Genomic DNA, 70261 nt, shown 5'->3' with positions numbered 1-70261 from the left:
AGGAACACGGCCCTGCTGGCCGACACAGAGTGCACAGAGATGCTGAATGAAGCCATGGCCGTCGCGGCCATGCATCACTCTGCTGCGCCGCGCAAGCTCCGGCTGCGCTACGGCATGGAGACCACCGACCTGCTGCTCTGCATCGGCACCGACAGCGGCGGGCTCAGATCCCGCTACGGCGGCTACGCCGACCGCAACTTCTGCTACGCGCCGAGCACGGGCCGCAGCTACTACATCACGTCCCCTCGCTACGGGGAGGCCCTGGGGCACGTGTGCGCGGGCGTCGTGACCGAAGACAATGACATCATAGTGGCGGGCGAGGTCGGGGTGCGTAAAATGGCTCGGCAGAAGGAACGGAACGTGGAGGTTTTCAGGTGAGGAGCAGGTTGTAGGCACATGTTCACTAAAGGTGCCGTAGGTTGATGTGCTGTTCAGTCTCATTTGTGGAAAAAAATGGCAAAGCCACCCGCCAGCTAGTAGAGATTGAAATGTGAGAACACAGCTGGTTAATGATTTGCCCTCCCTACACACGACTGAAACAGGTACCAAGTGGAGGCTCAGGGCAGCTGGCAGTGCCTGACGTCAGCAGAGTACCGGGACTCCTTCGCCCTGGGGGCCCTGGGGGACACGGTGTACCTGCTGGGGGGCCAGATGATGCTGAAGAACCAGCAACTCATCACCAACTCGGTGGAGCGCTGGTGCAAGCAGGGGGGGCCCTGGCGCAGCGCGGCGCCCCTGCCCCTGCCCCTGGCCTATCACAGCGCGGTCACACTGAAGGACCGCCTCTATGTGATCGGAGGTCGCACGCCCCAAGTAAGGTTGACGTTTTTACAACAAACACTCTGATCTCAGAAAGACATGAATTTCAAATCAGGGTGTCAAGTGAGCGTTATGGAACATCAATGGACTAGCTTGAGCAAAACATACATCTACTCCTGATCTGGCTGCTGCCCAGTGGCACAGGGTGTTGTGTTGTAGTCCGTAATGTCTGATTCTATGAATGCATCATGCTTCTATGGTTCTCTAGTCTCACAGGATGGACGATGAACCAGATCGCCTCAGCAACCGTCTCCTGGTCTACGATCCTGATTGGAACAAGTGGGCGGAGCTCGGCCACATGAAATATTCAAAATATAGATGCAGTGCCGTTGTGCTCAATGGAGAAATCTATGTCATGGGTAAGATGGGCGTTGATTCAACCAATTCAGCCGACAAAATGTAAAGACTTGTTGATGCAAACAAATGTGTTAAACAAAGTATAAAACATATCTCCAATAGTCTGCTGTGGACATTTAAAGTACATTTACAAAGAGAAACATCGCTTTTTGGTCCTCTGAATTATGTTGGTTTTGACTGATTCTTAATATTTAATGGTCATTCACATTGACATGATGTCATTTGAACCTGATCTCCACTGACAGGAGGGATCGGCTGCGAGGGAGTGGACGGAGGTCAGTCCCGTCGCTGCCTGGACGCGGTGGAGATCTACAGCCCAGATGAGGACCAGTGGAGGGACGGCCCCCCGCTGCCCTCACCACAACTCTCCCTACGCAGCAATGCGTCCAACGCAGGCGTGGTCGGGGGGAAGATTTATGTCTGTGGCTACTACAAAGGAGCAGGTAGTCAAACGCATCTAGATCTGTGCTCCAAACGGTCTTGGAAGATGCTCCGCCTTGTGAAGTTGACATAAACATAACGCTTGTTTCGATCCTTAATGACCCCTAGATCGCCATGACGACATAACGAAGGAGGTTCTAGAGCTGGACCCCTGGGAGAACCGCTGGACGGCAGTGGCTCGACACGCTCTGATGCACGATAACTACGACGTCTGCTTGGTGGCGAAGCTCAACCCGCGCGGACTCATGTCCCCACCTGCTGACCTGGTCAGCGAGGCTTAGTTAGTTAGTCACTGAGCAAAGCCTGTCTGCTTTACGAAGCGTATGAACCATGCGGTTAAAGCTGGGGTAAGCACAGATTATAGAATCATTCTTTTGCATATTTATTGAAATTTGCTTACAGCAACAAATCAAATGCTCTGAGCGAATTAAGACAAATATAAGGTATCTGTGAATGTGGCAGACCTGTAACATGCCTGTCCTTACCAAACCCTACGCAGCTGCACAAGGCTAGGCAGCCCAATTGCTAAAGCTAGCAAGCTTTGGAGGGAGGCCTGAGGGGAGGATGCTTTCAAAATCTAGTTTACGCTGGTTGGTTTCCTTAAATGCCTACCCTACCTTTGATGACTATATGGTTGACACACTGACTATGTAGTAAACCCAGATTATTCCCAGGTCTAGTATTGCTGACACACTGAATCTGGAGTAAGCTCAGAGTCTCCTCTGGCTGACACACTGAATCTGGAGTAAGCTCAGAGTCTCCTCTGGCTGACACACTGAATCTGGAGTAAGCTCAGAGTCTCCTCTGGCTGACACACTGAATCTGGAGTAAGCTCAGAGTCTAGCCTGGTCTAGTCCGCATATTTCAGATATTGAGGGTACTGGTTGGTTATCCTCATTTTGAATGAAAACACAACGTCAAAAGATACATCAATATCACTATTGATGGGCATATGGTGGGTATCGCACTTTAAAAACGCTGGATTTAAAAACGCTCTGTGGTTGGAGGAATATTGGACATTTGAATGGAACCTCCCCCAACAGAGGAGGGTGGATGCAACTAGCATACCGTATCACAAAGTGGGAAGACTGCTCTCCTGGGCCAAAATAAGGGCCGCATGAAAACATATCTGCACTTAAAATAGTTGCACTTAAAATAGTAAAATAGAAACCTTTTTAAAGGTGCTTTGAGAAAGACATAGTGGCACAGACATTGTGTTACAAGTAGACAACATTGTGCAATAGTTATGGGGATAAATATTGCAGCGGGTTGAGCATTATTTCTTTCTAATTTTAAGGTGAACTGTTTCTTTCATGATTGTTAGACAGTAAATGTTAAGTTATTTTGTTTGCTTCTTTTGTTTATAAGACATTTAATATGTACTACAGTAAATAACCTGAAATGATATCCCGTAATAATCACTCAATAGATTATTTGCATCAAATACCTAATAACCCATCATGACTTTTGACTGATCAGAGTAGATGGCAGTGGAGTATTGTAAGTTTGTCAAATAAAAATGTGTTTACATATTTAGTACTTGAACTTGTGAGTATGTACTAATTTCATGCATCTAAAAACCTGTAATTCAAATAATATAAAAGGTGCATCTATACTAGCAGCTAATCAAACATTACCAGATATTGATATTGTAGGTAGTGCTGCTGCTCAGAGGTATTCTTGTATACCAGGCTAATTAAATCCATTCATGCACTCAAACATTAATGAGTGCATTTTTAACTCATGATATGGTGATATTATTATCCAAAACAATGTATATATTAATTTATTATGCAGCACACTGTTACTGCAAGATTTTAAGCCGAATACAATGTTTGAGAAAAAAAAGAAATTCATAATGCGCTAGAAACCAATTGACGATTAGTTTTCTGACAATCAGCAAATACTAGAGATGTACTTATTTTTTTCAAATACCATAGTAAACTGTATACAGTGATTTTTAATTTGTAGAGAAGTTTATTGCAATTTATATATCTGAAAGAGCCAACGTAGTCTCACATCTTTTTAATACTAGAAAAACAGGTCTGACTCACAGTGCACATCAAACAACTGCCAGAGCCCTTTCCCCTTCTCAGGCACTTCTCCGTTGGGCTCAGCTGGCTCTAGTGTGGTCTCCATCCCTGCAACGCAGACAGAGCTGCTGCTGTCCTCAGACCAGGGGCTGAACGGGGCCACAAAAGCCTTGAGACCGTCGTTAGCTCTACCGCCTGCGTTGGGGTGGAACACTGGGACTCCTTTGCAGCGGCCTGGAGCCTCTTTGCAAATCTCCTTGAGCGGTGACGACGCCTCCTCTTTCTTAACGCTGTTGACGGGTGGCTGGCTGTTCTCGTCCCAGACGGCGCTCTTCCTGCCCTTGGGCATGGCCAGCGCTCTCCTCCTGGTGCTGCTGGCCCTCCTGGGGGCTCTTCGAGGGGGTTTCCTCGGCTCCGCGGTGGCCCTGGGGTCCCACGAGGACACGTCAGACGGCTGAGTGCCTTCGGGCCGGCAGCAGGGAGGCCCCGCGGCCCCGGGCGGGCTGTGGGGCGGGCTGTGGGGCTGCACCGTGAGGGGTGGCTGCCCCAGCCCCGGTGAGGTCTGGACGGCGCTGTCTGCTACCCCCCCACAGCCCTTTGTGCCGGAGTGGTTGGAGACTAAGGTGCTGAGCAGCTGCACTGCCTCTTCCAGGTGGTGTTTTCCTCTTACGTGATCCTGTTTCAGAGCTTCTAGACTTTTCTCCAAGCCATGCACGCATGAGCCTAGTTCCCTGGTGGCCAGTCCAGTCTGCAATTCACCATTATTAATCAGAATTAGCAATTGGCAAACTACGAGGTAAAGATGTGAAGTTCCAAAAGTGAACATGAATCACCTCCAGTAACTTGCCCTCGATGTTTGATAGCGTCTGTTTCTGAGCGATCAGTTCTTCTAGCATGGTCTCAAACTGATGTGAAACACCATCCCGGAGGCTGGATTGACCTTGCTGCACTGTAAGGACATATGTAAGGACATTTACATATGTAGACATATGTAAATGTGTTCAACTGAATCGACTAAATCTGAATCGATTTAGAAATTGAATACCAATTCATTGCAAGATAATCACATGAGTTACTTACCTGGTTATAGAGCACCATCTAGTGGCAGTGGGTATTTTTTATTTTGTGCCAAAGCATGAACCATCTCTAACCATACTAAATTCACTGCTTTGAAATAAGCCTAAAAAAAATTACCTGTCACGGCAAACTTGTCGAATCCTTCTAGAATCGTTTTGCACACTGCTATGTCTTTTTCTGTGCCCAAGATCGACTGTTGCATCTGAAAAAGGAAAAACACCTTCCACTTATGATGAAAAGCTTATGGATAAAAAAGCTTATGGATAAATAAAAGAATGGCAGCATTACTTACATCGTTGAGCGTTTCTCGAAAACTTAGGGATTCCTTCAACAACACGTCACTGTTGAAGCAAACACGATTCATTTATTTTTTCAACAACTCTGCAACAACAACTAAACAACTCACACATTCGGGGGAATAACATTCAACACAAAACACACCTTTCATTTTTCTCTTTTGCTTTTTTCTTGTCTTCTTCGAACTTGTCCAGTAAAGCCAGCGGTCTGACGCCCTGGCCCTTGGCCTCGAACAGGAACGGCTTAGTGTGGTAATTACTGCAGACCCTCTGCTCGTTCCCCTGAACGGCGTCACACCAGTTACAACGAACCGGTCAGATGTGATGCGGGAGGCATTCACGGTGCTTTGAGTTACGTACCCAAAAGCAGCCCAAAATGACACGTTTGACCATCTCTGATCATTTGTTACATGGTGACATTAGAAACAATAGACGTGCAAATTGGTTAATTTAGATTTTATGTAAGTAAGTATCGACCCTGGACTTCTTGGACAAAGACAATGTCGTCAGCTAATTAGAAATCTACCAAATGTACCAATGAACCACTCTTATCAGCATTACTCCCCCTACTACTCATTACTACTCATTACCTGTTTCCAGACTGTTTAATTCCCCCATACCTGTCTTCCACGCAGCTACATTATTATCCGACCCCGGTACACAACCTGTGATAATCTAGTGAGGGCCAGACGTACCTCCTGGGAGCTCTGCTGGGAGGCCCTCGACGCGAGGCTCATCTCCTGGGACATGCCCTGGGAGTTCTCCGGCCAGAACTGGGAGCCAAAGCCGTACTGGGATTCGGACAGACTGGAGTAGCCGCTGGTGGCCGCATTGCTGCCGGTGACTCTGGTCCGACTGGTTAGTGAACGGACGACACACCGAGAGGGGCATACAAGGGACGCACGTCCTCAAGAGGGTTAAAAAGGGAACACGTGTTCCAGTGTTGCGCCTACCTGCTTGCGGTCGGGATGCTCAAGATGTCCTTGATGTTCCACACGTTGGGATTCATTGGACCAGGTGGGCCGGTGAGCTAGTTGCACCTGGTCGCGGTGCACTGACGAGTCGTCGGATCGCCTGAATGTTGTTTGTGGAGGAAATCACTGGTAGTAGGAGCTAGTTGTAATAATGGCCCAAATCCACCCGCTGCTACCTTGTATATGACAGCAAAGCACGTTCAAGTCCGTAAAATTGAACAAAAAGGGGTTCGGTTACCACTAGTTAGTTACCACGGTATTTAGATACGACCAGCGGACTGGTTTAAATATCCCGCCTTTAGAGAGTCCGCCGCTCGCGCGACGAGGACCGTTAACACAGCGGCGATTAACCAGGTTAACCATGTACTGTATAGGATATTAACCAGGTTAACCATGTACTGAATAGGATATTAACCAGGTTAACTATGTACTGTATATTAACCAGGTTAACCATGTACTGTATAGGATATTAACCAGGTTAACTATGTACTGTATATTAACCAGGTTAACCATGTACTGTATAGGATATTAACCAGGTTAACTATGTACTGTATATTAACCAGGTTAACCATGTACTGTATAGGATATTAACCAGGTTAACTATGTACTGTCTATGATATTAACCAGGTTAACTATGTACTGTATATTAACCAGGTTAACCATGTACTGTATAGGATATTAACCAGGTTAACCATGTACTGTATAGGATATTAACCAGGTTAACTATGTACTGTCTATGATATTAACCAGGTTAACTATGTACTGTATATTAACCAGGTTAACCATGTACTGTATGATATTAACCAGGTTAACCATGTACTGTATAGGATATTAACCAGGTTAACTATGTACTGTCTATGATATTAACCAGGTTAACCATGTACTGTATAGGATATTAACCAGGTTAACTATGTACTGTATAGGATATTAACCAGGTTAACTATGTACTGTATATTAACCAGGTTAACCATGTACTGTATAGGATATTAACCAGGTTAACCATGTACTGTATAGGATATTAACCAGGTTAACCATGTACTGTATAGGATATTAACCAGGTTAACCATGTACTGTATATTAACCAGGTTAACCATGTAGGCCTACTGTATAGGATATTAACCAGGTTAACTATGTACTGTATATTAACCAGGTTAACCATGTACTGTATAGGATATTAACCAGGTTAACCATGTACTGAATAGGATATTAACCAGGTTAACCATGTACTGTATAGGATATTAACCAGGTTAACCATGTACTGAATATGATATTAACCAGGTTAACCATGTACTGTATATTAACCAGGTTAACCATGTACTGAATATGATATTAACCAGGTTAACCATGTACTGTATAGGATATTAACCAGGTTAACCATGTACTGTATATGATATTAACCAGGTTAACCATGTACTGTATAGGATATTAACCAGGTTAACCATGTACTGATATTAACCAGGTTAACCATCTACTATATATGATATGACCAAATAAACAGTAATAAGTTAATAAACATAAACAAAGAGATCCAATACATTCGTCAAATGAGAAGGATCAGAGAATTCAACGTTTTTTCCAGAGTTTGGTGTATTTTATACTATGTGTATTAATAACATATGTGTATTAATAACATGTGTATAACAGAGCTCAGATGAGTTTCCCGAGCAGTGGAGGGTGTGTTTTATACTATGTGTATTAATAACATGTGTATAACAGAGCTCAGATGAGTTTCCCGAGCAGTGGTTGGTGTGTTTTATACTATGTGTATTAATAACATGTGTATAACAGAGCTCAGATGAGTTTTCCGAGCAGTGGTTGGTTCGCTTTTACTTTGAAGCCCTGAACGGAGGCGCTTTGATTTTCTGAGCAGAGGCGGTCCCGCTTTTACTTTGAAACCCTGAGCGGAAGTGCTTTGGTTTGCCGAGCTGCGGATAAGTTTTCCTGCTCCTTGTGGTCATGGTTATGCGTCCTGGTCCTAACAACCGCCGCTCGTCTTGAGGTATGTGTCCGGATCCATTGCTCCTAGGTCTTATTCCCCCACTAAGTGTCTAATGGACGCGGTGTCAGTGACTGAGGACTCTTCTCCTGCCCGCTGCGGCCGTCATGCACATGATGACAGGTGTTTCGGGAGGCTAGCCTAACGATTGTTTTCCCATTGTGGCGACGTCCGTAACCGCTGATTTGATTCTGTTTGATATCTAAAGGTTTGACTATGGCCCTGACTTCGCTTCTGGTCTTCGCTGCAACTGCGGTCCTCATCAAAGCAGAGACACCTGTGACCAAGGTAAGGCGTGTCCGCGGGGCGAAGGCCCGGCTGTCGGAGCGGCTTAAGCTGTGTTCATCTGAGGTTGCTTTTCTGGTTGTGTAGGCTCTTCGTCAGGATTCACTACAGTGCTGTGGCGAGAACCAAAGAGCCAACACTTCGTGTTCGAACGACACCCTCTGTGAACCAGGTACAGCTGGTTTTACGACAGCACTTCCATGGTTTCAGTTTCATCACTGCTCAGCCCTGGGTGAATGAGTGATTGAACGACTTTGCAAAATGGCTCATGTCCTAGATCTCAGCACCGACCTCCATCAATAGGTTGTCATACTTAGTTGCTACTACTCATAGTTTGTGTTGTGGTAAGACCAATACTATATTACTTTATACAAAAGACTATCAAAATGACTGATCTGAGTTATGCCTTTCCTTTTTAAGGATGCTACCTGCGTTTCCTGGAGAACACCAACACAGTTTGCATTCATTGTGACTCGTCCGCCGTGGATCTGGAGAATTCGACGGCATGCAGCTACAGTAAGGAGCGGCATTCGCGGCAATGTGTATATCTTATCAGACAAAACAAAAAGGAGACAATTCAATGATGTTTTCTTTTTTCTTGTGCACCTACAGACTACACTGTGGAAAGAAAGAATCTGACGACAGTTACTACTGTCATTCCCAAAATTGGTGAGAACTTGCAGATTTATGGTTCAGTGAATGTTTTATGGGCTGATAAATGGGATAGCTTCATGGAGGCACTTTTTAAAATAGTTTTAGAATGAAAATATTGTGGGGAAAAATGAAAATAAGTAGATCATCCACGTCTTATGAAGACCATTGAACTTAACAGCCGTTAGTAGTAATGATTATATTGTGACTTTATTTATATAAAAGTAATTGCATTACTATTATTGCAATAATAGTTCTGTTAAAAAGAGCTATGAACAAAGTGTAAGTGTAATGGTTGTACATGGTGGCGTTAATGTAAGTGTAAGTGTAATGGTTGTACGTGGTGGCGTCCGTCCTTAATGATGATGACGGTGCTCTGTGGGGGGCAGGCGGGCCGGGCGTAGCCGCCTCTCTGCTGCTGGGGACTCTGCTCATCAGCCTGTTCCTCATCCTGTCTGTGGCCTCCTTCTTCTACCTCAAACGCTCCCACCGCCTGCCCAACATCTTCTACCGCCACAACAAGGGTGAGCAGAACGCTGCTGCTCAGCCTCCGCGCTGCTCCTGGAGCTGCTGGTCATGTTGAACCTTGATGTCATCTTCTGTTCATGTTGAACCTTGATGTCATCTTCTGTTCATGTTGAACCTTGATGTCATCTTCTGTTCATGTTGAACCTTGGTGTCATCTTCTGGTCATGTTGAACCTTGATGTCATCTTCTGGTCATGTTGAACCTTGATGTCATCTTCTGTTCATGTTGAACCTTGGTGTCATCTTCTGGTCATGTTGAACCTTGGTGTCATCTTCTGGTCATGTTGAACCTTGATGTCATCTTCTGTTCATGTTGAACCTTGATGTCATCTTCTGTTCATGTTGAACCTTGATGTCATCTTCTGTTCATGTTGAACCTTGATGTCATCTTCTGGTCATGTTGAACCTTGATGTCATCTTCTGTTCATGTTGAACCTTGATGTCATCGTCTGTTCATGTTGAACCTTGATGTCATCGTCTGTTCATGTTGAACCTTGATGTCATCGTCTGTTCATGTTGAACCTTGATGTCATTGCTTTCTTTGTTTTGTGGTTTTCAGCTCTCAGCATATTCCAGCCAAGTGAGACCGTAAGTCTTTTTTTCTGATATTTCCAGTGGATAGTTAATCAAATGGCTTGGTTATGCATAAACTGTTAAGACACCTCTGAAGATTGAGTGAAATCAACTTTGGAAAGTAGCAGCAGCATTTTGTAGAAATGCAAGATTCCCCGTTACGTTTCCTAGAAGATATTATTTTATTATTTCCATGGTGCTTTTCCCCGATTGGTTTTACATATGAATGAAAGTCAATTGACACGCGACTAATGGCGACTTTCAATGTGTTTCTGTAGGCGGTCATGATACCGTCCTCATCAGGTAGGTGCTGCTTCATGTTTAATCCAAATCAATCAATTCAACAATCTGGTGACAATGAGGAGATGAGCAAATGATTTTAAAATCAATGGAAATATTTAAAATGATGGGTTAAACATGGTGGTAAAGATGATAAATGCTTGACAGCTAAAAGCTATCGCTGTGTTTTATGGAGCTTGGTGTTTCTGGTGATTGAAGGAAAGTTATCTTAAGTCCAGAACTAAGTTTCAAAAAGCTATTTTTGATAAGTATGTACAGAGGCCTCATGGATGGCTGTACAAATAGAACAAGTTAAATAACTTGAATCAATTAACAAAACAAGAAGTGTGATTAGAGGCGTAAGGTAAAATAGTAAACATATCCATATCCATCCATGTATAATGTTTCCATATCGGGTCGACTTTCAAAAAGATAAGATAAAGAAAGTGAATGTAAACCTGCTTGGTGTATTAGTGGTTTGAGTTGTGACCATTATAGCAATAATATGTAAAGAAAGGTTTGTCAGGTTAGGTGTACTGGTTAGAGGGTTAGGTGTACTGGTTAGAGGGTTAGGTGTACTGGTTAGAGGGTTAGGTGTACTGGTTAGAGGGTTAGGTGTACTGGTTAGAGGGTTAGATGTACTGGTTTGGTGTACTGGTTAGAGGGTTAGGTGTACTGGTTAGAGGGTTAGGTGTACTGGTTAGAGGGTTAGGTGTACTGGTTAGGTGTACTGGTTAGAGGGTTAGGTGTACTGGTTAGAGGGTTAGATGTACTGGTTAGAGGGTTTGGTGTACTGGTTAGGTGTACTGGTTAGAGGGTTAGGTGTACTGGTTAGAGGGTTAGGTGTACTGATTAGGTGTACTGGTTAGATGTACTGGTTAGAGGGTTAGGTGTACTGGTTTGGTGTACTGGTTAGAGGGTTAGATGTACTGGTTAGAGGGTTTGGTGTACTGGTTAGAGGGTTAGGTGTACTGGTTAGATGTACTGGTTAGAGGGTTAGGTGTACTGGTTAGGTGTACTGGTTAGAGGGTTAGGTGTACTGGTTAGAGGGTTAGGTGTACTGGTTTGGTGTACTGGTTAGAGGGTTAGGTGTACTGGTTAGATGTACTGGTTAGAGGGTTAGGTGTACTGGTTTTCTCTCTCTCTCCCAGTGAGGAAGCAGCGCTACGTGAGGCGGGAGCGTCCCTCTGCCCCATCCCCCTCGGACGACATCCCCCCCACCACCACCACCAGGGTCTACAGCGTGTAGCCCCCCCCCAGGACCCCCCCACCACCACCAGGACCCCCCCCCCCCCAGGACCCCCCCACCGCCACCACCAGGGTCTACAGCGTGTAGCCCCCCCCCCAGGACCCCCCCCCCCCCCCCACCACCAGGACCCCCCCACCGCCACCACCAGGGTCTACAGCGTGTAGCCCCCCCCCCCCCCCCCCACCACCAGGACCCCCCCACCACCACCACCAGGGTCTACAGCGTGTAGCCCCCCCCCCCCCCACCGCCACCAGGACCCCCCCCCCCACCGCCAGGGTCTACAGCGTGTAGCCCCCCCCCCCCCCCACCGCCACCAGGGTCTACAGCGTGTAGCCCCCCCCCCCCCCCCACCGCCACCAGGGTCTACAGCGTGTAGCCCCCCCCCCCCCCCACCAGGGTCTACAGCGTGTAGCCCCCCCCCTCAGGATTAAAGCTTTATCGGACAGAATGTGTTGAGTGATTGACAGGTGAAGGGACGAGTCACTGTGAGGGCGGGGCTTGTTCTCTGATAAACCACGTGGGGGGGGGGGGGGGGTGGTACTGAGAGGACCACCTCCTCTCCTCCGGGGGGGGGGGGGGGGTACTGAGGCTCTCCTGACCCTGAGCGGACCCGCTCTCCGCTCTCTCCCGTCTGACGTGGAGGTCTTCAGCTCTTGTGTATCAAACAACAATTTAGAGTATTTAAAACTAGTTGTGAGTGAGAACGCTTCTTTTATTTCCTTCTGTGTTTTCTTCTCCTGCTCTGGAGGGCTGTTTGCACTCTATTTATTATTGGGCCAAAGCGACCAGGAGAGGTTCAGGGTCGACAGTTTCTGATCGGTACCGACATGTTGTTTCTTCCGTCTTGTTTTTCTTTGGGTTTATTCTTTGGGTCTATTTATTTTTTTGATGTATTTATTTGGGGTGTTATGAAATGCTGTCTAACTTATATATATATACATACGGTATGCACTTTGAAACACTTAACAAAGATGAATGTATTATAATCTATTGATTCCATACAAGTTTAACCAAGGTTGTAGTTGACCACATTAACCATGCTGATTGCATATCAGAACACGCATAATCTGTGTGTCATTTTACAAACATGTTTTTTTATATATATAGTTTACATTATGCCTTTTAAATGTGAGGGCGGTTAAATTTGAATTTTGTGCAATAAATCAAAAACGTATCTAAACGCGAATAACATCGAGTTTAGATAAATCTAAAATGCACCTTGATGTGAGCATGTTGATAACGTACGTTGAACTTCCAAGTTCACTATTCCCAGAACAATCACATACACTCACGGGCGGGGCCACATTTTGGGAAGCTATGAACCTTCCAATGAAATCATTGAAAACAATCTGGAAGGCTTTTGTGAATGTACTTCTGCGTCATTCCCCTCGTCCCGCGTAGTGAAAGACGTCCACTCCTTAATGTCTCGCTGAACTCCTTAACTTAGTGTCCATGTGTGTTGAACCCAAAGTGTGACCCAGTGGTGCTCTGCCGCTGGGCTCGTGTAGAGACGACGTCGGTCACAAACCACTCACTGTTAGGAGCGCCCCGAGTTTATTACTGTCTCATGTCAGGAAGGGTCACAAACGTGTTAATCTCTCAGCTGTTATAAACGTGTGGTCATTTGAATCTCTGGTGGCCTTTACCTTCTACTGTAGGGCTGGTGGCTGGACTTTGAAGTTTGAAGCGACATCTTGATGGCAGTGATTGTAAAATGTGTTTTTTATTTGCTTAGCCATTCATGAAAGCAAAGACATTGCATATAGTTTTTTACAGATGAAGTATTTGAAACGATGTAGACGAGTCCATAAACTTATTTAGCTTGTTATGAAGACGCTATGTAGCTTTTACACAAATAAAACTCTTTTCTCATAGTCGTGGTTTGTTTTATACACATGAGTTTACCAGCGAAACATTGTGAGTTAAATAAGTTTAGTTTCATTGATTTCTAATAAACACTTAAGCCCAGAATAGTGAATTGTACTGCAAAACAATTTGTAAGACACGACACAATGAGTTTAAGAAAACGTAATGTCTACAGGTTAATGTATAGGTATAAGGGCTAATCTTTATAAATAGTGGGTGACTTTAAACTTAGTTATTATTTTTACCTTGTGTAAACAAGTTACTGTAAGATATTATATTGAGAAAGATCGTTTAAAAATTAAAATCGCAGGCGATTCATTCAAAATCCCATTCAAAAAACTTTTCTAATGGGATTTGAACTCTTTATTATTGATCTCACCTCGGGTCTATTCTGGGACTGAAACATCACACCTTCAGTGAGGGGACATGGGGGCGACGGCCGTGACGCCACATTCTGCTCTATTTTTACCCGCTCAAAGGCAGCGGACCCACGGACCGACGCAGGACAATGTGACCGTCGGGACGCGCCACACCGAGTTAGACCACAAGGACCTCCGTGTGCATCAGGTAGGCTGCCCCTTCATCGACAGACAGGACCTAGTTATAATGTTTCCACAACACATTGTGTCTTCATTAAAAACGTTTGTTTAACTATAGTCTTAGAGTGAGAAATATGAATTATGTTTATTCTGCATTTAGTACTGCAATAGTCACTTTCCACGTTTTATTAGCAATGTTGTAAAAACGTGTCCATTTAAAAATTGTTTTGTGGTGACATGGTGGTACATAATGTAGCATGGCGGTGAGTGCAGCGGTTTGTTTACCTCAGAGACCGGTCGTTGGTTAGGTGTTTACTAGAATACGGTTTGTTTACCTCAGAGACCCGGTCGTTGGTTAGGTGTTTACTAGAATACGGTTTGTTTACCTCAGAGACCCGGTCGTTGGTCAGGTGTTTACTAGAATACGGTTGATTGAAAAAGGAAATATTTTGGGACACATGAATTCCTGGCGCTGGTACATTGATTGACTGATGTTATGTTGTTATGTTATACGTACCGTAGTTGACGACTGAAATCCCAGCAGAATCTCACCTCAATGGTTCAACACTGACAACAGTAACTACAGAACTGCAATAAGGCCAAAATGAATTCAAAAGCATTCTTGTAAATGCTTTCATACTCAACAGCTTCACAACACAGAACTGATACAACGGTGTAAAATATAATCTATCTTAAATCAATCTTGTTCCTGAGAATTAACATTGGCAGATCATGATACTGTATTTACTGTAACCTTGGAGGCAGTCCTCAGCCTTGTCCCTTTGTGTTTCCGCTCTTGCAGATGCAGCACTATGTTAAGGTGTGAAAATGGACGACCTCGATCACAGTATCAGCATCGTGGAATACGAGTGGATGAGCTTTTACGACGAGTGTGAAGAATGTTGCCTGCTATTGCCCTCCAAAGCAGACGCTGACAACTCCAGCCTGAGTGATCCAGAAGAGTCCTGGAGTCAGGAGCATTCAGAGCAACGTGGCGCCCGGCAGACCGCTGCTGCCAGAACAGGCCCAGAAGTCGTCGGCCGCCCTCAGCTTTCACAGGTTAACCAGAAGCACACAGACGCAGAAGCAGAGGATCAGACTGCAGGCTGGGAAGAGAAGGGATCTCTTCATACCCGCCTCAGTCCTGTAGAGCCACCGCAGGGTCCCGAAGAAGATGACCTCTCCACCAGGGAGGTACAACAACAGAATGAGGAGATCATAAAGATGGTGAATAATGGCATGTCAACAAATGAGACACTCTTTGTACAACAAAGCGACCCTGATGGTACCCAACGCTCTACTGACCACGGAGCCCGTGAAACGTCTTCAGACCTGCAGAGGGATCTGCAGAGTGACGCGGTCGGCGCCACAACTCCCCAGGAGGCCCAGCCACTCAGCAGGCATGCAGCCCACCGTGAGGCCAACGACGGGCCGACACAACACGCCCACGACGCAGAGACAACACCCAGCGGGAAAGACAGAAGCTTCTGGATTCTGAAAGAGAAGGAGCGCTGGTTCGTGACGGTGAACGTCAGCCCCTTGCCGAGAAGACGACGAAAGAAGAAGAAAGCCAGCAGAACCTTTACCCCGCGCGGCGGTCCGCAGAAGCCCACGCCTGAGCGCAGGTCAGAGGTCGAGATAAGTCCTTCAGAGGTGGAGAGCGGCCACGACTCGGCCCGCTGTGAGACGCCACCACGCCGAGGAGCCCCCGCTGCGGAGCCGTCCGACGGGGTCCAGACACCAGCGGCCACAGACCGACGACCGGCCCAGGAGGACGCTGCCCTCTGGGGCTCTGAGCCGTGTCCTTCACGGCGCTCCACACCGGACACGTGTCCGCTGGCTGGGGTCGCCCCGCAGCCCGTCGCCCTCCCAAACGCCACCTCATCCAAGTTAGCATTTAAAGGTCAAGACATCGCAGCACTGGACGGCGTGAAGCCTGAGGACTTTGAAAATGGTCGCGGGTTATGCTTGGCAAATGTTTTCAATTCCGGACAACAAACGGCCACGTTGCCGAGTGCAGTTATCGGTGAAAGTGAAAGTAGATTACAATGCTGTCAGTCATTTGACAGCATTGAGTCTATGGAATTCAAAAGTGCCGAAGACTTCAGCTCAAGCAACGTCTCTGATTGTGAAAGTTACGCTTCAGCACCTGACACACCAGAGGACACTTGGCCTCGACTCAAAGACCATCGCTCTGAAAATAAACCTGAGGAACAACGGCCCCGCCGCCGCCGCAGCCTATTGCTGTCCACACCATGTGACCTGTTGGCGTCGAGTGAGACGGAAAATGTTCAGCACACAGATGACGCGCAGTTTCCCGATGGGACACAGCATGTGCATTCTGCTAAACATGTGTCGTATGACATTGAATCCCCGCAGGACCCCATGCCCTTGCAAAGTCATGGCTGTAGAACTGAGGCCAGTAGGGAATGTATGGAGGCCTACACTGAGCCTGCTCTGGCATGTCGGCCTGTCGACCAGAGGGACGGCTTAACGCTAGAGAACAACTCTGCTAATGAATCGCTCCATTTAACGTCTCAACCGTCAGACTCTAAGCCAGTGGAACTGCGCAGCATGACAGCAGATCAACCTCAACCTCCTGCCGTTTGTGATCCGACAGCTCGTCCAGCGCCGGACAGCCCAGAGACACGCGCTGAACCACTCGGCCCCGGGCGGCCCGTATTCGCCATGTCCGCCTTTTGGGACGAGATGGAAAAACTGACAATAAGAGACATTTTACAGCTGAGAGAATCAGGGGAGAAACAGCCCAGCAGGAAAGCACTTCATATTGAAGACACAGCGAGGCCGCATGACGACGACCGGGACCAGCAGACCGGCGGCAGTCCCCAGGGCCACGCCGGGGGGGGTCTGCGGTCGGACAGCCCCCTGGTAGAGCCGCCGTCCGACGTCGCAGACTCTGACTACTTCACCAACCCCGAGGACTCTCAGCCGGATCGCTCCAGCTGTGATGTTTCCACGTTCTCCGACCTGGACGAGGAGTACGGTGAGCTGCCGGGCGGCGGGACGGACGCGGGCGCCGACCTCCTGGACCGCCACGCGCTGAGCGCCGCCGTCCCCGCGCCCACGCGTCACCCCACAGAGGACGCGCGTGACGAGGGACGTTTGGATGACCCACACTCCCTCGACTGTTTCTCAGCTCGTCAAACTGCACGTGTGAGCGGTATTCAAAAGAGCAAAAGCATGCATAACATCCAAACCCTCTGCAGTGCTCACAAAGGCGCGCCCGTCCGACCCGTCCTTGAGGACGCAGACGAGGGCTCAGCCCGTACGAAGGACCTCCCCCTGCAGGTGGTCCCGGTCATAAAGGTGAACGACGTTCTCCTCGACGGAACCCTCTCGACTATTCTATCAAACCCGGACATACTGGACGAGGACTACAGGATGTCCTTCCCTGAAGTGTTGGGCTATTTCTATGACGAGAACAAGACAGAGGTCGACTTTGTCAGTAACTACGACGACCGGTCACTGGCTTCTCTCTGCGACGACGCCTCGGGCTCCGGGTGTGTCTCTGAAGACGGGCTCCTGTCCGTCCGAGCCTCCCCATGGAGAGAGGAGGAACCCATCCCCATCTTCACGTGCTCCGGCCGCGCCCTCAGGGAGCTCACATTCCCAGACGCAGACTTCCTCCTGCGGCCCTCAGAGCTCCACGTCGCCCCGGAGGGGGGGGGCCGCGCCCCGCCGGGCCGGGCCGCGCCTCGCGCCCCCTGCCCGGGCCTCTACCCCGTCCCTTCGTCTGCAGCCGTGGACGAGGCTCTGTTCAGCAACAGATGCCGGTCCAGCTGTTGGAACAGCTGGTTCTTCATCAGGAACACACGCCTCCACGGCGGCAGCTGGAGCCGAGGGTCCGGGCCCTGGGGGCCCTGGGGGCCCCCCGTCGGGGCGCAGTGGAGCCCCGTCGGCGGGGCCCGCCCCGTCCTCTCGCTGACCCCCCGGAGGGGCTTCGCCTCGTTCCCCCACCACCTGGTCAGACGGCTGGCAGCCGACCGCCAGACGCTGGGACTCCCGTCGCCGGCGCCGGCGTCATTACCAGGTCGCCGTGGGTAACGTTGATCGTAACATCGGCCTGTTGAGTCGTCCGCACTCGAGTGAGAGCGATACGCAGACGTCGTACTGAACCCGTGTCCACTTCCAGATAGAGACGGCCTCTTCTCCGCCCTGAAGCAGGCCGACATGTGCTTGCTGTGCATCGCGGTCGCTTCCTGGGTCCTCCGGTCCTCTGACCCGCGCGCCGCAGACTCTTGGAAAGCAGGTTTGAACAAAGCTGCCCAAATACATCAAACGTGTTCATGTTTCATATATAAGTGATGTCAGGATAATTAAATGGTTGACATTTGTACTAACAGCTAAAATGATTAAACGACCTGATTTTGACTTCCTCCAATAACCGCTCAGCGCTGCTGGCAAACGTCAGCGCCATCTCCGCCATCCAGTACCTGAGGCGCTACGTCCTGAGTGACAGAAGCACCGCGCAGGACCCCCCCGGTCAGGACCCCCCCGGTCAGGACCCCCCCGGTCCAACCACCGCGCAGGACCCCCCCGGTCCAACCACAGCGCAGGACCCCCCCGGTCCAACCACCGCGCAGGACCCCCCAATCCAACCACACAACACAGGACCCCCCAATCCAACCACACAACACAGGACCCCCCAATCCAACCACACAACACAGGACCCCCCAATCCAACCACACAACACAGGACCCCCCAATCCAACCACACAACACAGGACCCCCCAATCCAACCACACAACACAGGACCCCCCAATCCAACCACACAACGCAGGACCCCCCAATCCAACCACACAACACAGGACCCCCCAATCCAACCACACAACACAGGACCCCCCAATCCAACCACACAACACAGGACCCCCCAATCCAACCACACAACGCAGGACCCCCCAATCCAACCACACAACACAGGACCCCCCAATCCAACCACACAACACAGGACCCCCCAATCCAACCACACAACACAGGACCCCCCAATCCAACCACAACACAGGACCCCCCAATCCAACCACACAACACAGGACCCCCCAATCCAACCACACAACGCAGGACCCCCCAATCCAACCACACAACACAGGACCCCCCAATCCAACCACACAACGCAGGACCCCCCAATCCAACCACACAACACAGGACCCCCCAATCCAACCACACAACACAGGACCCCCCAATCCAACCACACAACACAGGACCCCCCAATCCAACCACAACACAGGACCCCCCAATCCAACCACACAACACAGGACCCCCCAATCCAACCACACAACACAGGACCCCCCAATCCAACCACACAACACAGGACCCCCCAATCCAACCACACAACACAGGACCCCCCAATCCAACCACACAACACAGGACCCCCCAATCCAACCACACAACACAGGACCCCCCAATCCAACCACACAACACAGGACCCCCCAATCCAACCACACAACACAGGACCCCCCAATCCAACCACACAACACAGGACCCCCCAATCCAACCACACAACACAGGACCCCCCAATCCAACCACAACACAGGACCCCCCAATCCAACCACACAACACAGGACCCCCCAATCCAACCACACAACACAGGACCCCCCAATCCAACCACACAACACAGGACCCCCCAATCCAACCACACAACACAGGACCCCCCAATCCAACCACACAACACAGGACCCCCCAATCCAACCACACAACACAGGACCCCCCAATCCAACCACACAACACAGGACCCCCCAATCCAACCACACAACACAGGACCCCCCAATCCAACCACACAACACAGGACCCCCCAATCCAACCACACAACACAGGACCCCCCAATCCAACCACACAACACAGGACCCCCCAATCCAACCACACAACACAGGACCCCCCAATCCAACCACACAACACAGGACCCCCCAATCCAACCACACAACACAGGACCCCCCAATCCAACCACACAACACAGGACCCCCCAATCCAACCACACAACACACACTGATCACTGATCAGACCTCCTCACCCGTTTAGGTCAACACTAAAGGGATTGATGTGGACCATTGCTAGTAAATATTGGTAGTCAAGGGTAATATCACATGCCTGATCCTCTAACACAAAATATGGGTTTGTTCTCATGTGTTGAGGAGAAATAATATTGTAGACACTTTATTATATTTGCTGAGAATGTACAAATGCAAAAAGAAATGTTAGGCTGGTTCATGAGAATGTTGTCAAAGGGAATATGGTAGGTTTTGTAAGGTTTTTAAGCCTGTGTGCGCAATTTAGTAGGTCAATGCAGAACGTTGCCGTGTTGAGATTGTCAAACCTTTTCTTTGTTGAATAAACCTTAAATGGTGAAAGCTTTCTATTTCTTAAACTGATTGTAGGTATAGCTTGTAAAAGGCCTGATGTGTAGGTATTAACATGATGCTAGTTAAAGCAGTACAAGTGTCCTGGTTAATCAGAGATACAACCACAGACAAGAACTCGTCATTGCAGAAATATTTATTGAAATAATTATGCAATATTTTTGTTTCTTATTTCACATAAATATTGAATTTTGAAACAGAGAACATGGTTTTTAAAATGCATGTTAAGATCACGGGGTCTGTTCTCTCTCTCACCGTTTTGTTAAAAAAACATCAGAATATGTGGTTTTAATGTCACTGTGCAACACAGTTACACAGATCATAGCTTATCATTTACAATCGTCTTATTTTATAACACTATACTGTATTCAGCAAATGTTTTTTTTATGTGCCAAATTTAGGGGCAAGAGTTCACACTTACAGTAAGATCAATAATACTTAATATAGAATATTAAACCTATATCAATAATGCTTGGTAATATAGACTATTACACATGTAGTATTTACAGTCTCAAAGTGACTAAAAGCTTAGGTTACACTGTGAAAGATACCTTGAAATATAAATGTTTTTAATTTAGACAAATATTTAGCAGTTTTAGAATAAAATCCATGTAGTATACTTTTCCAAGTCTAATGACACAACATTGTAACTTGCTACTCTAGTTTCGGAATTGTGAAGACAGTCATGCTAGGTTGTTAGGCCAATCATTCAAACACTGATTTAAAATGTCAATTTACACAAGACCATTTAAAAATTAAGGAACAGTTCATATTACTACCAATGTTCATCAGCTGGGTCAATAGCATCCTTGCTAGCCTAGAGCATCATTAGCAATTCTATCATATCGCACACATCAAAGTTTGATGTGTGCGATATGCTGGTTACCCTAATACCGCACATGTCTGCTGAACAAGTAAAATAACAATAAATTAGATGATTATGGCAGTATAAAGTCTTAACACTACTGTCTATTAGTAAGAAAATCTCAAGCAAACCTCTTGACAATCCCATAAGTGCTGGAACAAGGAATAAACATATAGACACACAAGGATTCTTATTCAATATATTAAAACAAACTGACCCACACTCGGTAAAAAATGTACAGCCTCTGAAAAGTATACTGGGTGGAGTCTGGGTGGAGTTAGGGTGGAGTTAGGGTGGGGTCTGGGTGGAGTTAGGGTGGGGTTAGGGTGGGGCTAGGGTGGAGTCTGGGTTCTGTTAGGGTGGGGTTAGGGTGGAGTCTGGGTGGAGTTAGGGTGGGGTTAGGGTGGGGTTAGGGTGGGGTTAGGGTGGAGTCTGGGTGGAGTTAGGGTGGAGTCTGGGTGGAGTTAGGGTGGGGTTAGGGTGGAGTCTGGGTGGAGTTAGGGTGGAGTCTGGGTGGAGTTAGGGTGGAGTTAGGGTGGAGTTAGGGTGGAGTTAGGGTGGGGTCTGTTAGGGTGGAGTTAGGGTGGAGTTAGGGTGGAGTTAGGGTGGAGTCTGGGTGGAGTTAGGGTGGGGTTAGGGTGGAGTCTGGGTGGAGTTAGGGTGGAGTTAGGGTGGAGTCTGGGTGGGGTTAGGGTGGAGTCTGGGTGGAGTCTGGGTGGAGTTAGGGTGGGGTTAGGGTGGAGTCTGGGTGGAGTTAGGGTGGAGTCTGGGTGGGGTTAGGGTGGAGTTAGGGTGGAGTCTGGGTGGAGTCTGGGTGGAGTTAGGGTGGAGTCTGGGTGGAGTCTGGGTTCTATTAGGGTGGAGTTAGGGTGGGGTTAGGGTGGAGTTAGGGTGGGGTTAGGGTGGAGTCTGGGTGGAGTCTGGGTGGAGTCTGGGTGGAGTTAGGGTGGGGTTAGGGTGGAGTCTGGGTGGAGGCCCGTCGGGCCTCAGGATGGCTTGTCTCCTTCCTTCTTCAAACGGCTGCAGAGGGAGAACAAATGTGAACCATGAGGGTGGAGCTACCAGTAGCACCATGAGGAGGACCGGTGCGGTGACCATGTACGGTGACACTGGTGTGGCTGGAGCGCGACCCTGGGGCTGGGAGTCCATCTACTGCCCTTTAGGCCCATGTGTTGAGATGAACTCATATCATCTTTATTTAACTATTCAATTGTAAAAGAAAAAGAAATATAAATCTTCCTGATCTCCAGTCAGTAACGGTAACAAATCACCCAAAAAAGAAAGAAAGAAAAGAGATCGAAAGAAAACTGTTGTTTTTTTTAATCTCCGCCTTTGCAATCTGCATATCGTGTTCTGTTACATCACGATTTAGATTTGAAGTCGCTGAACGGTTCAGCCTTACTTCCATGAGTCACCAGTCACCCTGTCCGCTCTCACTGACCGCGTTCACGAGCGTAATCGTGTGATGAACGCATCGAGTAAAGACTGGATTCATGTAAACGGGTTTATCGTCTGAGGACCGGACCGGTGAGGTGGACAGGACAGCGGGGCTGGAGCCGGTCACCGCGGCCGTCTGCCTGTGTGTCCTCCATCGTATCGCCGGGGGTTCGCGTCCTGCGCATGCTCGAGAATTTCGGCCGGGGAATTTAACCCGGAAGTGGAAGCGGACGTCCTAATAAATAGTAGTGCTGTCGCCGGAAAGGTCAAAGGACACCATGGCCACGACGAAACCAGCAACGCCTCGTCAGACTCCTCGTTACGCCATCTTTGTTTGCATGCCGCCAGATAGTTTGTTGTTGCCGTCACGTCGCCGTGAACTGGAAGTGGCTCTAGTACCGCTTGTTGAAGGGGCCACAGCGCCACCTAGCGCGGCGGAGTCAGCCACGCTAGGTTACTCCGATCTGATCCGACGTGTGTCCTCAGACAAGTGCCCCCCCGTCCAGTGGCAACATCGTTACATGGCCTAATCATGATACGTCGGTCTGGTCCGACCATGTACCGCTCTCCTGAGTGCACTAGGGATGTGAATAACTCTAATCTTTCATGGTTGAATAATCAGTGGGTGGTTATGAACGAATAAACGATTATTGGACGTGTGCCGACGTTCACAAAGGCAGCCGTGGACCATCGGCAAGAAATCACTTCATATCTTAAACGCAAAAAAACTAACTTTAACAGTGATCAGTGTTTGTGTTGTATGCATATATATTAATATTTATGCTTGTGTATTGTGTATATTGTTTTTCTGTACATGAACTGTACATGAGTGCTACAGAACCAACATTAGTTCAGTCCGTTAATTCTTGTTTATTTGAATGGGGAAAAATGTTAACGGTCCAAATGTTAAAAATCGACTTTGACCCTCGGGAACGAATAATCGAATAATGGAATATTGTGACCCATCCCTGAGTAGGGATGTCACGAGAACCGATACTTCGGTACCAAGTCGATACCAAAATTCAAAAAACGTGACGTACTCGTTTTTCTTAGTACCGTAGGTACCGAGGACGCAATTCCTCCGGACCTCACGTGGGCAGCATATACACCTACACGGGAACATGGAAGACGGCAACTCCAGCTGCAGCGAGTGCGACGGCTCCGCCTCGACTCGTCGATAAAAAGAATAACAAGAGTCGTGTCTGGAAGTACTTTGCGTTTGGAACGCTGCGCCGCGCGACTGTTTCAGACGGGACCCGTTTCAATGTTGCGCTTCTAAACACGCATGGTACGACTGCGTTCGGCATCACTTACTTGATGTTGTTTTGATTGAAGATCGGCAGGTTGTAGTGGGTGCGGCGGTGAATGTGTGCGTGCATGTGCGCGTGTGCGCGTGTGCGTTGCGAGCGTATGCAATTTCAAAGTAAACAAACCAACTCAAAGCCGATGCATGCATCCAAAACTATTCGTTCAAAACCAAATCAACAAATCAAAAACAGCGTTGCTTATTCGCTTCAAATACTTTTTCTTTTCAAAACTTGGTAATTAATACGGCGCGGTACCGAGCGGTTGAAAACAATGTTGGCGTCTCCTGTGGCTGCCTTGCGCACCTGCGTTATATTACTTAATATTAGGTTGGAAGTTATGTTTTAAACCCCGCCATGCACGCAAGTGTAAACGCCAGCCGCATAGCTGCATGAGCCTGCTTTCAGCGCGTATTTCTTTTTTATTATTATTACTTGAACGCTACATGCCACTGTTCTTTTTTTGTATTGTTAACAGTGGTTTATTTTTATTCATTACTTGAAGGCTAAATGCCAGTTTTTTGTAATGTTTAAATGTTTTTAACAAATAAAGTACATGGGATGTATTGTTTTGTTTTTGACCGTGGTGTCGAATTGGGTATCGAGAATCGTGGAATTTCACTGGTATTGGTATCGACTACTAGATCTCTGGTATGGTGACACCCCCGCCCCTGAGTGCGCCCACCTGTAGTAGTCCTCCTGGCCGGGCAGCGGGCCCCCGTGCAGGTGGTGGTGGCCGTGCAGCCACTGCTGCTCCAGGGCCATGCGCTGCAGCTCCGCCGACTGGGCGTGCATCGCCTGCAGCTGGTGGGCCGCCGACATCTGGGGCATCTGGCCCTGCATCTCCCGCGGGTACGCAACGCCTGGACCCGGACACACAACCCACAGCGCACACTTAGCCTGGAGCCACACACACACAACCCACAGCGCACACTTAGCCTGGAGCCACACACACACAACCCACAGCGCACACTTAGCCTGGGGCCACACACACACAACCCACAGCGCACACTTAGCCTGGACCCGGACACACAACCCACAGCGCACACTTAGCCTGGGGCCACACACACACAACCCACAGCGCACACTTAGCCTGGAGCCACACACACACAACCCACAGCGCACACTTAGCCTGGAGGAGGGGGAGGAGGAGGTCTGAGGGGGGAGGAGGAGGAGGAGGGGGAGGAGGAGGTCTGAGGGGGGAGGAGGGGGAGGAGGAGGTCTGAGGGGGGAGGAGGAGGAGGAGGAGGAGGTCTGATGGGGGAGGAGGAGGAGGAGGAGGAGGAGGAGGTCTGATGGGGAGGAGGAGGAGGAGGAGGAGGTCTGATGGAGGAGGAGGAGGAGGAGGAGGAGGTCTGGGGGAGGAGGAGGAGGAGGAGGAGGAGGTCTGATGGGGGAGGAGGAGGAGGAGGAGGAGGAGGAGGAGGAGGTCTGATGGAGGAGGAGGAGGAGGAGGAGGAGGTCTGATGGAGGAGGAGGAGGAGGAGGAGGAGGAGGAGGAGGAGGAGGAGGTCTGGTGGAGGAGGAGGAGGAGGAGGAGGAGGAGGAGGAGGTCTGAGGGGGGAGGAGGAGGAGGAGGAGGAGGAGGTCTGAGGGGGGAGGAGGAGGAGGAGGAGGAGGAGGTCTGAGGGGGGAGGAGGAGGAGGAGGAGGAGGAGGTCTGATGGGGGAGGAGGAGGAGGAGGAGGAGGTCTGATGGAGGAGGAGGAGGAGGAGGAGGTCTGATGGAGGAGGAGGAGGAGGAGGAGGAGGAGGTCTGATGGAGGAGGAGGAGGAGGAGGAGGTCTGATGGGGGAGGAGGAGGAGGTCTGATGGAGGAGGAGGAGGAGGAGGTCTGATGGAGGAGGAGGAGGAGGAGGAGGAGGAGGAGGAGGAGGAGGTCTGATGGAGGAGGAGGAGGAGGAGGAGGAGGAGGAGGAGGAGGTCTGATGGAGGAGGAGGAGGAGGAGGAGGAGGAGGTCTGATGGGGGAGGAGGAGGAGGAGGTCTGATGGAGATGGAGGAGGAGGAGGAGGAGGAGGAGGTCTGGTGGGGGAGGAGGAGGAGGAGGAGGAGGAGGTCTGATGGAGGAGGAGGAGGAGGAGGAGGAGACTCACCGAACAGCGGGTGGCGCAGCATGTCGTGGTCGTGGGGGAGGTCGTTGAGCAGCGGGTTGGGGACGGGCCCGCTGGGGAACGGGAAGCGGGCCAGACGGGGCCCGGGCGCCATGGCGTCCAGAGGGTGAGGAGAGGAGCCTGGAGGTCAAAGGTCACGGTGAGCGGCCTCAGGGGGTGACCCCTGCCTCCACTTAGCGCCCCGTACGTCACGGACAGGTTAACAACAACATCCACCTAGAGAGAGAAGGTGGCCACCGCCACGTCTCCTCTGCTCCCCACGGCTGAAGGCTCCCCTCTCATTGGCCGTTTCTCAATACCAAGTACGCGGACTACGTACTCGTGGACTTGGAAGTCCGTACTTGGCAAGTCCGGACTTTCAAGTACAGACTTCCGAGAATGCGAGTACGCACTCTGCAATTGGAACAGCAGCGGACTCGATGATGCATTCTGGGATATTTAACGGTCCCAAGTCCACACGAGTCACCTCCGATGCGTGGAACGGCCTCATCGAGAACGCATCGAGAACACACACGGATTTTACGACAGTACTCGCGTACTTGGAATTGGAACAGTGTTTGGGCTACCACTGATGACGTTTATCGAGAACGCAAGTACACGAGAACACACAAGAACGCGAATTGAGAAACGGCCATTGTGTTAATGAAACCGAAGGCTGAACTACAGCGAGGCGGGCCTGCTGCGTGAAGCTTACTGAAGCTTCACCGCCGCAGAGAAACACACTCCAGGGACGAGGGTCGCCACAACAGCAAAGGAAATGGCTTCATTAAGTGAACTACATTAAGTGAACATTAATGGCTTCATTAAGTGAACGACATCATCATCTTTTTCAATCAGCATTCGAAAGTGAATAGTGAATTGAACGTTGTGTGTCTACCGATCTAAACGAATATGAGACCATTTGAATTGACCTCCTATCAATATTACCATCCACACAAGTCAACCTCCAGCATTTTCTATTTTCTTACTTTTTTGAATTATAAAAGCGATTGAATTCTTGTCCTTGATAGCATGATAGCATGATAGCATACACCACTGACCACATAACCATTCCGTTCCAGTATTAATGCGCCACTGATTTTACTGTCTTAAAGGACAATTCTGGTATTCTGAACATTGAGCCCCCTTTTTTCGTATGTCTAGGATGTAATAGAGTGGTTGACACCGACATGTTGACTACTGGTCCTGTCTCTGGTATCTGGCTCATTTAGAATCGCCCTGCCTGCTTCAGAATGGTTCTCCGTCTCAACAGTAGGACTAGAACCGAGCGAAGAGACTACGACCAAACGTAAACAACCCCATGTCTGTTTCTGGTTCCGGTCCGGTTTCCGTTTCAATGGATTTACAAAACGCCAAATAAAACACGACAGAAACTGTATTTGGCTACGATACTTGATTTGGAACATCAACGAACACCACTGACCACTCGGACGAACAAACGTTTAGGGTTGTTCTAAGGACCCGTAGCCAGCCATCCTGAAGCAGGCAGGGCGATTCTAAATGAGCCAAATACCAGAGACAGGACCAGTAGTCAACATGTCGGTGTCCACCGCTCTATTACACCCTAGACGACCCAGAGAGGGGCTCAATGTTCAGAACACCAGAGCCGTCCTTAAGGGACCACACAGAGCCGTCCTTAAGGGACCACACAGAACCGTCCTTAAGGGACCACACAGAGCCGTCCTTAAGGGACCACACAGAGCCGTCCTTAAGGGACCACACAGAGCCGTCCTTAAGGGACCACGCCGCCTCAGGAGAGGCGCTGGTTAGTTTTCCCCCGACGCCCCCGGCGTGTCGCTGTGTGTTCCGCTGAACGCCGCCCACCTTGGTTGAGGGGGTCCTGCTGGTGCAGGTGGAGGTGCGAGTGGATGTGGGAGTGCTGGTGGTGGTGCGGCGTCACGTTCAGCATCTGCAGCCTTGCGGCCGGGTCGCTGGCCACCGACGCCATGCGCTCGGCGTGCAGCCGCTCCGCCGTCAGCCGCTCGGCGTAGCTCAGCTCGGGCCGCAGCGGCTGGCTGGCCATCAGCATGCGCTCGCGGGCCTCCAGGTGGCCGAGGCCCGGGTGGAACGGGGCGAAGTGGTGCGGCGGGCCGGCGATGTGCGGCAGCACCAGGGCGCCGTGCCGGGCGAAGTGCTCCATGGGGTTGGCGGCCGGGTGCAGCGCCTCCAGCTCGGGCGCCTTCAGCTCGTAGCCGGGCTTCATGCGCTCGCGCAGCTCGCGCTCCCGCAGGCCGCGCAGCTCGCGCTCGCGCAGCGCGGGGTCGGCGCCGTACAGCCCCGGCATGTGGTAGGCCAGCAGCGGCTCCCCGGGGCTCAGCGACATGAAGAAGGGGTGGTTGCGGTTGGTGGGCGACATGACGTGCGGCCGGGCGTACTCGCTGAGCGTGCGCAGGGCGGGCGTGTCCGGGCCGATGTAGGGCGGCACCGCCGCCACCGTGGTGGGCGGCGGGTCGAAGGACGACGAGCGCATGTGGCCGTGGGCCGCCGACATCTGGGCCGACATCTGGGCCGACATCTGGGCCGACATCTGGGCCGACATCTGGGCCGACATCTGGGCGTCGCTCATGCGGCTGTCGTGGGACGAGCTGGAGACTCTCTGTGTGGGGGGGGGGGGAGAGAGGGGGGGGGGTGAGACGTGTGTCACGGGTCCACACGCTTTTACCCAAAGCGACAAGCCTGCATACACACACTGACACGCCCGCGGAGGAGCGACCCAGCAGCGGTCAGGGGGAGGCGTCTCGCTCAGAGACACCTCCCCACTCCGCTGAGCTAAGCCCACCTTACAGACACACGTTATCCTCACACGTCATAACGCCACACGCCCAGGCCGTCATTTAAACATTTACATTCACACGCAGTCCCCAACGAAGCACCGGGGGAAAAAAAAACAAAAACGAAAAGAAAAGTGAAACCTTAAACTCACCGCATTTTTGTCTGCCTCCCTCTCTCGCTCTCTCTCCCTCTCTCGCTCCCTCTCCCTCTCTCGCTCTCTCTCCCTGTCCTTCTCCCTGTCCCGGTCCTGCCGGGCGTGGAGCTCCGCCTCCCTCCTGGACTTCTCTATCGTCTCCTCCCTTTTCTTGGCCAGCTTGGAGGTGGCCAGCGGCGTGAAGAACAGGTCCGTCCTGGAGCACGAGTTGTAGCCGCGGTCCCAGTGCTTGATGAACCTGGAGGAGAGGACACACGTCAGCGCTGAGGGCCCTGCTCCGGGCCAGGACCCCTGGCCCTGGAGGTTCATAGCCCCCTGGGGCTGTGCCCTATCACACGGGGTTCATAGCCCCCTGGGGCTGTGCCCTATCACACGGGGTTCATAGCCCCCTGGGGCTGTGCCCTATCACACGGGGTTCATAGCCCCCTGGGGCTGGACTGGACGGGCAGAGAGACGGCCGGCAGAGTGCAGCCGTCCGCAGACTGAGAGGGGCTCCCTTGTTTCAGGGCCTGGCCGCTTCACAGCCATTCTTGAAAAAGGGAATTTGTTTGCAAACAAAAGAGGCTGTATTGACGTTGTCATTCTCTCCGTCCTCAGCAGAGTCTTGTGATTGGTTCCCTGGTTTCTTCTTTCCCTCAACAACAACAACAACAACAACAACAACACAGTTGTGCTGCCAGTGAACCCAGAGGGTCACCACGTCTTGAGCAGGAAAACGGTCTGTGCAGATTTCAGACGTTAATGACCATCAGATGTTCCTCTGTTCCTACTCCTACCCATGCAGGAAATCTCCTGGAACGCTCACACCTTCATGTGTGATCAGCTGGGGACCGAGGCACGGTGACCGTCCCTGGTTCTGACGTTAAACAGGTGACCTAACCAGGAGTTGACATAGATAGTGACCTGAGCTGGCGCGCACGTGTGGCAGATGTCTGTGCCAGAACTCATCGGCGCCTCCACCTCTTGTTTGGGGTCAGTAAAAACATAAAGCTAATCTTCTATAGGGCAACGATTGAGTCTATTCCTCGGTGTGGTATTACCAGCTGGTTTGGAAACCTAACAGTGAAATCTAAACCCCAGATCTTTAACCTAGTTAAGACAGCAGGCAAAATGATAGCAACACCAGTACCACCAGTACCACCAGTACCACCAGTGCCAGTACCACCAGGAGCTCTTCCATCAGGCAACATCAAGTCAGGCTCAGCCTATTCTACCTGACAGCTCCCATCTGTTGTGAATACACACTGTTGAATTCAGGCAGGAGGTACAGGGTTTCTCTGTACAACAGGTATAATTAAGTGAATTGAAGTGATCTATTGCTTTTATAAAGCGGTTACGTAAGTGTGGCGAAATGAAAGTCATAGACACCCTCAATTTTGAAAAAGCGAGAAAGTTGGAAAAGCATTTTTTTAACGAATACAAAAAAGTAGTCCCTCCTGGCTGCCGGCAAAGTGTACGGCGGTTGCTATGCAACACACTGTAGCGTCCTTCAGAGAGAAGGCTAGAGATGGTAGCTCGGTACAATATTTCCACCCTATCCATCAATCAACATGTTTTTAGGCTTCAGTGAACTATGCTATTGCTTTTATATAGAAATGAACAACAGTTCAAGTTAGGCGCGGAGTGATACTGAACTCTGTAAACTGAACGGGCGTCATAGCTGTGTGTATACGCTCATTATACAACAGTTGGGAACCAATCAGATCGCTTGATTTAAGCCACCCGTTTTATAAACATTCATTCATCCCTCTCTCAATCAAGCTCATCAATGAAAAAAGGTAACCTTGATTGAATGAAGAAAGTATTGTATTCACATGGCTGAATGTATGGTAGGGCTGCACGATTATTGCCAAAATGATTATCACGATTATTTTGATCAATATTGATATCACGATTATTTACCACGATTATTCATGGGGGGGGGGGGGGGGGGGGGCGATTACGGCCTTGGCGGAGTTGTTGAGGGGGGGGGGGTTATTATCTGCCTGCTTCGCCCGTGCCTAAATCCGCCACTGCATACGGTGTTGCGCTGTACATGCTCGCTTTTATTGAGAATGAGGAGTCACGTGGTTTTTGGGGAGGGGAGGGGTTTGAGCCCGTCCGCCATGATGGCGTCCACGGCTATCGGTTGCCAGGGGCAACGTTGTCAGAGCGGCATAGAGACAGATGGGGAAATACGCAACATAGAGACGCAGGAGACATTACGAGATAGAAATAAAGAGTGAAGGGCAATTTCCACCACAAGCGGCACGGCAATAAAAACGTTCGCCGAAGACATTAGAAACCATTATAGTCGATGTAGGCTATTCCACTGGATACGGCACGGCACAGAACCAAACCGGCACTACTTTTTTTGAAAGTTGCCGGTTCACAGCCGTGTCTCAGAACACTTGTACAGCCATTCAGTTTATGATGTTTATGATCTTTATTCATTAATTGCGCCGCGGCCGAACTGACGCGGATATTCTCTGATATCATGTAAGCATAAGCACCGCGGAAACCACTGCTGTCAAAAGACACTGATCCGTCTTCACTGTTGACGCGAGTTGCTCTAGTTCTACCTCCACGGCCCTGAAGCGGGCAATTATCGGATAAGATTGTCCTATAGTGTGTGGTGTTCCGTCTTGTGTTCGAATCTCATGTATTTGTATTTACGATCGGAGAGCAATAAATCGGCTGAGATTCTCTTTATGTGTGTGGTGTACATCCGACTCAACTCTTGTAGTGTGGGGCAGCCTTAAGTGCGTTGTCCATTTAGGGAACCTGACAAACTGTAACCACTGTTCTTATGGTCTCCTCGACGATCGTGTGAGGCATTGAAGCAGTTTTTATCGCAGCAGTTATTTCCAGGCATTGTTAAAACAGTACAGAATTGCAACAACCTCCTCTGCTAGCAGCTACCGTGTCAACAACAACGCAAAGCTCAGCTGCACTCGGAGGGGCGTACCTTCCAACATGGCGGGAAGAGGGGGGGGGCTCTGTGCCGTGACGACAACTCCTCATTCTCATATTGAGAATGGGCGTGGGCGGGGCTCGTTTCTTTATTGGTTTTCTTTTTTTTGCGGATGCATTATTTAAAAAAAAAATGTGGGTGGGGAGCACGCATTTGAAATATCGCGAGAACACTACGTGTCATCGTGGGAAGCCAATATCGTCATCGTGATAAAAATTTGATATATTGTGCAGCCCTAATGTATGGGTATAAATGGAACAACAGATGTATATTTATTTAGGATTGAATGCATGGTTAGGGCTGAATGGATACGTTTGTGTATTAACATATGACTGAATGAAGGAAGAAGTGTTATTTTTAAGGTTGAATGCTTGCCTGTGTAGAATTGTAGAAATGAATGTATATTTATTTAGGATTGAACGCATGGGAAGTTGTGAATGGATAAATGAATGTATATATAATGAACTGGATGAATGGATGATTATGTAAGCATGAATGAGTGTAAGGCATGTACGGTAGAACAGAATGAATGTTCAATGAATGTTGGTGGGATTGCTCTTTTGCACATGGATGGCAATTTGCACAGTAACCAAAATGTTTGCTGTATTTTGTTTTTACTTTTTGTACTTTGACCATCTTACTTACATGGTCTGTTGGCTGGATGCCTTTGTTGCATGTGGTGTGTTGTATGTTTTCACTGTTATTGATGCAGAAATGTCCCCATCCTAAGACAAGTTTCTCCCCAGGGAGACGAAATAAAGTGACGTTTGACTTTGACGCTTTAGTAACCATTTCAATACGTGCTGCTTCCTCCTGTTGTTTTAACAACCGATATACTTGATAACAGATTAAATGAATGATGATGAACCTCAATGTTAACATACGTAGAACAAAGAGGGATGGCACGCTGCTACTCTGTGATTACTCTTCTCAATGCTGTGGAACGCTCCGTTCACTCCAATCCGCCTTCCATCCCAAAGTTCTCCAGTCAATTATTTTTGCATAATTGACTGTTGCTAAGCATAATTGGCCGCTAAGGACCGTCAAGGAAAGTGGATTTCTGCCTCTGATTCAAGTCTTTCATATCACTCCGCAAGTGACCTCAACGTCTCGGACCGTTTCTCCGCTGATCAACGCTACGAAGCCGCTAACACACTAGCTGTAAGAAGACACAGCGGGTTAAGTTATTTTTTCGTTTTGGCAAGTAGCCGTGTAATAAGAGGGATAATGTATAGAACGTCGCCGGTGATTATCTAACATAAGCCCAGATAATGAGCGGCGGTCTGTACATTATCTCTTCCATAACGGTACCTGGCAGACTGATAATGAGCGGCGGTCTGTACATTATCTACCTGGCAGACTGATAATGAGCGGCGGTCTGTACATTATCTACCTGGCGGACTGATAATGAGCGGCGGTCTGTACATTATCTACCTGGCGGACTGATAATGAGCGGCGGCCTGTACATTATCTACCTGGCGGACTGATAATGAGCGGCGGCCTGTGCATTATCTACCTGGCGGAGTGATAATGAGCGGCGGTCTGTACATTATCTACCTGGCGGACTGGCTGGCGTGGCTGGCCACGTTGACGACCGTGGGCTCTGGAGACGGGCTGCCGGCCGGGGGGGGCGGGCTCTCCGCCTCTTCCAGCTCATCCATTGGCTCCTCCTTGATGTGGACGTGGGCGCCGTGGGGGCTGCTGGCGGGGGGGCCGGGCCTGAGGCCGTGGGGAGGGAAGGAGGGGTGGAGGCTGGGGGCGGGGCCTAGCTTGTGGCCGGAGGCGGGGCCTGTATTGTGGCTGGGGGCGGGGCCTATTTTGTGGCTGGGGGCGGGGCCAATGTTGTGGATGGAGGCGGGGCCAATGTTGTGGCTGTGGGCGGGGCCAATGTTGTGGCTGTGGGCGGGGCCAATGTTGTGGATGGAGGCGGGGCCAATGTTGTGGCTGTGGGCGGGGCCAATGTTGTGGATGGAGGCGGGGCCAACATTGTGGATGGAGGCGGGGCCTATGCTGTGGATGGAGGCGGGGCCAACGTTGTGGATGGAGGCGGGGCCAACGTTGTGGATGGAGGCGGGGCCAACGTTGTGGATGGAGGCGGGGCCTGCTTTGTGGCTGGGGGCGGGGCCTATGCTGTGGCCGGCCTGCGCCATGGCGGCGAGGGCGTGGGGGTGGGCGTGGGGCAGGTGGGGGGGGTGGGCGCGGGGGTGGTTCTGGAGGTGGGGCAGAGCGGCCAGCTGGGCGGCGGGGAGGCTCTGCATGAGCTGCAGGGGGGGCGGCGGCGCCCCCGGGGCGTGCTGGTTGGGCAGCGCGTTGAGGGGCTTGAGCGCCGGGGGGGGGGGCAGGTTGGTGGGCATCTGGGTGAACTGCGTGGCCGACAGGTGGGGCGACTGCCGCAGCGAGGGCGGGATGGGCGTGGTGGGCGGGGGCTTGGCCTGGGGCGCGGGGGGGGGCGGGGGCCTGCGGGCCCGGGGGCTCCCTGGGGAAGTGGGGCGGGGCCTGGCGCTGGGCGGCCGGGGGCGGGGGGCTGTGGGGAGGAGCCTGGAGGGAGGGAGGGGGGGGAGAGCCCTGGGCCGCCGGGGGCGGGCCCGGGGCGGGCGGAGCGTGGAGGGGGGGGGCCGGCGTGGCGTGGGGGGGCTGCGGGGCCTCCTGGGGGGCCGGGCCCTGCTGGGGGGGCTGCGGCGGGGCGGGGGCGTGCTGGTCGGCGGCGGCGGCGGCGGCGGCGGCGGGCGGCGGGCCGCCGGGCGGCGGGGAGGAGTCCGAGTCGCTCTCGTTGCCGGGCTGCGGGCTGGGGATGCTGGGGGAGGAGCTGCGGTTGTCCTGGTCGATGTCTTTGGTGTCGCTGCCGTCGTCGTTGGCGCTGCGGCTGTCGGAGCTCTCCTCCTCCACCTCGGACCGGGACGCCTCCTGCTGGAGCAGAGGGAGCGCCGCGGTCAGAGCCTCCGTCAGGCGTCCGGACCACACCCGTGTCTCAAGACAACCATTTCATTATTTTCGATACTTCAGAATTCCCCACGATTCCATTCGATCCGATAATCAATAAACTGGGTACGTTTCATAAGACCAGGTGTTAGGTGTGGGGTGCGTACCAGTACCCTCCTGGTACAGTACCAGGAGGCGGTGTCACCCTGGGTCTGTGCGTTCGTACCTGGGTCTGGGGCTTCTTGGCCGTCATCTTGCTGAGCTCGCCAGCCTCGGGGGCCACCACCTCCCTGGTGCGCTTGCTGGTCTTTGGTAACAGAACCTCCTCTTTGACCTTCTGACCGGTGACATGAGAAACCATCGCAGTTACAAGGAGATGCAAATGCCTACATACATGACATAGCATAGGGAACAGGGCCGCTACCAGCAACACGCACCGTTCACCGTTAGGAGATGAGAACACGTTTGCTCTTGAGAATGGATGTGAAGTTGTGAAGCGTAAAAAGATCAACAATGTCTTTGATCGTTTTTCATTCATATTTTTGCCTTCCGGCGTTGGATTATCGATACGTTTCTAAAGGTATATTCAAATAGTTAATTAAAAGAACGTCTCCACATACCAATGGAATACAGAGTTTGGGATGCAAAGGATTCCACTTTTTCTCAGACCAAGTACTCACACAGAACAAGTACTTACATTTGGCTACTTGCCGACGTTTAATAGTGGAATTGGCATTGTATAGGTACAATATGAGCGTTAAAAATTACAAAATCATTTGAATATTAAAAATAATAAGGAATGAAATTCGAATGGGATCACAGAGGAAGATCGACGGCTCTAGATTAGATCTGAGCAGCAGCCTGAAGCCTCTCACCGTGACGATGCGCTACATATCAGAGACATTTACAGCTGGGCGATTGATCGATTTTTAATCGTAATTCAAATTTATGGTTTTAAAAATGAAAATCGATTATTTAGTTATTATTATGTATATTTTTTAATCAAGTGCAGTGATTTTAAATGGGGTGTTTACGGTAGCCCTGAGGTCCTGTAGGTCAACGCCCTCCTCTTCAGAGAGAGTTAAACATCACAAAGACGTGAGTGTGTAGAGTTTGCCTGAAGTCTGTGGCGACCAAAAGCAGCAGCACACATTAAAGACATCTTAAACTGAGGCCCGCAGCAGAGTGGAAGATGTCTGTTATTTGTTTAGCTTTTGTTAATCATTGTTATTCTTCAAATAAAATCCAAACTTTTATAGAAAAGCGATTTTAGAGATTTAATTTTTAGGCCAAATCGCCCAGCCCTGGAGACATCACGCTTGGACTGGCTTCAGAGGAGAAGGACGTTCCATAAACCGATGAACCACAATATGTGCTGCACTCTCTCCCCAACACCTCCTCACTATGAATGTCCTCTCCCCTTTAAAATGTCAAGAACTCTGCAAAACCCCCGATGACAAACAACTAAATATCCAGCCTTCAACACAAGCCTTCCCCAGCGGCCCCAGAGAGGCGGGGCGTCCGACCGGGGTCCTCCTACCTTGGTGGGCCTCTTGGTGGAGTCGCTCTTGCTGTCTGTGGAGGAGGTCCTGGAGGCGTTGGAGGCGGAGCTGGCCCCACTGGGGGACGGCTGGCTGCTGGACTGCTGCTCCTCGCTGGTGGGCGAGCCCGTCAGTCGCCTGTGACCGCTCCTCAGAGAAGACAGCTGGGTCCAAACATTAAGCGCTCATTAGTCCACCAGTCCACTTGACGGGCACCAGAGTCCCCGTCAAGCTAACCATAAACAATGACCAAAACATTGGAATAGAGAAGAGAGAGATGGTTTTGTGGTCATCTGTCAGTGATGTTTATAGCAGCGTACTGCTGCTGGGTGGTCTATTAGAGGGGTCACACACCGTACTTAATGTTGTTTGAAGGACAAGTTTTCATTCGTTGATTTAAATTGAATATCCAAGATGTTGTATATTCAACACTGGAAATACAGTGATGTGACACGGGAACTAAAGAGGTGACCATCTGCTCAGGAGACGGCCAGCAGCACTCCTCTCTATAGCGCCATCGTTTGGTCAGTGAATACACAATAATATAATAATATATACACAATAGGTGGGTAACAAAGTAGCCTGCCCTAAACCGTAGCCTAACTAAAATGCAATTGACCCGGATACGTCTCAAGTTCTCAAACGTTCCCGATGGGTGGGTCATTAATATCTCTGTTTCCTGCCAGCTGTACAACGTGAGAACAAGATTAAAGAGCAGAGAATCCCCCCCGGTGCGGGCGTGGCGCACACAGACGATACCAACGTTCAGCACATCCACACGCGTACGTCGGTGAAAACTAGAAGAACGCATTATCTTCACCTGTCGCTGCGCTGTGTGTCAATAATGATATAATTAATGATTACAAATCATGGAGCTCAACTGGACTGTACACGTACGCCGCCATTCAGGTTCTGTGGAAAAGGCAACATCGTTTTTTAGCGCGCAGGTTAATTCTAGGGGTGGGAATCTCTCGGCACCTCACGAAGCGATTTGATTCAGAGGTCAACGATTCGATTCTAAAACGATTATCGATGCAACCATTTTTTTATGTACATTTCCACACGTGATTTTCAAAAATATATATATACAGTATATATATATATATATATACATCTGAGTTTGCTACTCAGTTTGCTGATCACTTCCTACTTTTGTGATGATCATTAAGACAATCAACAGATGAATTACCTTGTCTAATGTTGTATTAGAGAAAAAGCTTCTGTCAGAAATATGACTTTCTATGAACAATGCTATAATCAATGCAGCTTGCATTACAACACAACATGGAAGTATGTACAAAATAAACAGATTCCGTTTTCTTTTCTTTCTAATCTTTCTTTTCTATGTCATTAAAGAAAAAACTGCTCTTAGTCAATTATAAGAACAAGAACTTGTTTGTCGTTGGTGTGTCTGGCTGTGAGTGTGCGTGCGTGCTATGCGTAGGCTGAATCGCAATCGCGTCAGGACAAATCTAATTTGTCTTGACGCGATTGAAGATAATTGATTGAAGATAATTGAAATAATTTTAAAATTACTACAATTATCCCTCTCTTCATTCCACACCCCAAACATGACAATCAAAATGTCCTGGAACAGAAACAACAGCCAGAGATATTTATAAGCTATCATTTGATTGTGATCGCAGTTTTGAAGCTTCGCCACCAGGGGGTGCTGCGGCATCTGCCGCACCCCTACTACCAAACACACGCGCGAGTTTGTTTACATACAAACTTACATACATACAAAAACAAGTTCTAGAGCGGTCTGCAGAATACAGAGCCTGTGTAACATATAATCCTTAGAATCATATAAACTCTACGTGGACCGTAACCCCACCGCAACCCCTGCCCAAAACATCTCCCTGCGTGTCTGCGCCCGCAGGTTCTCTACGCGGAGGCAGGCAGAAAGGAGAGCTTTCTGTAGCGCAGGAAAAAAATAGTTGCATCGAGATATAATCGTTTTAGAATCGAATTGTTGACCTCTGAATCTGAACGGACTGGTGAGGTGCCGAGAGACCCCCCCCCCCCCCCCCCCCAGTAGAAACATGGCAGTGCAGCATGGCGGCCCTCGTGGAAGAACACCGGAAATACAAGTATTTAAATGTAAATACAAGTATATAAATGTAAATACAAGTATATAAATGTAAATACAAGTATATAAATGTAAATACAAGTATTTAAATGTAAATACAAGTATATAAATGTAAATACAAGTATATAAATGTAAATACAGTATATAAATGTAAATACAAGTATATAAATGTAAATACAAGTATATAAATGTAAATATAAGTATTTAAATGTAAATATAACTATATAAATGTAATTACATGTATTTATAAATAAATATAAGGGTTCATCCTAAAGTACCTGATTCCTTTTCAAGGGGTAACACCAAACCTATTGGGTGTGTGGTGTGGGGGGGGGGGGGGGGTGTGGTGTGCTGGTTGGACCAGGAGTGCCGGTACGGGGGGTGGGGGGGGTGGTGGTTAGGGATGGGGATCGAAACCTGGTTCTATCAAGGACCCGGTTCCACTTTTTTCAAAACCCGAAAATCAATAACGTTTGGGCTTATCGATACCACTATTGAGTCTCGTCGTTTTTTTTTTCTCCTGTAGGTCCTGTAACGTAATTGTGTGTCCCTCGAGTCACGTCACGGCACTTAAATCTAATCAATCTAATAAAAAAAAATTAGTAATCCAATCCAAATCCGTGTTGTAATCGGCAGCATACAAGCTAGTTAGCTTGAAAAGTAAATAAAGTTTCAGCCGTGCTGCGTGATGCTGTGTTCAGGTTGGCTCAGTAAAACGACTATTAGGTTATCATGATGCGTTCAAGTGTAACGTAAAGAAAAGGGAAATTGAGTTTTTGGCGAGAAACATGAGTAATACAGTTGTACAGTGCTCTAATCATTTTAGAATATATAATTAAACTACTGATGCCAATATTTATTAAAAATGACATTTAATTTAAAATACAATTATTTATTTCCTAAATATTTTCCTAATCACTAAAAACATGAAGGCTAGAAACGTTTTTGTTATGCTCACTTGTTAAGCAATAAAAGCAATACCGGCTCTGTTAAAAACATATTGTCGCGTCGTCTTCCCACCAAATAATAGGAAAGTATCGATAGTGGTATCGATAAAGACTGGGATCGATAAGGAGTATCGATAAAGGTATCGATAAAGACTGGGATCGATAAGGAGTATCGATAAAGACTGGGATCGATAAGGAGTATCAATAAAGGTATCAATAACTATTAACGACCCCCCTCCCTATGTGTGGTGGTGTGCTGGTTGGACCAGGAGTGTCGGTACGGGGGGGTGTGTGGTGGTGTGCTGGTTGGACCAGGAGTGTCGGTACGGGGGGGTGTGTGGTGGTGGGCTGGTTGGACCAGGAGTGCCGGTACGGGGGGGGTGTGTGGTGGTGTGCTGGTTGGACCAGGAGTGTCGGTACGGGGGGGTGTGTGGTGGTGTGCTGGTTGGACCAGGAGTGTCGGTACGGGGGGGTGTGTGGTGGTGTGCTGGTTGGACCAGGAGTGCCGGTACGGGGGTGTGTGTGGTGGTGTGCTGGTTGGACCAGGAGTGCCGGTACGGGGGGGTGTGTGGTGGTGTGCTGGTTGGACCAGGAGTGCCGGTACGGGGGGGTGTGTGGTGGTGTGCTGGTTGGACCAGGAGTGCCGGTACGGGGGGGTGTGTGGTGGTGTGCTGGTTGGACCAGGAGTGCCGGTACGGGGGGGTGTGTGGTGGTGTGCTGGTTGGACCAGGAGTGCCGGTACGGGGGGGTGTGTGGTGGTGTGCTGGTTGGACCAGGAGTGCCGGTACGGGGGGGTGTGTGGTGGTGTGCTGGTTGGACCAGGAGTGTCGGTACGGGGGGGTGTGTGGTGGTGTGCTGGTTGGACCAGGAGTGTCGGTACGGGGGGGTGTGTGGTGGTGTGCTGGTTGGACCAGGAGTGTCGGTACGGGGGGGTGTGTGGTGGTGTGTGAGAGACTCACGGCCGCTCTGCTCCGCCGCGTCCTCATGCCGTGCTTCCCGCTGGAGTCCTCGTCCTCCTCCTTCACGGGTTTGAACATGAAGGGGGGGTCGGCCGCCTTCTGGGCGCCGGGGAGCCGGCCGTGCTTGTTGAAGTAGACGTGGCACGTGGCGCACAGCACGGTGCTGAGCCGCCCCCCCGCGGGGTGCCAGTCCTTAGAGGCTGCAGGGGGGGGGGGAGGGGGGGGGGGGCGTTAGCACCATCACACCTATAACACCTGAAGGGGTGAGCCGTCACTCTGACCCATGATGCTTAACCCCGCCTCTGACTCCTATCGGTGATGTGAGAAACAGACTAATTAAGAACAACAAGAATTAGATACAATACAATACAGTACAACTTTATTAATCCCACTAGGGGCAATTAGTTTGAGCAGCTTGTATACAGACACAGTAATATACAAACAACAAATACACATACACAACTACGGAGCATTTAGTAGTCGAATTGCAGAGGGGATGAACGACTTGGAATGGCGGTTTGTTCTGCAAGCAGGTAAAGTGTAGCGACGCCCTGATGGCAACACAGAGAATTCACTTTTAAGAACATGGCCAGAAGAAGCCAAAATACCTGCTGCTTTCTTAATGATTTGCCGATTGCAAAAAGAACTCAAGTCCCTTTCTCTCAGATCTCTCTCTGTCATAACGGGTCAACTTTCATCAGCAGCAACAATGTACAATGTTTTGAAAAAAAAAGCATAGCCACTCTATAATATTGTGGAAATGGAAATGTACCGTAAACTCTAATAATTAAATATTATTAACAATAAACGGCCAAAGAAGAGACGGTGGAGCAGCAGAGATGGGGTACGCATGCAGCTCAGCAGCAGAAGGGCCTCAGGCACGAAGAATAGTGTGTGTGTGTGTGTGTGTGTGTGTGTGTGTGTGTCTGTGTGTGTGCGTGCGTGCGTGCGTGCGTGCGTGCGTGCGTGTCTTTTCTTTCATGTTCTTAAACAGCGCTGCTGGCCTATAATCATGATTTCATTTAAACTAAGCACAAAGTACAAACCACTGTTGTATTCACTCTGCTCAAAGCTGTCTTAAGCGGAACGGAAGTGGGTTGGTTAACCAGTGACAGCGCTCACACCGTCGCCGCCACACAGCCGCGCCTCAACCTCCAGCGCTGCCAAAACACCGCTCCACTGGCACACAGTGAGCACAGAAGGAGCCCTCAGATCTGGTGTTTGTGCGTTGTCTGTGTAGCAGACGGTGCCCGGGGCTCGTCTGGTGTGTGACATGGAAGCTCTGCCTCAACCCAGACACAGAGTTCCTCCCCACAGCAATTACTCAAGATACAGTACTTTTTTCAAACTTTTTTTTTTCACAAATGATACGGGAAAGAATGTCAACTAAATGTCTGCACAACACCTCTTATCTCTATAATGTAGCTGTGGCTGAGGGCGGGTTCAAGCAGCCTGGCCTGAGTCAGACTGACTGCCTGCTGCACAAGTGAGCAGCGATGGCAAACGTGGTTGCCGTGGTTCAAGATGGACCGAGATCCACGATTGGCCAAAACAGACTGAATCCCCTTTCTCAATCTGTCCATTGAAAGCGAGGAAACAGGCCTACCTCTTGGGATAGAAAGCTAAACGCTGTTACCGGCTCGCAGACGCACCGTGAACGCCTTTTGAGCTCACTCTGTCGGCCAGTTCATCCACAGAAATACGTGGTCATGGCAACTATAGCGAATTCACTCTTGTTTCTGTATCAGTGCCGTCTTAGTAGAGGCTGTCTCAATGGGTGTGTATGCCAGTGCGCCCTGAGTATGTGCCATGTAATATTCCCAGAACGCATGGCGCATGGCGCTAAATTACGCATTCCTTGATTAAGTCAGTAGAGTCACACCAATAGGAGCCTGGGGGCCAAAGGCCACCGTACTCCACCACTGGTCACACGCTGCGCTGGGCGTTTAAGGATTGTGGATGGGGCCTCTCCACACACAGCAGGGCCGCACAACGGCTGTCCGAGGACGCATTGGCCAGCAGCGGCAGTGACGGCCACCAGCCGGCCCCAGCCATCATCCACACTCACACTAGAGGTGGAAATCGGAGCCTTCGTGACAATATCGATTTCTTAAGCCATAGCTGTCAAAGTCGAGGCCCGCGGGCCTAATCCGGCCCGCAGTGTCATCTAATTTGGCCCCCCAGATAATATCTAATGTCTATCAGAACTGGCCCGCTGGTGTATCGCATTTCAGAGTTAACACGCGTCTTGGCGCGTCAACTCCGCCACCCCGTAATTCAGTACCAACCCCCCCCCCCCGGTCAACAACTCCGCCACCCCATAATTCAGCACCCCCCCCCACCCTGTTATAATGCAATGTCCCCAATTAATGTAATGTACTTGGCCCACGACTTTGTCCAAGATTTAAATTTTGGCCCACTGTATATTTGAGTTTGACACCCCTGTCTTAAGCCAACGATTCGATTATTTTCGATACTTCAGAATTCCCCACGATACGATACGATCCGATACTCAATATCTTTTACATTATATCTATTAATATAATATCTATCAAATAAATCGACAAAAAAATGATCATTTGCCTTTTATTGAGAATACAGAAACAGTATTCTATACACACTTTAGTGCTCACTGTGCAGGTCTAGTACGGCAAATAGCCTATTCACTAAAATAAATTAATAATAATAATCTTATTTTTTTTATAATTAATACTCTCGCGAACGAATCGATGCATCGAATCGTCGGCTGTATAATCGCTTAATCGATACAAATCGATTAATATTTACACCCCTAACACTCGTTCACTAGGGGCCTACACCGTCCCTGAGGCACCACCAGCGTTCACTAGGGGCCTACACCGTCCCTGAGGCACCAGCAGCGTTCACTAGGGGCCTACACCGTCCCTGAGGCACCACCAGCGTTCACTAGGGGCCTACACCGTCCACCAGCGTTCACTAGGGGCCTACACCGTCCCTGAGGCACCACCAGCGTTCACTAGGGGCCTACACCGTCCCTGAGGCACCACCAGCGTTCACTAGGGGCCTACACCGTCCCTGAGGCAGCACCAGCGTTCACTAGGGGCCTACACCGTCCCTGAGGCACCAGCGTTCACTAGGGGCCTACACTGTCCACCAGCGTTCACTAGGGGCCTACACTGTCCACCAGCGTTCACTAGGGGCCTACACCGTCCACCAGCGTTCACTAGGGGCCTACACTGTCCACCAGCGTTCACTAGGGGCCTACACTGTCCCTGAGGCACCACCAGCGTTCACTAGGGGCCTACACCGTCCACCAGCGTTCACTAGGGGCCTACACCGTCCCTGAGGCACCAGCGTTCACTAGGGGCCTACACCGTCCCTGAAGCACCAGCGTTCACTAGGGGCCTACACCGTCCACCAGCGTTCACTAGGGGCCTACACCGTCCACCAGCGTTCACTAGGGGCCTACACTGTCCCTGAGGCAGCACCAGCGTTCACTAGGGGCCTACACCGTCCCTGAGGCACCACCAGCGTTCACTAGGGGCCTACACCGTCCCTGAGGCAGCACCAGCGTTCACTAGGGGCCTACACCGTCCCTGAGGCACCACCAGCGTTCACTAGGGGCCTACACTGTCCCTGAAGCACCACCAGCGTTCACTAGGGGCCTACACTGTCCCTGAGGCAGCAGCGTTCACTAGGGGCCTCTACGCATTCCCTTTTTCCTTAGAAACTTTCCTTTCATAACGAGACGACACGGAAATACTTGGAGGAAAGGTTGTTCGAGTTCTTAAAATACTTAAAAGGATTCTTAAAAGGAGCCTCAACCTTTAACCCTCCTTTAGCAGAGGTTACTCCAGACCAACCTTTACGAGAGGAAAATAGATATTGGTATCCCATAATCCTTTACAGCGGCAATATTTAAAGCAACAGGCCACTGACGAAGTTTACCGACTCTGAGAGAGAGCATAAGAGCCGACTTCACATTTAAGAAAGACTACTGGGGGCAGTTCATTTCAACGTCAACATAAGTTTAGCTTTTTTTTTTTTCACATGTGAATTGGGATTCAAGTGGTCTAAAATATTCCCGTTGGCCCGTATGTCCGACCTAAGTGATTCTCACTGCGAAAACCGACAAGATAATACAAGAACACATGGATCGAAAGAGCGCTTGTTGTAGTCCATCTTCGGAAAATTTTTGTTTTGTTTTGCGCTAGAGACTAATAATCAGCAAAATCGCCGTCACGCAATGACGTCTGTAAGGAAAGTGGAGTTGATTTCATTTTAAACAGTGCTGTCTTTTCCCATGTTCGAAAGGAGGCACCTTTTCATCTCTCCTTGACCCGATGACGTTTTCCACAAAGGTTAAGGAAAGGAGGCATGAAGGTGAGGAGACTTGACCCTAGTCAGATGGAAAGTGTATTTCCTCGTTAGAGAGGGAGGGAGCCGGCCAGCCCCCACTTTGAACAGAGGGGGGATACTTCACTGTTGAATCCTGTTTGGATGTCAGTGTTTGGATGTTACTATGGCAGCGTTTATCTAGCGTAAGGTTGTAGAACCCATCCCAGGCTTGCAGTGCGTTGGATTTGAGGCAGCGGTGTTAATCTTTGAAGGGTATTAACTAAATGAACCGTGTCAGGTTGACTGGCATCTAGACGAAAGGGTACAACGAGAGGACAAAGGAGGCCCGGGTTGACCTCCCAATTTAAGGAAGACTGCCAGTCGTCATTTACTCAACATTTCCTCGGCTCGAAACTAATTGATACCAGATAAGTCTGGTAGGAACGACAACAAAAAGGACGTCATACTTCTTAAATCGTAAGGCATTAGTTATTATTGTTTTTATGTCTGTGATTATCCTTGAACTTTAGTGTGTGATGCGCTTTCTGACCCAGAGTGGATCTGACACCCACCGGCCTTCTCCAAACACCACCTACGTGATGTTTAGGTGACCAGAGGGTAGAATGCGAGCTGGCTGAATCAATCAATCAATCAATCTTTTTTATCATATATTTTTCCCCATGGTCCAGGTTTCTACAGGAGCCCAGAAGGGACAATCGGCTCTGGAGAGAAGAGTTGTACAAAGAAGGGGCGTGTTATCCCAATGGCGACTACCCCTTTGTGGTTCTATTCTTAGTACCGTTGTTGTGCAAACATAATGAATGGTGCCGTATATGAAACTCGCCACACACCGGGGAGCTGAACTATATCTTAGTATCCTTGGAGTTCATCCCTCTCTCTGACCCAGTGGTCCACCGCTGGCCAGGCCCGCTCCGCACACACAAGTGTCTGAGTCACTTAACCCACACGGGCATCACAACCAACCAACCAACCGTGGGCTCAGACGCAGCGCCAACCACCCCCCCCCCCACACACACACACACACACAGACACACACTGGTGTTGTACTATGTGTCAGAGAAGCTTACCCTCTCTCGTCCCAATCAGCTGCCGGTTCAGAGAGAGCGCCACACATCCACTCTGTGTAAACGTCTCTCGACCGCGCCTCATATAAACAGTGAAGACGAGCACGCTCCGTCTTTGCACCAAGACATCCTACTGATGTAGAAGATTGAAATATAATGGGGCGTTTTAATCCCAGTTTGCGGATGAGGGGCATTGGGGTAATTTGCAGGATGCATTCATTAAGGCCTCCTTGTTTGGAGGCTTTAGTTGTTGTGATTGTTTAAACTGATGTGTTGGCAGGCTAGTGTAATAGCACCTTTCACAATACAGGCCACCGTAGTCTCTGGAGAGGGAGGGGTAAGGGGGCATTCAGTTGGTTCTGCTTCTTATCTCAACACACGGGACCTTTAACAAAAATCTGCGGATGGCGATCTGAACGCGGTGACGTTTCCTCTTACCTGTTGAGCCACAGTGGCTGCAGGTGGACCGCTTCAAGTCCTGTTCACTGTCTTCACTCTCCAGGTCGTCCTCACTGGCCGAGCTCATGTCCACTGCAAAGTCCAAACACAGGCAGCGTGACCCTTCACCGCCAGACAACACGACCACGGCTCTACCCCCAACATTCAGCTAGCACACCCACAGCCCGACTCTCTCCTCCAAGAGCCAGGTGGAGCCGCCCGCGGAGCGCTGCCTTACGTGAGTGGGACCGGGACGGGGTGCTGACGGGCGCCGTGGCCGACCGGGTCTTGGCCTTGCGTGAGGACGGCTGGCGACGGTGCTGGCGGTAGGCTCTGGTTCCTGAGGCCTCCGGCGTTTTCTTCCAGTGGTAGTAGAAGGTGATCAGCTCACCCTGGACACAGAAACAGGACGTTACTCCATCTGTCAACCGGGCTAGGAGGAAAGTGTGTGAAGGAGATGGAAGGTTACGCTCATTTGAATTACCGTCTTTTTGCTGGGCAGAAGCTCTTTTCGAATACGGAAGAAGTTCTTGCCGTAAAGCCTCAGACCTTTGATGAAGCGTTTCTATTGAGGGAAAGAAAAAACAACATTGTTTACCACTTATTGAGTCACCTGATTCAAAAATAAATAACACACCTTTATAATACACTTGAGTATGAGTAATAACCAAACAAGTTTAGAGAGTAAGGATGGCTCACCACATCATCCTCTGACCAGCACTTCTCAATCAGCTTTGGGACCGGCTTCTTCACCAGGTGCTGCAGTGCTTTGGCTGCGTCGTAGTGGCTGGCGTGCAGCTGGGATTTAAGAGGAGGAAGAAGAAAAGCGCTCTTTGAACAAACATTTAGAAGCACATCCATCTTCAGACAAGCTCCTCTATCCACCGGGCCACCCTAACCAGTAGGACCAGTGCCCGAGGCCTGTGTGGGAGGTTGTGGTTCTGTACCATGTTCAGCGCGTTCAGCGTGGTGTCATCACGGGACGCTGCCAGGCACCCGTCCTCCGTCGAGCCGCCGTCACACATCCCTGCAAACGCTGCCATGCTCCTTTAGACCAAACACACAGCGCTCGTATTACTTCAAACGGGTGACACAAGCATGGACCAAAGCATGGTCAGCATCTGTATTCAATATCAGTGTTTCCCACACATAGGCCAATGTGTGGTGCAGCGCCACAGATTGAACAACGAGCGCCACAAATTGATTCCGCTTTTCTTATTTATTTTTATTTTAACACGATTTTAAAATTTAACTCCGCCAGCCCGTAATCGCGCCCCCCCCCCCCAATCCCGTCCGCCCACAACCCAACCCCCCGTCCACAATTCCACCCGTGGTTATAATGTAAGCATTATAAGCAGCGGCGGTTTTAGGCACGGGCGAAAAACGAGACACCCGAGGGGTGTATTATTGATAATACACCCCCCCCCCCCCCCCCACCACACATTGCTACCTGGTCTTTGGGAAACACTGAATATGGCATAATAAATAAATATCTATCCATCTATAAGATATAGGTTACATCTATGAAGTCTGAAAGAAAAAGAATGTGGAGGTGTTAGATGGATTAACGTTTTAAATACACGTGAATGATGCGTCTCAGTGTACAGAACAAATGCACCACCATTACATTCAGCAGAGCTGCGATACAGACCACAAGAACCGACCGACGAAATCTGAGTCACCGTGCGGGTTTGTGGGTAATCCCTGCCTGTTGTGAGCTGGTTGGTTTTGTGTACACTAAGTAGGGGTGGGAAAGATAATCCATTCTTCGATGCATCGCGATTCTTTCTAGAACGATTCCGTCTCGATGCAGAAAAATTTATAATCTGAAACAAATTAATTTAAAAAAATTATAATTATATATATTTTTATTTTTACTAAATTTGTTGGCCTGCTGCAGAGCGCTACAAAACTCCTTTCTGCCTGCGGGTTCTCTGCGCAGAACCGACTTTATCTAATATAAAATATTAGATAAAGTAATTCATCTGTTGATTGTCTTTAATGATCATCACACAAGTAGGAAGTGATTCACAAACTCTGAGTAGCAAACTCAGAGTGTACTCAAAATGTGTACTCAAATGTACTCAAAATGTACATTTAAAAAATTGTTGAATTGAGATGCATCGATAATCGTCTTATAATCGAATCGTTGACCTCTGAATCTGAATCGTGAGGTGCCAGGAGATTCTCACCCCTAACACTAATGGCCTTAAAGCACACAAAGTCTGCACTAAATCTATCTGTAACAAAGAAATCAATAGCGAGGAGCGAAAGGCAGACTGGGTCCGGTGGAGCTGGAACCTGACCAGGGACACCTTTCTTCAACACGTTGCTTTTGGCATTTCTGTTTTTTAGCTAACACCGCTTTAGTCCATTCACTCTCTGCTTAAATTCACATTATTGCATTATTGGGTGAATATACAGTAAACATGTAAAGATTGTTTAAGAGACTTTTTTTTTCTTTCTTTCCATTACCGTTGCGGAGAGGTCCAACATATGAAACAATAATAAGACCTTTGATTTTCTCTTACCAAGGGTTCATTGGCCGTAGGTAGGCCTATTGGAATGTGCTTCAGACTGGATCTATAGCCTACCTATGGGATCTAAGAGCTACCCTTTAAGTACTTTGTTAACAAAGACAAAGTCATCCGTTTCTGGCTGCCTGTGCTGTAGGAGCCTTTAAAGGGAATCCTTTCTCTGATTAGTTAGAATCCATCTTTCCCATCAATCACTTACAGCCAAGTTCCACCACAGGTGAATATGGTTCTTCTAAATGGCAGAGGAACTAATGCTGGCTTTACACAACAATGATCTGACCACAAACCGCAAAAGTGGCGTTGCGTTCCCACTTTTCATTCCGCGTTTAGACAAGCCTCTTTGGGTGGAAATCTGCGTGCATACGGTGACGCAAAAGTGTGTGAAATCCGACATGTTTGTTGTGGTTTGCCTGTGCTGCACATGGACGTGACGTAAACGTGTACGGGACGAGAGCCAGCGTGAGCAGCTCAGAGCACACTTTTGAGTTGTTAACCCTTTAGACGGAAACGCAACGGTGGAGCGTTTTTAAGATTTCCACTCTAGAGGGTGGATTCATTTTTTTGCGTTTTTAAGCCCCGAAAACGCTGTCGCCGTCTAAACGAAAGGCACATCTGATAAAATATTTTGTCGGTTTCACCCGGGAGCGTTGGCGTGTACAGCCAGCCTTAGGGAGGAAGGGACTTGCTTTGGGGTGCTACAGCAGCCTACACAACCGGTTTGATTTGGTTATTATAATGCACACGATTCTTTTTTTTTTTGTTTGACAATATTTGAGTCGACTCATAACAATGATTAGACTTATTTAGGGATTTGATTTCTGCAGTACCCATTTTAAATACAAACACATTTTGTACCTTGAAATGTTGGCATTTTTATGAACATCTATTTAAGTTTAAAAACAGCATGATTTTCTTTATATTTAAATATTATCTAGAAATGATTATAACATTAGAATATTAGTGACCCATTCTTAGTTTAGAAAACCACCATAAGAACCAGGACGTTATTCAACAGCCAACAGGCATTACCTGGCGGCCCTCAGGTACATGAGGAGGTCACAGTCGTTGACCCCGGGGGTCCACACCAGCTCCTCGCTCTGCGACTGCAGGCTGGGGGCCGAGCGCGCCTGCAGCTCCGGGAGCTTAGCCTGCACACAACCAGAGAACGCCTCGCTCGTAACGCCGTCCCGTCCCACTGTGGCCAGGCTACAGCGGGACAGGACGGGAGTGGTGGCTCGATACAAAAGGACCTGTGGAGGACTTTGAGAAGATCCACTCAGACCTAGTGGACCTTTCCACGCAGGCATGTCACGCTTTCAAATGTGGTGCGTGTGGTACATGTTTGCTGAAAAAGAGTATGCCTTCAACTAGACTAGATAACACATGCGTCTTAAATAACCATTCAACCACGTCATTTTATTTGGCCATCTGTTGTTTGTTTACTGATGAACAGGTCAGACGTTTAATTTCACTAATTGTTGAACTTGTCGAGCGATAATTATTAAGAGTTATGAATTCACCTGGTGGCTTGGTCCCACTCGTATCTCCCCCTGGGTGCTGTTCAAGCTCCTGGACATAAACAAGACCATCCAAACATCAGCGACAGAACAGGGGAGAAGTGTCCACGGGGTAACTTTACTACGCATTTATTGTTCTCACCCCCCCCCCCCCCCCCGAGGTGACCATCACAACAGGAAGGCTGTCCCGACGTGAGGCGGTGTTCACACTGACCTCCACCGGCAGGTGGCTGTAAGCCACGGCTCATTAGTAGCGGGGGTTATAAGGCCTTGTTACACGCTATTACACATTTCATATTACACTCTACACGTAGACGGTGCCCCGGGTATAGGGTCCACTTGTGGGGAGTTCAGGAGCATTGGGTCGGTCAGTGGTCGGAGTTTGTGGCCTAAACCCTCCTCTGACACGGGGTTCAATCTGCAGCCTTTACATTTTATATTATTAGATATAACCATGCACTTCCACACTGTGCTTCGGAGATGTCGGCCAAACAGCCTGTAGCCACGGAGAGCCCGTCCTGTTGGCTCTAGGGAGCGGGTCTCCCTCGGCTCCGGGCTCCGGGCTCGGGTCTCCCCCCCCCCCCCCCCCGGCTGTTGACAGACCCTCCGCGGCCACACGGCGGACCGCGGCGGACCCGCGGCGGACCCGCTCCCTATCAGCCTCCAGCTCGCCTCAACAAGACGCTTTGTCCGTCGGCCGTGCATGCGTGTTACGGTACATATCGTGACATTCGTGTCCGCGAACGGCGAGGAATGCAACGCTCTCCCCGCTCGGGTCCAGGCTAGCGCGGGGCTAGCTCGGCGGCTAGCGGCGCTGAGCTGAGCTCGGCTCCGCGGAGAGCCCTCTGACACACCGCGCGCTCAGCGCAGGCGCGCCGACGTCCGCCCGTACAACCGCCGTAGATACGCGGGCGACGCGGCGGCGAATTACCGCGAACACGACGCGAACTTCCGAGTTTGCCGAGTTACCTCCGCGGACTGAAGAGGTCGTCCATGTCGAAGGGTGTCTGGATGCGGCTTGTTGACACCGTGCAGCGGGCTGGTCGACGCTGACGACGCGGCGGAGCCCCCGTCACATCGCTATTCAAAATGGAGGCGGCGGAGGGAGGCGGTCCGCTCCGCCTCCGCCTCCCTCCGCCGCCGCGCGATGACCTCAGCCGCCGCGAGCCGCCGCCGCGCGCCCCCCCCGCCCCCCCCCCCAGTGGGCACAGCTGAGCACGTGCCCCGGGCAACGTTCTATAGAAATGTATTGAAATATAAATATAGTGTATATAGAAACATTGACGTGTGTTGAATCACACCCTCCACAGACAGACCTTGTGGCCTTGTGCGCCGGGCCTCCCAGAGCTGCGACCTCCCAAGGACATCTGTTGGTGTTATTCACTTAGCGCACATGACCCGTTTATGACCTAGGCTGCCCTTCAAGGGCCCACACCTATTGACGGGCTCAGTGCATGTGCAATGTGCAGTAGTGTAGATTGTATTTGTTAAAAGTGTTACAAAGTTGATTTAAATTCGCTATAACCTTAATGATGTATTTGAAATAGTCTTTAATTGTGCATGGTACTTGAATGAATTGTTAACCTCCTAACCTATTTAATCTATTTACGTAGTTCAAAACCAGTCTTTGTGGATTTCGGTGGCAGGAACCATTAATTGTGTAATTCGTTCAGTTGTATTTGTAGGCCTATCTCATGAAATACGTTTTTAAACGCTAATCCGACAAATAGAAAAACACAACGACAATAGCAAATGGTAAGAACAACGGGAAAACAGAAACCACAGTGACATCCGAAATGTGTAGGCTATGCGTCAAGCATGATGTGTGACTAGTCCTACTACTGCGGAAGCTCCCCCCGCCACAGTCGGCCTACGGTTGCCTTGACGAGGGCGTTCTCAGAAGGCTTTGTGCCTAGGGTTAGTTAGGCTAACCCTAACCCTAACTCTAAACATGTGTGGACGGTGGCTGGTGGGAGCCTCACCTGGCCCCACTCCTCTGGTGCGGCTGCACACGGCCGTTCGTTAAGCAATCAACGTACCGCCTGTAGACATTGATGGGTGGTGACGGCTGGTCTAACCTGTATGGTACAGGTTAGGGTTAGGGTTTAACCTGTATAGTACAGGTTAGGGTTAGGGTTTAACCTCTATAGTACAGGTTAGGGTTAGGGTTTAACCTGTATAGTACAGGTTAGGGTTAGGGTTTAACCTGTATAGTACAGGTTAGGGTTTGATGGGCAAAATAGCCTAACGAGCACATCACATGACATGTACATTACGAATATAGTTAACTCTTGTTCTGACCTAACGAACACATCACATGTACATTACGAATATAGTTAACTCTTGTTCTGACCTAACGAACACATGACATGTACATTACGAATATAGTTAACTCTTGTTCTGACCTAACGAACACATCACATGTACATTACGAACATAGTCAGCTGTTTCTTCAGGTCAAGGCCTGAGCCGGAGGCCGCATGTCCCGACTAGGGGAGACGCTGGAGACTCATACAATGCACCACACATTCGCAAGAACAGGAGTCAGTCTGCTGATAACATTCGGCCACAACTCAGGGTCAAGATACCCCTCGAGAAGCCCTCGCAGCTGGTCAGGAGAAACACAGGAGACACTCATAAAGACATCAGAGCCCGGAGGCTCACGGTCAAGCTAAACATCCAGAAACACACACACCTCGAAACGCACACACCTCGTGGGGAGGGAAAATACAGCATAAGACTGCATCACACAGGAACTACTTTACTCAATAAATCCGAGGCTCTCGTGCTGACAGACTTTATTACCTCTCCGTCTCATTTTATCTGGTCAAGTAACTAGACAGACTGTTTTTCCCAACAGGTTTAACCTGTATAGTACAGGTTAGGGTTAGGGTTTAACCTGTATAGTACAGGTTAGGGTTTAACCTGTATAGTACAGGTTAGGGTTAGGGTTTAACCTGTATAGTACAGGTTAGGGTTAGGGTTTAACCTGTATAGTACAGGTTAGAGTTTAACCTGTATAGTACAGGTTAGGGTTAGGGTTTAACCTGTATAGTACAGGTTAGGGTTAGGGTTTAACCTGTATAGTACAGGTTAGGGTTAGGGTTTAACCTGTATAGTACAGGTTAACCTGTATAGTAGGGTTAGGGTTTAACCTGTATAGTACAGGTTAACCTGTATAGTACAGGTTAGGGTTAGGGTTTAACCTGTATAGTACAGGTTAAACCAGCCGTCACCACACACACTAAGGAAGAGGTCTCTGGCAGCAGGCGCACATCCTGCTGGGTGTCATAAAACTCAACGTGGCAATAAAGCGGTTCCAACAGCGCCCCCCCGCGGCCGCTTTGGAGCCCAGTACAAGCTACGGGGAGTGTTGCCGCCACCTAGGGGTGTGTAGCATGGACATTTATTTGCCACACCAAGTAGTTAGTTACGTGAGAGTAAGCACCCTTAATCAGAGGTGAAGAAGGGCCGGTCATGCCTTCGCCAGAGTAGGATTCGTATTTGAGGTTCCAAGTGCAGCGGACATCTCATAAGTAGTGATATGAACGTTTGGATGATTGACCGTCAACACTATCATGGTTAACTTACAGCGCTGGCAACACGTTATGCCTTCATGACCCTTGGAGGTAAAAAAAAAAATCATAGAATACTTTTCCTGGTTCAGACCAGATGCCTCCACCGAATTGACTACGGGTTGGTTGCAGTTGCAATTCTTAGTAGAATATCAAACTGTGAAATCACCCCTTAACCACTTTGTCCACTTATCTATAGCTGCTGTATTCCTTTATCAGTGACACCTCTAATGCAAAGTGAACAATATGTAGGCCTATGTATAAAACAACAGAAACTGACACAAACAACCTAGAAACAACAGAAAACCAGTAAAAAGACAGTAAAACGTGAGAGGCATTTTTACACTGTGTTGGAGGAGAGAAAAACTCAAAGAAGTGATTTTCACCTGGAAAAAAAAACGACTATGGATGGCACAGACTGATCTTTGAGTGCATTCTATCAAAATCGGTTCAGCTCATCCTTTTCTGTAGCAGACTTTTTCTATGAAAGATTGTGTTCCTCAAATTGACATTGAAAGTATGGATGAACTCGACAAGCAGTCATGCGCTTAACATTTGATAAATCTCCCTGACAGTCTGACAGCTGGCTTCTACAGACTACCCTACCTATAACTCGCTGCTCACTACCCTTACCTATAACTCGTAGCTCACTACCCTTACCTATAACTCGTAGCTCACTACCCTTACCTCACTACCCTTACCTATAACTCGCTGCTCACTACCCTTACCTATAACTCGCTGCTCACTACCCTTACCTATAACTCACTGCTCACTACCCTTACCTATAACTCGTAGCTCACTACCCTTACCTATAACTCGTAGCTCACTCCCCAGGGCCGTTTCTGGCTCTAGGCTGACGACGCGGTTCATAGGGTCCCCACCAGGGGGCCCTAGCGGCCATTTCTGCCCTTTAAAAATGAATAAATAATAATCATTCTTTTTGCTAAATTAAAACAACCAGTCTCTCTTGGTAGCACAGTGTGTTGAGTGTTGACAGCATCTATGTACTCCAATTTCTTTATCTTTTTAAAATAAATGTATGAACTTTAGAAATCTATAAACTTTATTATTCAGATGCTGCAATGGGTAAGGGTGTGTTATCTATATATATATATATATATATATATAATGTGTTATATATATATATATATGTAGTTTTAAAGGGATGCTGGCAGCTGGCCAATAGAGAGCCAGCTCTCTGCCCTCCCTGATGGAAAGTGTTATCGGAGTAATACTTTTAAAATCGATGTATTTTTAAATCAACAATAATTATATATAAGTAAGTGTGTGTTGAAATACACAATGACGCGTAATATATAAATTCTGAATATGTTTTGTGATAAAATGGCCCTGCCCCCCCCCCTCTCTCAACATCTCTTCTGGGCGATCGAGTATACAATACACTTCCCCGTCAGGCAGCCAACTGCTGACACATTGGCACATAGCAACATAAGGTAAGCCAATCAGTGTCCTCAGATGTTATGCCTCAGGGTGATTTACCCACGGCCCTGAGCCAGCCCCCCCCCCACCCCCCCATAGTTTCCCAAAATAGCCCCCCCCCCCCCCCCCCCCCCCAAGTACATTTTGCATAGGGCCCCCCCATAAGGCCCTGTCACCAACGATAAGCATGAAACAAGGCATGACTACAGTCCTATCAAACCCAGAGTGAAACACAGCTAGGTGCGTCTCTTGCACAGATCCGCTGGATCCCAATGCTGGATCAATACGTGGATCAGTGGGTTTAGTGTGGAGTCTGGGTAATATAACCTCCATTCTGCATTTGATTACACAGTGTGACACAATGAGCTACACGTTTGAGTCCCCCCCCACCGCCCAGTTATTGTGTTTGTATCCATATGCACTTGTTCACGACCTACGGCCGTCATTTCATTTTCTGTAACGCATGAACACAATATTCTGAACAACCCCCGTAAGTGATTGATTCTTGGTCCCATAATAGGAGCGGGACTCTGTGATGAGGAACATTACTGTACTGTACACACTGTAAGCACAGTTCACGTTACGTGTTAATGGGTTCTATGTAAAGTGTAAATTACAAAAACCCAAATGAGGATTTATCACCTTAATAGTGCATTTCAGTTTTACAAATGTACTAATATAAAGATAAATAATTTAGCCGGCTTTTACTCCAAACCATAGCGCACTCATTGCCATAGTGACGTAACATAAACTAGGTTCCCTGGCTGGGAGATAGTGAAAGATATTCTCAGCTATTCTAAGGTGCGTAGTTACAGACTAGTGTGTTCTGATTAGTGAATGATCAACCTCACCGCTAGATGCCACTAAATTATACACACGGCTCCTTCAAAAGTCATGAACAGATTATAGATGCTGTAGTTAAGACGTGAAGCTCTAAACAGACACGGGGACGTCTGCGCTCCTGCTTGGAGTGCTCAGTGTGACGCTAGCCGAATGTACCAAACCAAAAGAAACTGAACCAGCTGCCTGCTGCCTCCCTCCATACGTTTCTCTATCATTGAATAGTGTTGCATTCACACACCTGTAATTGACAGGCAAGACGGATTCCCCAAACCAATCAGGGAAGAGATGCCCTGATTGGTCAGGAATAAGCCTGGAGCTTTCTGTCTAACGGAATAGGCTCATCAAGTGGTGGATAGATAAGCATAAAAGTTGTTCCAGTTCACTGAGTCGGCTGCCGGACTGATCTGGCCATCATACTAGGTGGACACGCCCACTTGTGTGGTCACTATGTCACTGGGCGGGGCTGATTTTGAAATGGCTTGTAATGGCTGATCCCATTCATACCTGGTGGTCAAATAGGAGGCCTTTCTGGTTTCAACTTTCCGCCTGAAAGTCATGTGACGATGCCAATCTGATTGGCAGGAGATGCTCATAGGCCTTGGTCTCCAGAGCCTGTTCAATAGACCTCTGAAGAATAAGTCCCGCCTCCGAGGCTCCGGTTCCCTCGGTCAAATGTCTATGGGGAACGACACGGGTTTATGAATGATCGTACATAACAAACTCTGTGCCCTACTCTTTTTGGATTGTCGGTGCCATTAAAGTAGCATTAATAATCGTTTACTACTTTAACGGCACCGACAATCCAAAAACACAGTCGAAACTAGATGTAAAAAGTGTGTAGTTCAAAACGTGACGCAGCTTTTACTTCTCCACCACCTACAGAGTTTGTTATGTACGATCATTCATAAACCCCGTGTTATTGCCCATAGACATTTGACCGAGGGAACCGGAGCCTCGGAGGCGGGCCTTATCCTTCAGGGGGCTATACCCTTGGGACGGGTGGTGACTGTCAGCTCATCTCCTGCCACCTGGAGGTCTGGGCTCCCAGTGAGGCGGGTCCAGGCCTGGTGGTCCTGGAGGTCTTCCAGTGAGGCGGGTCCAGGCCTGGTGGTCCTGGAGGTCTTCCAGGGAGGCGGGTCCAGGCCTGCCGGTGGTCCTGGTCACATTGATCCTCAATGACAGCCCAGACGGATAACATAACACATGGACGTGTTGAAACGGATCTTCTCCCAACACAATAATTATGGAATAATTCTTGTACTCTTTGGGTGAGCAGTAGGGTTTATAAAAGTAACATGGCAGAGGTTTTACACCACAAAATGTATCGCAAATCAACCCTGAAACATAACCCTGCATTTCACAGTGTGTATATGCCACATGCTTCATTGCATAGCTATGTAAAGACCCTGCGGCAAATCATTTGGGAAGTACTTCCATTTTAAATATTTGATTGTGTATATCCAGCTGCTCTACATCTGGTTAAATCTACAACTGAATTCATGCTATAACTGGAGATAAAGGAATGTGCCTTGGTAATCCTGAACAAAGCTTTATAGAGTTTGGCATCTGGTGCGATGTAGAGGTCAGGGTTATCAGGAAACGTGAACTGTGGATCATGCTTTCCATTCAAACCAAATCTCATCACTGTAAGCTTAGCAACAACCTCCTTGATCAGTTCAAGAGCTGGTGGAAGGGAAAAACACATCAGTATATACGGTTATAAAGAGTACATCACAGAGATAAGATAAAAAACATGTTTCCGAATTCGGAGCCGCATCAATTCTTTACGATGTGCTGTTGAAGAAAATTGGACTTTGGCAACTGCTTCCAATATCTATCATATTTACATTCCAAACTCCGAATTTGAAACGCTTTCTAGGATGTTTGGGGCAAAGCACCAACAGCTTCTTCTTGATGCCGTTCTTCAGGCTGTGGTCGCCCTCAGCTCCACGAGCGGCGCCTCCTTGAAGCGGCTCCAGCGACCGGCGGATCACGACGCCGTAGATCACGTTATAACGTGATCAACGTTATAACGTGATCACATTATAACGTTGATCACGTTATAACGTTGATCACGTTATAACGTTGATCACGTCAAATGGAAGGAAGGGATCGACGAGAACGTATGTGCAGGACATAAGCCTTGAATCGGTTAAGATTGTATTGTGTGTTTTACAACAAGGCAACGATGACCTCAAGAGCGACCATCCACTTCCGAAATTGTACGAAATTAAGATTAAGATATAAGATTTCTATTTATATCTATATATAAGTTATACAAATTGGCAGGCTAGTAGAACTCGTGAATTGAGTTAGGGATAACAAGGATGGGCCAGAATGAACTATAGGTGACATACTTAACAGGCATGAAACTTGTTATACATGTACCATTCGTCATGATGAACAGCTTTCAGAGTCTGGCCCATATCAGATCATTAAAGCGGTGGTCACTGGTGCAGTGACTGCCCTGTGAGGCGGTTTTGGTGAATAGAATTCTGTGGTGCTCCTGGTTCACTCTGTTCTAGAGGAGGAGGAGGTGCTCCTGGTTCACTCTGTTCTAGAGGAGGAGGAGGTGGTGCTGCTGGTTCACTCTGTTCTAGAGGAGGAGGAGGTGCTCCTGGTTCACTCTGTTCTAGAGGAGGAGGTGGTGCTCCTGGTTCACTCTGTTCTAGTGGAGGAGGAGGTGCTCCTGGTTCACTCTGTTCTAGTGGAGGAGGAGGTGCTCCTGGTTCACTCTGTTCTAGAGGAGGAGGAGGTGCTCCTGGTTCACTCTGTTCTAGTGGAGGAGGAGGTGCTCCTGGTTCACTCTGTTCTAGTGGAGGAGGAGGTGCTCCTGGTTCACTCTGTTCTAGAGGAGGAGGAGGTGCTCCTGGTTCACTCTGTTCTAGAGGAGGAGGAGGTGCTCCTGGTTCACTCTGCTCTAGAGGAGGAGGAGGTGCTCCTGGTTCACTCTGTTCTAGAGGAGGAGGAGGTGCTCCTGGTTCACTCTGTTCTAGAGGAGGAGGAGGTGCTCCTGGTTCACTCTGCTCTAGAGGAGGAGGAGGTGCTCCTGGTTCACTCTGTTCTAGTGGAGGAGGAGGTGCTCCTGGTTCACTCTGTTCTAGAGGAGGAGGAGGTGCTCCTGGTTCACTCTGTTCTAGAGGAGGAGGAGGTGCTCCTGGTTCACTCTGTTCTAGAGGAGGAGGAGGTGCTCCTGGTTCACTCTGTTCTAGTGGAGGAGGAGGTGCTCCTGGTTCACTCTGTTCTAGTGGAGGAGGAGGTGCTCCTGGTTCACTCTGTTCTAGAGGAGGAGGAGGTGCTCCTGGTTCACTCTGTTCTAGAGGAGGAGGAGGTGCTCCTGGTTCACTCTGTTCTAGAGGAGGAGGAGGTGCTCCTGGTTCACTCTGTTCTAGAGGAGGAGGTGCTCCTGGTTCACTCTGCTCTAGAGGAGGAGGAGGTGCTCCTGGTTCACTCTGTTCTAGAGGAGGAGGAGGTGCTCCTGGTTCACTCTGTTCTAGTGGAGGAGGAGGTGCTCCTGGTTCACTCTGTTCTAGAGGAGGAGGTGCTCCTGGTTCACTCTGTTCTAGAGGAGGAGGAGGTGCTCCTGGTTCACTCTGTTCTAGTGGAGGAGGAGGTGCTCCTGGTTCACTCTGTTCTAGAGGAGGAGGAGGTGCTCCTGGTTCACTCTGCTCTAGAGGAGGAGGAGGTGCTCCTGGTTCACTCTGCTCTAGAGGAGGAGGAGGTGCTCCTGGTTCACTCTGCTCTAGAGGAGGAGGAGGTGCTCCTGGTTCACTCTGTTCTAGAGGAGGAGGAGGTGCTCCTGGTTCACTCTGTTCTAGAGGAGGAGGAGGTGCTCCTGGTTCACTCTGCTCTAGAGGAGGAGGAGGTGGGCGGGGAGGAACGACATCATTTTGTCGTTAAACGTAGTGACGCAGTACGTTTACATGCACAGCTTAATCCGATTAAAGCCATAGTTTGACTATGCTCCGCAATTGGACAACTGCAGTTGGTTTATTTTGTATTTTGAGTAGATGCTGTCATAGCCTGAGCTGTGCTGAGTTCTCCCCCTGTCTGTCTGCCACACCCCCTGTCTGTCTGCCACACCCCCTGTCTGTCTGCCACACCGCCTGTCTGTCTGCCACACCCCCTGTCTGTCTGCCACACCCCCTGTCTGTCTGCCACACCCCCTGTCTGTCTGCCACACCCCCTGTCTGTCTGCCACACCCCCTGTCTGTCTGCCACACCGCCTGTCTGTCTGCCACACCCCCTGTCTGTCTGCCACACCGCGCCTGTCTGTCTCTGTGCTGTGTCTGCATCAGCTCATCAACTCGCCTTCACATACACCTGCAGTGTACCCTTCAGTCGTCGCCAGGTAGTACTGTGAACCTCAGTGGTAAACACTCGTACCTGGCTCCAGTGTTTTATAACACTAGTCGTTTATCTCCTTCTGCCTGTAGTTCTGTTGATCAACACCTCCAGCCTGCCTGCTTCTCTCCCCTGCCTGCCCCCGGCCTCATCACCACTCCGCTCCTGGTTCACACTCCAACCCCAGCCTGCTTTGTGTTCTGCTCTGGGGTCCAGCGGCTGTCAAACCCTCACAGATGCATGTTACTTAATAGGAACCCATTAGTTCATTATTCATCAGTATTATTGCTGTACATTTAAATATCATATATATATAAAAATATAAATGTATTCATCCAGGGAAATCTGTGATTTAGCAGGAGGGTTGAACACTTTTGCAAAGCACTGCAAACACCCGAATGGTGTGACCCTAGAATCACCCCTGTGACGCTTGTAATGGTTTTACATTGTGTGTCCACTGGAGGGCGGTGGTGTAATGGTTTTACATTGTGTGACCACTGGAGGGCGGTGGTGTATTGGTTTTACATTGTGTGTCCACTGGAGGGCGGTGGTGTAATGGTTTTACATTGTGTGTCCACTGGAGGGCGGTGGTGTATTGGTTTTACATTGTGTGTCCACTGGAGGGCGGTGGTGTAATGGTTTTACATTGTGTGTCCACTGGAGGGCGGTGGTGTAATGGTTTTACATTGTGTGTCCACTGGAGGGCGGTGGTGAGGACCAGCTTCAGTTGTCGAGCCAACAGAAGAAGCAGAACATCAGGCTACTGCTGGCCGGCCGGTGATAGCTTCTGCAATCATCAACGTGTTCGTAAGAAGCCCCCTTTCCGAGAGAAGGTTCTGTCCGAGTCCCCTTCGGACCGGCTGCAGGCTGAGATGTCCGGGATCCCGCCCGACACGTGGCGGCCCCCCACCGTCACCATAGAGACCACGTACGTCCCGGCGGCGTGACGGATGCTAACCTCCTTAGCATTACAGTCACAGCGATGTGTTCATGTGAACAGTTCCTCCTGACGCCTTGGTGCAGTGGGGTGGTCTGTACCTCACGGGCTCCTGATCATAGATATATAGTGGATATATCATAGATATATAGTGTGTGTGTGTGTATATATATATGTGTTTCTGCTAGTGCGGCTTCATTTGAAGAAGCAAGGCGGGATCCGGTTAGAGGAGGCGGGATCCGGTCAGAGGAGGCGGGATCCGGTTAGAGGAACGGGTAACGGGTGGTGTCTCTCGTCGGCTCTCCGTGAGGTGACGGCCGGTGTCTCTTGTCGGCTCTCCGTGAGGTGACGGCCGGTGTCTCTTGTCGGCTCTCCGTGAGGTGACGGCTGGTGTCTCTTGTCGGCTCTCCGTGAGGTGACGGCCGGTGTCTCTTGTCGGCTCTCCGTGAGGTGACGGCTGGTGTCTCTTGTCGGCTCTCCGTGAGGTGACGGCCGGTGTCTCTTGTGTTTCAGGATGGGCGCCATAGTGCTGGAGCTGTACTGGAAGCACGCTCCGAAAACCTGCAAGAACTTCGCGGAGCTGGCGAAGAGAGGCTACTACAGCAACACGCGCTTCCACCGCATCATCAAGGACTTCATGGTGCAGGGGGGGGACCCCACCGGCACAGGTGACCTTAACTAGTCCCCGCAGGGGGCTGACCTTAACTAGTCTAACTGACACCCGCAGGGGGCTTACCTCAACTAGTCTAACTAACACCTGCAGGTAAATGCAGCAGATCAAATGATTTACTTTACATGTAACCCTTTACTACCTCATTACTCAATATTACTTATTACCACTGTCTTAGTTTCTTATTATTACTAACTTTATTTTATTTATTATTGTGATCTATGCCGTTACTTATTCTTTGACATATTTGTACTTTATCTTGTATTGTTGCTGTTGAGGAACCAAGTCTATTTACTCTTGTGTGCAATAAGAAATCTAAGTACTTATATGTAATAAAGTACTTCTGTCGTTCTAGGTGTATTTGTATTTTTATAAAATGCACGTTTGTTCTTTATTTGTTTATTTTGTTGGTACGGCGTGAGCAGTTTGTCTGCAGATAATTTGACTGTCAAAGAAGTCAGAAACGTGTGTAACAATGAATTGAGCTGTTGAGCGCTTTGCTGTGAATCATTGAACGTTGTTTGTACGCGGTTACCGTCATCCTACAGTATACCCACATCTCGCTGAGGTAAACAATCGACGGCTTCATGCTGGGTTGCTTGTAGGAAAGAACATCATGAGGTTAAAATGGATTTTACTGACTAACTCAACACGAGTCCTTTTCACACGCTTGTTCTCCTGAAACAGCATGGCTGTTCCGGAGTGTTCTCCTCTGTTCCGGAGTGTTCTCCTCTGTTCCGGAGTGTTCTCCTCTGTTCCGGAGTGTTCTCCTCTGTTCCGGAGTGTTCTCTGTTGACGGAGTGTTCTCTGTTGACTGAGTGTTCTCCTCTGTTCCGGAGTGTTCTCTGTTGACTGAGTGTTCTCCTCTGTTCCGGAGTGTTCTCTGTTGACTGAGTGTTCTCCTCTGTTCCGGAGTGTTCTCTGTTGACTGAGTGTTCTGTTGACGGAGTGTTCTCCTCCATTGACGGCCTTGTTCCTCTCTTCAGGGCGGGGCGGTGCCTCCATCTTTGGCAAACAGTTTGAAGACGAGATCCATTCGGAACTCAAGTTCTCAGGTAAGGCCTTCTCATTGGTTCTGCCGTCGTATTGTTTAATCTATTGGTACAGTGAAGGAGGTGAATTGGTCGAGGTTTCTCTGCATCACCACCTGTCGCTCTTTTAACACGATGGACACGCTCCGTTTTCACACAACGCACGAGTTCTGTTTGTGTTTGAGACTGGATCAGTAACTCTTACATCACCACCGCATCGGGCGCAGAAACAGCAGGCCCGACTTCCTGCGGTTCAGTCGTAACGCAAACTACAATTTGCAATAATTCTGAGCCACGAAAGATTATAGACTATAAATCCTTTCTGTTATAAATTTAAAATGTAGCGTCTTATATAAAAGGACACCCGCGCTGACCTCTTAATGCGTTGTGAATCTGCTCCTAAAGGGGCGGGGATCCTGGCCATGGCCAACGCCGGGCCCAACACCAACGGCAGCCAGTTCTTCCTCACGCTGGGAGAGACCCAGTGGTTGGACGGGAAGCACACCATCTTTGGGCGAGTGCGGCAAGGCATGGGCGTGGTCAACCGCATCGGAATGGTGGAGACGAACGCCCAGGACCGGCCCGCCGATGACATCAAGATCCTGAGGGCGGCCGTCACCGATTGAATGACTTTGTTTTCTACATTTTAAAAATACTGAAATAAATGTTTTTGTTTACATGCATGTGGATCCATGGTCAGACAGAGAGGTTGATGTGTGTGTGTGTGTGGTGGAGGGTAAGCAGCGTCAGTGTGTGGGCGTGTTCACAGAGGAGCCCAACATGGTGTGACTGACTGGTGAGCTGAGCGACGCCCGGACGCCGGTCAGGGCTGCTGGGTCCAGAGAGCCGGCCGGCGGGTACTTCATCATGTGGAGGCAGACAGCGGTCCTGATAAGGCCTCGTGTTAAAACCGGTCATGTGTCACTTGTGACATGCTGTGCATACCTGTGTTGTCACACATTGTAAAACAAAGTGTGTTTTACAAGCTCGACAGCAAGAGGATAAATTCACACAGTATATCTGAAGATATTTGGATAACCCGAACCATGTGACCATCACACACCGATGAACCAAACTTACTCTTTAATAAATAGAACTCAAACGGCATGACAGTTATTGGAAGGTTCACTAGTAACACACGTTAGTGTCTTGACCTGTAAGTGTAATGATACGTACCACGCCTCACTAGGGCTAACGGCTGTAGGGCTATCGGGGGTTCATCGATGGACATGCATGCGTAGGTTGAGGTTCTAACGCTAAACGTAGTTTAATCTAGTGTTTGACGACCGTTATCAAATCAGATGGATTAAGAATGTTGAATGTATTCTTTAACTTTTAGTTTTATTAAAGTTGTCCACCGAATGGTTCAATTCCAAACTGCCGACTCAAAAATGAAGGCAGTATGTTAGGAATGTCGGTGCAAGCATACAACTAAAACAACGAAAGCAACGAGGGTTGTAATTAAAGGAGGAACAGACCCTTCACCACTGACGTAAACAAGCTCATAAAGGACACACACAGCTCTGAAGGCGGGAACGCCCCTGGGAACCGTTCCTATCGTAGTGATAACGGACCGCTACAATCGATCCACATCACGGGGAACGCCTCCCAGCTCCAGAGCGTTTCATCACCTGACCGACAAAGCAACACACACCTAGCATCACCCGCTGCACTTGAGGTAAATCATGTATTTGTATCGATTCAGAAGTGAAAAAAGAAAAGACGGGAAGAGGTTTGTCTAGATAAACGACGGAGGTCCCAGCCCGGGGAGAAGCCTACGCCCAACACCCCGTCTCCCTTTAATACAACAGCGGCTTTTATCATAGGACTCTTATTGGTTCATTTCTAAAATGCATAGCTTACAAAATAAGGGCGTGCTTCCAGAGCGCGGGGGTGGGGTGGGGGGGGGGGGGGGGGGTCATACGGGCAGGTCTGCGTCCAGGGGCCCCAGCTCCCGGCCGCCGCCCCGGGGGCCCGGCAGCAGGTGGTTGTCCGGGTCCAGGGGGCACTGCTCCGACGACGAGCGCTTCTTGCCCGGGTTGTTGTTCTCAGGGACGCACAGCTGTTTGATTCTCTGGGGGGGCGATAAGACGGGCAGGGAAGGAAGCCCGTCAAACTCTTGGTGGTCAAAGGTCAAGGTCAGGTCTAGATGTTATTACAGTACATCCCTCCATGGTAGATGTTATTACAGTACATCCCTCCATGGTAGATGTTATTACAGTACATCCCTCCATGGTAGATGTTATTACAGTAAGTACATCCCTCCATGGTAGATGTTATTACAGTACATCCCTCCATGGTAGATGTTATTACAGTAAGTACATCCCTCCATGGTAGATGTTATTACAGTACATCCCTCCATGGTAGATGTTATTACAGTACATCCCACCATGGTAGATGTTATTACAGTACATCCCTCCATGGTAGATGTTATTACAGTACATCCCTCCATGGTAGATGTTATTACAGCACATCCCTCCATGGTAGATGTTATTACAGTACATCCCTCCATGGTAGATGTTATTACAGTACACCATCGCTGCCGCCTTGTGTGGCTTTGAAGATCTCAGATCATGCTTTTTTAGGGTTAATCGTTTCATTTGGTGGCGCTGCTAGGACAGGGTTACATGTCTGTACGTTAGAAACACCTCCTATATATCAGACTACATTTGAGTGGCGCTGGTCTACGGTACAGAGGGTCCAGGGGGACGTACCTGGACCAGGTGGCCCTTCATGGTGGACACTTTGAAGACCATCCAGAGCGGCACCAGGAACACGCAGAAGAGGCCCAGGCTCCAGCCCAGCGCGTAGGCCCAGTCCGGGTACACGTAGGTCTTGTTGAACTTCAGGGGCTGGTACATCAACACTGAGAAGATGAAGGTGCCCTAGGTCACAGCAAAACATCTCATGTTAGGAGGGAAAGGATTGAGTTAAAACCAACGCTGTAACCAACATGTTGCACTGTAACATGTTCAACAACTGCATGTGCCACGTACCGTTTGAAATCTCATTTGTATGAGGAATATTGTTTGTGATTCATGACTCTACAAATACAAAGCTCTGTTGTCTACAGATTTAGGAAGTGTCTGGAGGCTCCAGCGGTCCTCACTCCCTACCGGGGCCAGGGGCCAGGGGCCAGGGGGGGCCGGGGGCCAGGGGCCAGGGGCCAGGGGCCAGGGGGCAGGGGCCAGGGGGGGCCGGGGGCCAGGGGCCAGGGGGCCAGGGGCCAGGGGGCCAGGGGCCAGGGGGGGCCAGGGGCCAGGGGCCAGGGGGCAGGGGGCAGGGGGGGCCAGGGGCCAGGGGCCAGGGGGCCAGGGGGCAGGGGGCAGGGGGGGCCAGGGGCCAGGGGGCAGGGGCCAGGGGCCAGGGGCCAGGGGGGCAGGGGCCAGGGGCCAGGGGGGGCCGGGGGGCCAGGGGCCAGGGGCCAGGGGGCCAGGGGCCAGGGGGCAGGGGCCAGGGGGCCAGGGGCCAGGGGGCAGGGGCCAGGGGGGCAGGGGCCAGGGGCCAGGGGGGGCCGGGGGCCAGGGGGCCAGGGGCCAGGGGGGACCAGGGGGGCAGGGGCCGGGGGGCAGGGGCCAGGGGGCAGAGGGGGCCAGGGGGGGCCAGGGGCCAGGGGGCAGGGGGGGCCAGGGGGGGCCAGGGGGCCAGGGGGACCAGGGGGCCAGGGGGGGGGACCAGTGGGACCAGGGGGGACCAGTGGGACCAGCGGGGGGGACCAGTGGGACCAGGGGGGACCAGCGGGGGGGACCAGTGGGACCAGGGGGGACCAGCGGGGGGGACCAGGGGGACCAGGGGGGACCAGCGGGGGGGACCAGTGGGACCAGGGGGGACCAGTGGGACCAGTGGGACCAGGGGGGACCAGTGGGACCAGTGGGACCAGGGGGACCAGGGGGGACCAGCGGGGGGGACCAGTGGGACCAGGGGGGACCAGCGGGGGGGACCAGTGGGACCAGGGGGGACCAGTGGGACCAGTGGGACCAGGGGGGACCAGTGGGACCAGTGGGACCAGCGGGGGGGACCAGTGGGACCAGGGGGGGGGACCAGGGGGACCAGGGGGGACCAGGGGGGGGGACCAGTGGGACCAGGGGGACCAGTGGGACCAGGGGGGACCAGCGGGGGGGACCAGTGGGACCAGCGGGGGGGACCAGGGGGACCAGGGGGGACCAGCGGGGGGGACCAGGGGGGGGGACCAGTGGGACCAGGGGGGACCAGCGGGACCAGTGGGGACCAGCGGGGGGGACCAGTGGGGCCAGGGGGGGGGACCAGTGGGACCAGGGGGGACCAGTGGGACCAGCGGGGGGGACCAGTGGGACCAGGGGGGACCAGCGGGACCAGGGGGGACCAGCGGGACCAGTGGGACCAGCGGGACCAGGGGGACCAGGGGGGACCAGTGGGACCAGCGGGGGGGACCAGTGGGACCAGGGGGGACCAGCGGGGGGGACCAGTGGGACCAGCGGGGGGGACCAGTGGGACCAGGGGGGACCAGCGGGGGGGACCAGTGGGACCAGGGGGGACCAGCGGGGGGGACCAGGGGGACCAGGGGGGACCAGCGGGGGGGACCAGGGGGGGGGACCAGTGGGACCAGGGGGGACCAGCGGGACCAGTGGGGACCAGCGGGGGGGACCAGTGGGGCCAGGGGGGGGGACCAGTGGGACCAGGGGGGACCAGTGGGACCAGCGGGGGGGACCAGTGGGACCAGGGGGGACCAGCGGGACCAGGGGGGACCAGCGGGACCAGTGGGACCAGCGGGACCAGGGGGACCAGGGGGGACCAGTGGGACCAGCGGGGGGGACCAGTGGGACCAGGGGGGACCAGCGGGGGGGACCAGTGGGACCAGCGGGGGGGACCAGTGGGACCAGGGGGGACCAGCGGGGGGGACCAGTGGGACCAGGGGGGACCAGCGGGGGGGACCAGGGGGACCAGGGGGGACCAGCGGGGGGGACCAGGGGGGGGGACCAGTGGGACCAGGGGGGACCAGCGGGACCAGTGGGGACCAGCGGGGGGGACCAGGGGGGACCAGCGGGACCAGGGGGGACCAGCGGGGGGGACCAGGGGGACCAGGGGGGACCAGCGGGGGGGACCAGGGGGGGGGACCAGTGGGACCAGGGGGGACCAGCGGGACCAGTGGGGACCAGCGGGGGGGACCAGGGGGGACCAGCGGGACCAGGGGGGACCAGCGGGGGGGACCAGCGGGACCAGGGGGGACCAGCGGGGGGGACCAGGGGGGACCAGGGCTCACCAGGCAGACTGCAGGCGTCACATACAGCCAGCAGTACTTCATGAGCGGCCACGGGCGATAGCCGATCATGTCCTCAATGTCATCATAGAAGTTGTCAGCACCTGCAGAACAGCTTCAGGTTACACCACAGGTGGGGGCGCTTTGACTCATCAGCAGACACACAAAGCTCCGCTTGTCCTGAAGTGTATGAGCTGCTTTGGTTGTTGCTCAATAAAGTGGTTGAGATCTGATCGTGGGAAGCAGACACACACATGCACACACACGCAAATACACACACACGCGCACACACACACACGCACACGCACACGCACACGCACACGCACATGCACACGCACACACACACACACACACACATGCATACACATGCACACAAGCACACAAGCACATCATTTTTCTAGAACAGTACTTTTGCTTGCATTGCAAGCATTGCTTGGCAAGATGCTACTGGTCTAATGGACCCAGACCAGTAGATGCTACTGGTCTAATGGACCCAGACCAGTAGATGCTACTGGTCTAATGGACCCAGACCAGTAGATGCTACTGGTCTAATGGACCCAGACCAGTAGATGCTACTGGTCTAATGGACCCAGACCAGTAGATGCTACTGGTATACTGGGCCCAGACCAGTAGATGCTACTGGTATACTGGGCCCAGACCAGTAGATGCTACTGGTCTAATGGACCCAGACCAGTAGATGCTACTGGTCTAATGGGCCCAGACCAGTAGATGCTACTGGTCTAATGGGCCCAGACCAGTATATGTTACTGGTCTAATGGCCCATTAGACCAGTATATGTTACTGGTCTAATGGGCCCAGACCAGTATATGTTACTGGTATAATGGCCCATTAGACCAGTAGATGCTACTGGTATACTGGACCCAGACCAGTAGATGCTACTGGTCTAATGGGCCCAGACCAGTAGATGCTACTGGTATACTGGGCCCAGACCAGTAGATGCTACTGGTATACTGGGCCCAGACCAGTAGATGCTACTGGTATACTGGGCCCAGACCAGTAGATGCTACTGGTCTAATGGGCCCAGACCAGTAGGACGATAATGCGGAAGAGCTCCTAGCTTGAACTTTTTTAGCCACAGAAAAAGGAGGCGTCTAGTCATTGAACACAATATTCATTGTACCGCCACTTTACCACAAGACCATTGAAAGACCAGACGATATACAGATGACTCTCACTTCTGTATGCAGTGAACAACTTTACAAAGCCCCCTCAACACACACACGTACACCAGTGGCGGCTGGTGGTTTTTAATGTGAGGGAGGAAGGACTGCGCGCTTCGTTGCCATCGGCCTGCTTGCTCTGTTAGTGGCGCATGGTGGCATAAGTATGTGAGACTCAAGTGGTTTCAGGGTGTTTTGGTGAACTACGAAATAGCAGGGAGGGATAATTATGTGAAGAAAATACAAATCCACCAGTGGCAGCATTGCACTTTGAAAGCTGGTGGGCAGCATGTCTTGGACTACAAGGGCAGAAGGAAAGGATGCAAGGCCACTTAGTCAAATCAGGCCTACTCTTGATTTGTAAAACTAAATAAAAAAATCTGGGCCTATCATTGGGCCTATTTTTGCCCTCAATGACTGAAGCTATTGGTTGTAATTTGGGTGTTTATTTTCAGCTACAATTGTTTCAAGAAAAATTAAGACACCAATCAACAATCAAGACCAAAAGTGATGCCATTTAAAATGCATCATGCTCTGAATAAACATCCTTTCCACAATATCATCAATTTGCCTCAATATGTTTGAGGCAAATGTGGATGTTAATGGATGTTTCAGAATGTTGGTCGTGGTGTTAAGCCAAATAAGATTGAGGGACTTCATTTATAGATCAAGTCAATCCTCCTCGCTGTTTGTGTCAAAGATACCAGTGACCTGGTCATACCA

At 50.2% G+C, this 70261-nt stretch overlaps 7 protein-coding genes across 7 annotated transcripts in view; 4 read left to right on the top strand and 3 right to left on the bottom strand.

Annotated features, from left to right (window-relative positions):
- Positions 1-3156, top strand: part of kbtbd12 (kelch repeat and BTB (POZ) domain containing 12) — a 4434-nt gene extending 1278 nt beyond the window's left edge. Inside the window, exons 2-6 of the mRNA XM_084463742.1 lie at positions 1-374; positions 543-813; positions 1028-1178; positions 1422-1619; positions 1726-3156. The exon at positions 1-374 is cut by the window's left edge and continues 830 nt beyond it. Coding sequence (XP_084319868.1) covers positions 1-374; positions 543-813; positions 1028-1178; positions 1422-1619; positions 1726-1898 — 1167 coding nt within the window. The 3' untranslated portion in view covers positions 1899-3156. The remainder of the gene's footprint in view (positions 375-542; positions 814-1027; positions 1179-1421; positions 1620-1725) is intronic.
- Positions 3157-3648: 492 nt separating this feature from the next.
- On the bottom strand, positions 3649-6032 carry ccdc36 (coiled-coil domain containing 36; the record flags this gene model as incomplete). Its single annotated transcript, XM_084463508.1, has 7 exons — positions 3649-4398; positions 4484-4599; positions 4845-4929; positions 5020-5068; positions 5169-5305; positions 5719-5878; positions 5977-6032. 7 exons carry the CDS (start codon positions 6030-6032, stop codon positions 3649-3651), a joined length of 1353 nt encoding a protein of 450 aa, XP_084319634.1.
- Positions 6033-8368: 2336 nt separating this feature from the next.
- Positions 8369-11583, top strand: cUnh1orf159 (chromosome Un C1orf159 homolog; the record flags this gene model as incomplete). Its single annotated transcript, XM_084463507.1, has 7 exons — positions 8369-8450; positions 8699-8794; positions 8891-8947; positions 9319-9453; positions 10016-10044; positions 10308-10332; positions 11460-11583. Coding segments are annotated over 7 exons (522 nt in total), but the record flags the coding sequence as incomplete, so codon positions are not given.
- A 2356-nt stretch (positions 11584-13939) lies between these two features.
- perm1b (PPARGC1 and ESRR induced regulator, muscle 1b) lies at positions 13940-18629 on the top strand (the record flags this gene model as incomplete). The annotated part of the gene is made up of 4 exons (XM_084463506.1): positions 13940-13990; positions 14765-18013; positions 18116-18232; positions 18376-18629. Coding segments are annotated over exons 2-4 (3594 nt in total), but the record flags the coding sequence as incomplete, so codon positions are not given.
- Positions 18630-22008: 3379 nt separating this feature from the next.
- Positions 22009-51372, bottom strand: rereb (arginine-glutamic acid dipeptide (RE) repeats b). The gene is made up of 18 exons (XM_084463505.1): positions 51251-51372; positions 50285-50333; positions 49794-49912; positions 47175-47274; positions 46927-47025; positions 46712-46792; positions 46466-46619; positions 46228-46320; positions 40388-40587; positions 36389-36553; positions 35075-35185; positions 34441-34836; positions 33487-34361; positions 28974-29214; positions 27875-28646; positions 26033-26170; positions 24624-24801; positions 22009-22217 (listed from the first exon to the last, which is right to left on the bottom strand). The coding sequence occupies exons 1-18, from the start codon at positions 51274-51276 to the stop codon at positions 22184-22186; spliced, it is 3831 nt and encodes a 1276-aa protein (XP_084319631.1). The 5' UTR covers positions 51277-51372; the 3' UTR covers positions 22009-22183.
- Positions 51373-61235: 9863 nt separating this feature from the next.
- Positions 61236-63798, top strand: ppil1 (peptidylprolyl isomerase (cyclophilin)-like 1). Its single transcript, XM_084463894.1, has 4 exons — positions 61236-61411; positions 61934-62088; positions 63077-63145; positions 63527-63798. The coding sequence occupies exons 1-4, from the start codon at positions 61356-61358 to the stop codon at positions 63745-63747; spliced, it is 501 nt and encodes a 166-aa protein (XP_084320020.1). The 5' UTR covers positions 61236-61355; the 3' UTR covers positions 63748-63798.
- Positions 63799-64118: 320 nt separating this feature from the next.
- slc6a11a (solute carrier family 6 member 11a) overlaps positions 64119-70261 on the bottom strand; it is a 31182-nt gene continuing 25039 nt past the window's right edge. The window contains exons 13-15 of the mRNA XM_084464017.1: positions 68361-68461; positions 65836-66006; positions 64119-65195 (exon numbers count right to left, since the gene is read on the bottom strand). Coding sequence (XP_084320143.1) covers positions 65040-65195; positions 65836-66006; positions 68361-68461 — 428 coding nt within the window. The 3' untranslated portion in view covers positions 64119-65039. The remainder of the gene's footprint in view (positions 65196-65835; positions 66007-68360; positions 68462-70261) is intronic.

Source organism: Micromesistius poutassou (genome assembly GCF_964030765.1).
Source record: "Micromesistius poutassou genome assembly, chromosome: 2".
Lineage (NCBI taxonomy): Eukaryota > Metazoa > Chordata > Actinopteri > Gadiformes > Gadidae > Micromesistius > Micromesistius poutassou.
The sequence above is the reverse complement of the archived record's forward strand: the minus strand, read 5'-3'. Positions and strand labels throughout refer to the sequence as shown.

Excerpts from the sequence above, each read along its gene's own strand:
- rereb (XM_084463505.1), bottom strand. The coding sequence starts at position 51,276 with ATGGACGACCTCTTCAGTCCGCGGAG. Across the intron at positions 40,588-46,227 it reads CAGCCACTGTGGCTCAACAG|CCTCTAAGGACTGGCACCCC; the intron begins GTAAGAGGAAAC and ends CCCCCCCTGCAG. Across the intron at positions 22,218-24,623 it reads GGCCAGGAGGACTACTACAG|CCGTTTGAAGAAGGAAGGAG; the intron begins GTGGGCGCACTC and ends CTCCCTCTGCAG.
- ppil1 (XM_084463894.1), top strand. The coding sequence starts at position 61,356 with ATGTCCGGGATCCCGCCCGACACGTGGCGGCCCCCCACCGTCACCATA. Across the intron at positions 61,412-61,933 it reads ACCGTCACCATAGAGACCAC|GATGGGCGCCATAGTGCTGG; the intron begins GTACGTCCCGGC and ends CTTGTGTTTCAG. Across the intron at positions 63,146-63,526 it reads TTCGGAACTCAAGTTCTCAG|GGGCGGGGATCCTGGCCATG; the intron begins GTAAGGCCTTCT and ends CTGCTCCTAAAG.